The sequence below is a fragment of the Hyla sarda genome, chromosome 6 (genome assembly GCF_029499605.1).
Source record: "Hyla sarda isolate aHylSar1 chromosome 6, aHylSar1.hap1, whole genome shotgun sequence".
NCBI classification, from domain to species: domain Eukaryota; kingdom Metazoa; phylum Chordata; class Amphibia; order Anura; family Hylidae; genus Hyla; species Hyla sarda.
Genome location: NC_079194.1, coordinates 161,059,013 through 161,131,101, shown reverse-complemented (window position 1 = coordinate 161,131,101; position 72,089 = coordinate 161,059,013). Strand labels below are relative to the sequence as shown.

The window sequence follows — 72,089 nt, the reverse complement described above, 5'->3', positions numbered from 1 at the left end:
GAGGCCATGCAAGTGGATCGGTCTCGCCTGACCCTGGAAGAGAGGAATCGCCGTAAGGAAGAGAATCTTTGTCTGTACTGTGCCAGTACCGAACATTTTTTGGTGGATTGCCCCATCCGTCCTCCACGTCTGGGAAACGCACGCTCGCACCCAGCTCTCGTGGGTGTGGCGTCTCTTGATGCTAAGTCGGCTTCTCCACGTCTCTCGGTGCCTGTACGGATTTCTTCTTCAGCCAGCTCTTCCCTCTCAGCCGTGGCCTGCCTGGACTCTGGTGCCTCTGGGAATTTTATTCGGGAGTCCTTGGTGAATAAATTCCGCATCCCTGTGACCCGTCTTGTCAAGCCACTCCACATTTCCGCGGTCAACGGAGCCAGGTTGGATTGCACCGTGCGTTTCCGCACGAAGCCCCTCCTAATGTGCATCGGACCTCATCATGAGAAAATTGAGTTTTTGGTCCTCTCCAATTGCACTTCTGAAGTTCTCCTTGGACTACCCTGGCTTCAACACCATTCCCCAACCCTGGATTGGTCCACAGGGGAGATCAAGAGCTGGGGTACCTCTTGCTTCAAGGACTGCCTTAAACCGGTTACCAGTACTCCCTGCCGTGACCCTGTGGTTCCTCCTGTATCCGGTCTCCCTAAGGTCGTTATGGACTCTGCCCGCCTTAAGAAGTGCCTCTCCCCCCCTCCCAGTCCAGTCAGGCAAGCCTCGGTGCCTCCTCATGGCCCTCGTCCTGGTGTCACACTGCCCCGTGCCAGGCCTCGCCCTCTGCCCTCCCTCCCCATTCCCACTCCTGCTGTACTGCCTGCCGTTGAGGAATCCCTCCATCCTTTCCCGGTGTCCTCATCCCAGGGGAGGCAGTTACCGGACAAAGAGAAGGGGAGACCTAAGGGGGGGGGTACTGTTACGCCTAGCGCTCCGGGTCCCCGCTCCTCCCCGGAGCGCGTACGGCGTCTCTCTCTCCGCAGCGCCCCGGTCGGTCCCGCTGACCGGGAGCGCTGCACTGTCATGGCCGTCGGGGATGCGATTCGCACAGCGGGACGCGCCCGCTCGCGAATCGCATCCCAGGTCACTTACCCGTTCCCGTCCCCTGCTGTCATGTGCTGGCGCGCGCGGCTCCGCTCTCTAGGGCGCGCGCGCGCCAGCTCCCTGAGACTTAAAGGGCCAGTGCACCAATGATTGGTGCCTGGCCCAATTAGCTTAATTGGCTTCCATCTGCTCCCTGCCTTTATCTGACCTCCTCCCATGCACTCCCTTGCCGGATCTTGTTGCCTTGTGCCAGTGAAAGCGTTTTGTGTGTCCAAAGCCTGTGTACCAGTACTTCTGCTATCACCCTGACTACGAACCTTGCCGCCTGCCCCCGACCTTCTGCTACGTCCGACCTTGCTTCTGTCTACTCCCTTGTACCGCGCCTATCTTCAGCAGCCAGAGAGGTGAGCCGTTGCTAGTGGATACGACCTGGTCACTACCGCCGCAGCAAGTCCATCCCGCTTTGCGGCGGGCTCTGGTGAAAACCAGTAGTGACTTAGAACCGGTCCACTAGCACGGTCTACGCCAATCCCTCTCTGGCACAGAGGATCCACCTCCTGCCAGCCGGCATCGTGACAATAAGATTCACACCCCTTGGTACACAGCTATATTTTTATTCTCTCTATTTCAGGGGTGCAGCTGTTTTCCAGTAGTATTTACATTGGTACTACTTTTTACTTAGTTGTCTGGCCAATCACAGAACATTCTCCTTAATACTATGCCATGGCATAGTGTTGGTGAAGTGCAACAGACTGGTACTGTGCAGCTGGATGATTAACAATATACCAATATAGATGGCATCAGGAGAGAGAAGGGTTAACTGATGCACTTGCTTTGCAAAGTGCTATGTGTGCAAAATTAAAAGAAACAGCCTTGAGAGAGAGAGACAGTGCAGTTTCTCTGGATTATGGAGGCAGGCTTACAGCTTGCAGGTAACCAGCCCAGGCTCTCTCTCCTGCACAAAACAGTAACTTTCCCTACTTCCTGTGTTATGTCAGTTTCTAGAGAAAGACTGAGCCTAACAAGAAGCATTGGTCAGCGGATTGCAGAGAAATGGAACGCCAATGATAAACGATAGATTTAAAATTATATTATAGCTCACATAGGCTATCACATGGAGGGAAGTTGTTTGAAGTAATGGCGTCCATTTCATTGCCCTGCTTTTAATAATTGAAATTTTGGCATGTGTGCTAAGGCATGCTGGGTGTTGTAGCTTTGAAAGAGCTGGGGAGCCAAGTTTTTGGACTACTGGTATACACAGATGCTGCCCTCTAGAGGTTTAGCTGTAGAATAAAACAAGACTAATAATGAAATAATTGGCTCTATATTTGTTAAGCAGTAATTACAAGAGGTCAATGACCGTATGAACCTATGTATTGTCTGCAGCTGCTTTGGTTGGGTCCTAGGTTTTAATACCTACAATAGTAGATGGATATTGAAATGCAATCCACTGCAATGTACATTCTATAATAACCTAATCTCCCTGTATTGTACAATTCCATTACTACTGTGCACCTCCAATTTGCACATCCTTAATTTGCAAAACAGCGGCTGGTCCGGCTGGATGCAGTGCGATTTACCCCAGTAATGCGAACGGTTGTATAATTCCACATAATTATATTAACATGCCGAGATAGTCTAGTCTTAAATTGATCATAGCACAGAATCTATTCATGCTTTGAAAGCTTTTTGTAATACTTACTGTTCCAGCAAAAAAGATTTGCCCTGCAGGTCTGGGACAGGATAATGTCATTCTGTTGTGTTCCTATTTAAAAAAAAAAAAAAAAAAAAAATCCCATCATTTCTGATATAGAACAGAATTACATATTTTTTCATTTTTTTGAAGTCACAAAAAATTATTAATACTAATTGGCCTAGAGAATAAAACAATAGACAACAAGGCTGCAGTGAAATGTCATATTGTTTGGATATGAGGCGGCTCTAGATGGATATGACAGTTAACACTGTATGAGCTGGAATTTTTCTAAAGGGCCACTTGGGTCAGTGGGGTATGCAGCACTGTAAGCAGAACCACTGATCAATAACTCCTGTAACAATCACTCCTATGGATTTAAATGTAACATAAATATATATATATATATATATATATATATATATATATATATAAATATATATATATATATATATATATATATATATAAAAACCAGATACAGGCGCAGCACTCCAACAAAATAAGTGATTTAATGTCTCATGTCAGCATTACAACGTTTCAGCTCCTCCTGGAGCCTTTTTCATGCTTGAAAAAGGCTCCAGGAGGAGCTGAAACGTTGTTATGCTGACATGAGACATTAAATCACTTATTTTGTTGGAGTGCTGCGCCTGTATCTGGTTTTTATCTTGGATGGACTCTGATCAAGTCCTTTGGGATGCTGGCACCAATTTTTTGGTTGGACTGGATAAGTAGTGCTGCTTTATTTTGGGATTATATATATATATATATATATATGGATTGTTGAAATGACTGATAACAGGAAAAACATATTTTATGTAGCAGCACAACAACTGGATATAAAAAATTACCAGGATTGGAAAAAACTTAAATCCTTGCTTTTAAACCCCTATTGGTGGCTCAGTAAATAGTGACTGTAGCAGCTAGGCATTTAGACAAAGGAGAAGGCCCACCTGTCACCCAATAGTCTCCTTGCACTGCAATAAAGATGTGTCATTGCATAGTACGCCTAATAAAATTAGGAGTAAAATAACATTACCATGCAATACTTTATAAGTGATCAAGCAATCACATGTTTAAAACACCCCCTTTTCCCACATACCATATAAAAATATATAATAAATATACGTAACTGGTATCTATAAAAGGGGTTACCCGAGCATTAGCCTGGAGCTCTCTGATTGTCAGGAACAGGTAAAGGGGTGTCAAGAAGCCCCTGAAAATGAAAAGGACCAACCTCACAAAATAACACACCCATGTGATGTATTGTTACAAAATGGCCGCTGGACATAGATAAACAAGAGGTCAACTGTTATTTGAAATGTACTCTACTACACTACTTCCAGCAGGGGTGGTCATGGTGAAAAAGACAGGCCTTCATTCAGAATCATTCATGCATTTATATCACAGTGTTTAAAAACTTTACATGATGCAGCCGATTAAGGACAATTTTCACCGGAGCATCTCATTAAAGGAAATCTGTCATCAGATTCACCCGCACTAAACCTGTTACACAGGCTGGTAATGCGGGTGATCCTGATTAAAACGCTTCTTACCTGGTTAAACCTTCAGATATCTATATTTTTAGTTTTCTGTTATTCCCTGGCTTGGGACTCAGTGGGAGGTCTTATCATCTCGGACTCGGCTATACGTCATTCTAGCTGGGCGGAGGGGCCGCCCGGCTCATGAATATTCATGAACTTATCCTCGTAGTCCAACTCCTTTTTCTAGGTCTGGTGGGGAGGGCCGAACATGCGCCGCGTTCCGTACACCCGGAAGCGGCGTTCTCCCCCCGGCTTCACTCGAGCTGCGGCCCAATACAAGTAAGAAGACGGGCTGCATGAGTGAAAAGCCGGTGGGAGAACGCCGCTTCCGAGTGTACGGAAAGCGGCGCATGTGCGGCCCTCCCCACCAGACCTAGAAAAAGGAGTTGGACTACGAGGAGTTGGACTACAGCTAGAATGACGTGTGGCCGAGTCCCAGATGATAACACCTCCCACTGAGTCCCAAGCCAGGGAATAACAGAAAACTAAAGATATAGATATCTTAAGAACAGCTGAACCATTTTTAACCAGGTAAGAAGCGTTTTAATCAGGATCACCCACACTACAAGCCTGTGTAACAGGTTTAGTGCAGGTGATTCTGATGACAGATTTCCTTTAAGTAGTAAAACATAACAAAAATACTAAATAAATTTGTTAACAAAATGGAATAGAAAGAACTCACGGCATCCGAGTGCCGTGCGTTCTTTCTATTCCATTTTGTTAAGGGACTGTTGAGTCTTTACTGCTATCAATGAGCACCAGACGGGCTGATGCAATCGCATAGGATTGGTGCATCTGTTAATCCGTGTCCACATGAGGGGCCGTGACTATTAGGAAAAAGAGAAGTGCCGACTGTGTTTCTCCTTCTATGACAATATAAATTTGGTATTTCTCCCAACAGTACTGACCTGTAAAAAGTTAACATGTGATTTTTCCATGCAGTGAACATCAATCTGCCCCGCGTTTTTTAATTTCTCAATACACTATATAGAAAAACTAAGGGGTTCCATTAAAACATGCACATTGTTTTGTAAAAGACAAGTTATGGCTCTTGAAAAGCGAAGAGGGTAAAACAAACAAACATTGGCTGTGTTAATGGGATTGACCCGCAAAACTAGAAACAACTCATGGTGGGTGCTGGCTGTTAACTACGTCCACCTGCCAGAGGCCATGATTGGAAATAATTTGATGCTGGCTACTGAACCCCTTTGATGCCTCAGGAAATAGTGACTGTAGCATCTAGATATTTAGAAAGAGAAGAAGAAGAGAAGACCACAAATCATTAACTGGATACACCTTTAAGGGGTTATCCACGACAAGGTGATTTTAGTACGTACCTGGCAGGCAGTAATGGACATGCTTAGGAATGATCTGCACTTGTCTTAGGGCTAAATGGCTATGTCATGAGATTACCATGGCTAGCTTTTTGTGAACTTGTATTTCCTGTTTTGACTATACTTTTTTTTTACTACGAATCCCACAATTCCATTTTCCTCCCTCCCGCACATCAGCCACCCCACCCATTGAAACAAAAGACCTGTGATTTTCAATCAGGGTACCTACAGCTATTGCATTAGTTGCAGTTGATCTCTCTCCCACCAAGCGATCGCTCCACCCATTGAAGCAGACAGGCTCCGTCATCAGCTGACTAGTGAGTCAGGTCTTGGCCGCATAGCAATATGGGAAAAATCTGAGACCCCAGTCATTTTGTTTGCTGTTAACAATAAATATTGGGGTGAAAATCACATAAGAATTGTGAGAAAACCGTCACACACAGGTACAGACACTATATTAGGAACTACACTAACTTTACAGCCCCTGTAGAATAGTCAAGTAAAAAAAAAAAAATCCTGGAATACCCCTTTAACCTCTTCAGGACACAGGGCGTATGGATACGCCCTGCATTCCGAGTCCTTAAGGACCGAGGGCGTATCCATACGCCCGTGGGAAATCCGGTCCCCATCGCTAGCCGGTTGGGGACCGGAGCCGGATGCCTGCTGAAATCATTCAGCAGGCACCCTGGCACATCGCCCAGGGGGGTCCTGAGACCCCCCCATGTCGGTGATCGGAGAAAATCGCATGTCACTTAAGACATGCGATTTTCTCCAATTCCGGGCTGATCGGGTCTCTGGTGACCCGATCACCCGGAAAATAGGGCTGATCGGAGTTGTCAGCAACAGCCCCGATCAGCCTAAAGGATAGGAGTGAGGTCGCAAAGCTGCGATCTACTCCTATCCCCTGCCATTACTCAGAACGGAGTTCTGACCAATGGCAGCGCAGGACAGGGGGTTGCCATGGCAACCCCCCGTTCTGCCCGCCCCTGGATGTAGAGGGGCTCTGGAAAGAAGATGGAGGCCGTACCTGCAGGAGAAGATGCCTGGGGACCTGGGATCTTCGCTGGAGCCTGCAGGATCCTGATCAGATAGGGAATCGACAGTGGGGGGGGGGAATTGAAAGTGAAAGTAAATCGATCTTCACTGTGGCAACCACTAGGGGGGCCAAACTGCAACTCCCAGCATGCTCAGAGAGCCAAAGGCTGTCTGGGCATGCTGGGAGTTGTAGTTTTGCAACATCTGGAGGGTCACAGTTTGGAGACCACTGTTACAGTGGTGCCCAAACAGTAGCCCTCCAGATGTTGCCAAACTACAACTCTCAGCATGCCTAGACTGCCCAGGCATGCTGGGAGTTGTAGTTCTGTAACATCTGTCCCTTCAAATTTAGCAATTTTCATGACATTTTTGAAAATTGCTGCTCTACTTTGAAGCCCTCTAATTTTTTCAAAAAGCAAAAGTATGTCCATTTTATGATGCCAACATAAATTGGACATATTGTATTTGTGAAGAAAAATAAAATGTATTGGGAATATCCATTTTCCTTACAAGTAGAGAGCTTCAAAGTTAGAAAAATGCAAAATTTTCTAAATTTTCATTAAATTTGGGGATTTTTCACCAAAAAAGGATGCAATTAACGCCGAAAATGTACCACCAAAATAAAGTAGAATATGTCACGAAAAAACAATCTCAGAATCAGAATATTCGGTAAAAGTGTTTTCGCGTTATTAATTTGTAAAGTGACGGTGGTCATAATTGCGAAAAAGGGCTCAGTTCTTAAGGTGAAAAAGGGCTGTGTCCTTAAGGGGTTAATACTAACAGCAATAATAATACTAATAATAATTAATAAATAATAATAATTTTTTTTTTCTTTCCAGGGTATATGTGTCAGATAGTAGGGGTTGGGAGGTGGAGCAATCCGACCATTGGGACTCCTTGCAATTTCAAGAATTAGGTCTCGTCACATTGCTGTCGGATTCTGCTAATCGGAGACACGATATAGCACTTGCACTAATTTTTTCTCTGCTAAACTCCTGTAAAATTACCTGATCATCAACAGACCCCATGCAAGTAAATGGGGTCTGTATGGTCCCGATAGTAGCCTTAATGGGACCCTTAAAGGGTGGGATGCTAACGGCAATGTAAACCTAGCCTTAGTCCATGAATATTTAATTTGAATTTGAACTTAATTTGAATCGCCCATGTGCATCACCACTCCATTCATTGTTTTTATTCAACACATGAGAAATAGAATTTATTTATTATAACTGCCAATATCTCAGCTTCCAGGACTCCTACATACATGCCAGAGTCTGTATTAAAGGGGTATCCCCACAATTTACATTTATAACTGGGTAAACATTTGGCATATAACCGGTGGGACCCCTGTTGATCACCAGAATGGGGAGATATGTCCTTAGCCACAAAAAGATTGGATTGTTCATGCACAGCCAGTGCTTCATTCATTGTCAATAGAGTGGCAAAAGGCATGTCACGCCGAGCGCTTCGGGTCCCTGCTCCTCCCCGGAGCGCTCGCGGCGTTTTCCTGTCTGCTGCGCCCCGGTCTGACCCGCTGACCGGGAGCGCTGCACCGTCACTGCCGGTGGGGATGCGATCCGCGTAGCGGGACGCGCCGCCCACAGGTCGCATCCCAATCCACTCACCTGTCCCGTTCCCCGGCTGTCACGTCCAGGCGCGCGCGGCCCCGCTCTCTAGGGCGCGTGCGCGCTGGCTCTCTGAAACTTAAAGGGCCAGTGCACCACTAATTGGTGCCTGGCCCAATCAGTTGTTATTACTTCCCATTCCTATAAAAACCCACTTCCCCTTCCTTTCCTCGCCGGATCTTGTTGCCCTAGTGCCCTGAGAAAGCCTGTATCACAAGCCTGTGTATCCAGACCCTTGCCGTTGCCCCTGACTACGACCCTTTGCTGCCTGCCCTGACCTTCTGCTACGTCCGACCTTGCTCTTGCCTTGTCCCTGTGTACCGTGCCTGTCTCAGCTGTCAGTGGGGTTGAGTCGCTATCGGGTGGAACGACCTGGAGGTAACCTGCCGCTGCAAGTCCATCCCGCTTTGGGGCGGGCTCTGGTGAAAACCAGTAACCCCTTGGATTCCGTTCCCCTGGTACGGCCCACGCCATCACCTCACTGACACCTCGCTGCACACCAGTCCGGATCCTGACAAGGCAATTGTGTGAATACTCCTTTAATGGGAGTCTGTGTCTGCATTTTGTATATAAAACCACAGACAGTGCCAGATAGCTGCTGGGAAATCATGTTTAAAATACCCAAGTTGTTGGTCCTGGTTATAAGTTTTATTCAGGCTCGTGTTCTGAAGGCGTGGCCCAGCCACTAAAGTACCACCACTTTACTAAGCTTCCTGCTCCAAATACGGAGCCCAGTCTTGTAATCCTTTAGCTTGTCTAGACTGAGTTGCATGGAAGGTATGGGGGAGCTAGGAGGCTATTGACTTGCTGAGTCACACCTCCATTTATGGGCCTGAATTATACTTTCTTTGGAGTGACCTGCTTCTCAGGAACACCAATTTTGGGTCTCTTTATACATAGTTTCCCAACTGCTGTCTGGCACTAACCATAGTTTTAATGTAAAAATGTGGTACTAATAGCTTATTGATATCCCCTTTATAACAACCACATCATTGTCGCTCTCATATGAACCTGATCTTGGAATGATTACTCTCTTCTCAAACAACCAGCAGGAGGTATGTAGATGACGTCCTGCACGTGCTGCAGGTATAAAAAAAAATTGCAAAAAGAAGCAATGTATGGAGGATTTTCTCATCAAGGCAAGGCACTATAAAACTGTTTATAAAATGAAACTAATGAGATTTGGAGCTCACAGATACCTGATATTAAGCTGTTTTGATGAGTGAGGCAAATTACTCTGGTTAACAAATGTAAAACCATCACTTTTATTGATACAGGTTTGTGTATGTGTGAAATTAATCAAAGCGTGGGTGTTGATGAACAGTTTCTGTAGAATTCTGTCAAAGGTTAAGAGCTAGTTATTTTTAAGAATGACATGAATCTACCAGAGACAGTGATTGCTTAAATGACCATTGTAATTACCAATTACTTCTTGAAGCAGAGAATATATTCACGGCATGCAGTCCTCTAAATACAGACAGGCATTAGCCCATTTACGAACTAATGCACATAATTTAGCTCCTGAAAAGGGCAGATGGGAACACAATGAAAGATATAATAGATAGTGCCTAATATCATTCCCTAAGAATATTGGATTCATCAAAGATGAATATTACTTTATGTCACGTTGTTTTTTATAAACCAGTCAAAATATATTTCGTCTCATTTTTGTGCTCCGTATCTGAGGTGGCCAAGAGCTGGGGAGAGGCTGGATTGTCGTTTTACAATAATGGCTACTTAAAAACGGCAGACTAGTTGAATTTTTTTAACACTAAATTTCAATTCATGGATTCAACATTTTAACATTTTAAATCAAGTTTCTCAGGACGGAAACTTAGATTGTTAGCTTCTATAGTGCAAGGGGAGGGGGGGTGTATCAATTTGTTAATATAAATGAGGGAGCAGCAGTCCTTGGTCCCACTCCTGTATACAAGGAGTTAAGGGTGGTAAAGATATAAGGCAACAGAGTTGTTAGAGGTCTTTGGGGATCTATTTCTCCTCATGCACAGAGATCTGTAATATGATGTCCATTGCCTGATATGTGCACTCCCGAGTTCATCTTTTTAGTTTTTTTCCTCACAGAATTATATGGAATCAGTAAGCAATAAAATTGTGAAATATTCTATTACATGCCACAATGAGATATAAAAATTAAAGTAACCTGTGATGTAGTCCAAAGCAACCAACCATATGTTGACTTCCATAGTACATCCATGACAGCTGGGATCTATTTGTAAGCAGGTGCTGTTCATCATAATGACCCATTCCCATGTATGTCTTATTGCATTCACTTCCCATTCCCTGTGGGGGCAAGTATTGGAGCACCTGAGCCGTTTATACATTAGACCATCAAGAACTATAATACTTTTCAGTCAGAGCTAAAGAATGATTTTAGAAAACAAGGTAAAGGACGCTCTCAGTGTAAGTAGGAAACACAAGACAATTTGCATGTAAAACAAAATCTCTGAGGAAACAAGAAGTTTCTATGCGCTCCTTCAAAGTAATTGCATCATACACAATATTTGCTGGGCTGCCAAGGAGCAATATAATATTTCTAACCTTAAAGTCATAATAAAAGGTCTGCACTTTTCATTTTGCTTATTTGGAGGCATTACTTGAAACTCCTGTACGAAACAAACTCGAAACAGTACAAAAAACTGTATGCATGTTACATAGTTACATAGTTAGTACGATCGAAAAAAGACATATGTCCATCTAGTTCAACCATGGAATTAAGGGGTAAGGGTGTGGCGCGATATTGGGGAAGGGATGGGATTTTATATTTCTCCATAAGCATTAATGTTATTTTGTTCCAGGAATGTATCTAATCCTGTTTTAAAGCTGTTAATTGTTCCTGCTGTGACCAGTTCCTGAGGTAGACCGTTCCATAAATTCACAGTCCTCACGGTAAAGAAGGCGTGTCGCCCCTTGAGACTAAACTTTTTCTTCTCCAGACGGAGGGAGTGCCCCCTCGTCCTTTGGGGGGGTTTAACCTGGAACAGTATTTCTCCATATTTTTTTTATGGGCCATTAATATACTTATATACGTTTATCATATCCCCCCTTAAACGTCTCTTCTCAAGACTAAACAATTGTAACTCCTTTAATCGTTCCTCATAGCTAAGATGTTCCATGCCCCATATTAGTTTAGTTGCACGTCTCTGCACCCTTTCCAGCTCTGCAGTGTCCCTTTTATGGACAGGTGCCCAAAACTGAACAGCATATTCCAGGTGAGGCCGTACCAATGCTTTATAAAGGGGGAGTATTATGTCCCTGTCCCTTGAGTCCATGCCTCTTTTGATGCATGACAATATCCTGCCGGCTTTGGAAGCAGCAGCCTGACATTGCATGCTATTCTGTAGTCTGTGATCTACAAGTACACCCAGATCCTTCTCTACCAGTGACTCTGACAGTTTAATCCCCCCTAAGACATACGATGCATGCAGGTTATTAGTACCCAGATGCATAACTTTACATTTATCCACATTGAACCTCATTTGCCAAGTGGATGCCCAGACACTTAGTCTATCCAAGTCATCTTGTAACCTAGGCACATCCTCTATAGACTGTACCGTACTACAAAGCTTGGTGTCATCTGCAAAGATAGAAACAGAGCTGTTAATACCATCCTCTATATCATTGATAAATAAATTAAACAACAGCGGGCCCAGTACTGAACCTTGGGGCACACCACTAATTACCGGGGACCAATCAGAGTACGAATCATTGACCACCACTCTCTGGGTACGATCCATGAGCCGGTGTTCAATCCAGTTACAAACTAAAATTTCCAAACCCAAAGACCTTAACTTACCTGTCAGACGTCTATGAGGGACAGTATCAAATGCTTTAGCAAAATCCAGAAACACTATATCCACAGCCATTCCTCTGTCAAGGCTTCTACTCACCTCTTCATAAAAGCAAATTAGATTGGTTTGACAACTTCTATCCTTAGTAAACCCATGCTGGCTATAACTTATAATACTATTATCCCCTATGTATTCCTGTATGTAATCCCTTATAAGTTCTTCAAACAATTTACCCACAATGCACGTTAGACTTACCGGTCTATAGTTTCCTGGGGAAGACCTAGAGCCCTTTTTGAAGATTGGCACCACATTCGCTTTGCGCCAGTCCCTTGGCACAATACCAGACACCAGAGAATCTCTAAATATCATGAACAGGGGTACAGATATTACTGAACTTACCTCTCTAAGAACTCTTGGGTGCAATCCATCTGGCCTTGGAGATTTGCTTACATTTATATCACTTAACTTACCTTGTACCATCTCTACATTAAGCCAGTTCAGTACATTATATGATGTGTTACCAGCACTGACCTGGCCAATGCCAGCTCCTTTTTCCATAGTGTATACAGAACTAAAGAACCCATTCAGTAGCTCCGCTTTCTCTTGATCGCCTGTGACAACCTCCCCATTATCATTATTAAGGGGTCCTACATGCTCTGTCCTTGTTTTTTTTGCATTTATATATCTAAAAAAAATATTTAGGATTAGTTTTGCTTTCTTTGGCCACCTGTCTCTCGTTTTGAATTTTTGCTGTTTTTATTACATTTTTACAGATTTTATTAAGCTCTTTGTACTGTTTAAATGTTATCGCTGACCCATCAGATTTGTATTTTTTGAAGGCTATTTTTGTTGTTGTTTATTGCTCTTTTAACATCATTTGTCAGCCATGTAGGATTTAGTTTTAATCGTTTATATTTGTTCCCCTTTGGTATATATTTAGCTGTATAGTTATTTAGAGTTGATTTAAAGATGTCCCATTTACCTTCTGTATCAGTATTTGACAACACCTCCCCCCAGTCTATGTCCTGTAGTGCAGCTCTCAGCCCAGGGAAGTTTGCCTTTTTAAAGTTATATGTTTTTGCCTTCCCCGCCTGTCTTTGTTTTCTACATTTTAAGTCAAAAGTAACTATATTGTGGTCGCTATTACCAAGGTTTTCCCGCACAGTTACATTACCAACCAGCTCTGCGTTGTTGGAAGTGATCAGATCCAACAAGGCATCATTTCTTGTTGGGTCCTCCACAAACTGGCCCATAAAATTATCCTGCAATAAATTTAGGAATTGACGCCCCTTTGTAGTTTTAGCCAGCCCCCGCCCCCAATCTATATCTGGATAGTTAAAATCTCCCATTATTACCACTGTACCTGCCCGGGCGGCCCTCTCTATTTGTTTATGAAGCCGAACTTCTATCTCTTCAGTGATATTAGGGGGTCTGTAGATTACCCCAAATATTATTTTTTCAGTATTTCCCTCCTTTTGTAATTCTACCCACAGTGATTCCACCTCCTCAGAATCATCACACACTATGGCATCATTCACACTGACTTTCATACCACTTCTTACATACAGACAGCTCCACCACCTTTTCTGTTCATTCTATCCTTGCGAAACAATGTAAACCCCTGCAGATTGACAGCCCAGTCATGCGAGGAGTCCAGCCATGTCTCAGTGACCCCAACTATATCAATATGTTCTTCCAGTATCAAGGCCTCATGCTCCCCCATGTCAATAAGGTCATGTGATATAATAGACCCCTGAGAATTTTGCTTGAATGCAACTAGTAGGCATTATATAATATGGAGCATTAAAATACAGTATCATGTTATAAATATATAAATACTAGCGGTCACCAACGACTCCTGTTGGTGGCATGTTGACAAATTAGTGGTTGGACTGTAGGTCCATAGAGGCGACAAGCTTTTGTCCCAAGCCAAAAATGATACTTCCTGTCTGTTGCTTAAAAATTTATTGTAGTTACTGTATTAAATGGTGAGATCGGTTTTGTTGGTGATCATGACCTTTCTATAAGTGGTTCATAGTGTTACAAGGGTTATCATCATAGGAATTTAAGTCTTCTTACAATTATTTTATAATGTTAAAGCATTATCAGGTAAACTATAGCTATGCATTTCATGAAGACATAGACATATCTAGTTGGTGCAACTAACTAGAGTGAGAACCATTATCTGAGCTTCAAATATCACTGTTGCACCAACACCATGTACACTTGCCACTAAACAACTCAATACATCCTGTTTTTGTGTAACATTCTATCCCCACTAGAAGAGTCAGTTTGGGTCTAGTGCTAGCCTTGCATTTCAATCGGATTTGTAAAAACTATCAAAAAATGTTCCGTATAATATTTGCATACTCTGAAGAATTTGCTCCCATATTGCTCCGCTCGTGTTTCTTCTTGGGTACAGAGCCAATTTGAGCATATGAACTTGAAGATCAAATGTGTGCAATTCTACTTTTTGACAGGAAAAATATTTAATTGATGTGTTCCTAGCTTTTCCCATTTCTATGTTCCAACTCTAATTCTAATTTTGGGAGGTCTCAAAAATACACCTACAGATTCTTAATGAAGTCTGTACACTGCATTTTAATATGTAAAGCAAATAGCATAGCAATTACTTGTTGTTTCAGTTAAAGTAAATCAATGCTAATCAATAGCATTATAGTTTGGTACTGACACCAATTCCTTCTCCAACTCATATGGTGTAATTGTAATCTGTATAAAATTGGTTACTTAGTTATTCTATAAAACTTTCATAAAGACAGTAAATTCATATTCCTGACATATTGACCAGTCAACCCTGTATTGTTGTTATGATAAAGGAGCATTTGACATGGATTCCTAGGTTATCAATATGATCCTTGACCAGTGATCTTCAGCTATTGGCTCTTTAGTTGGTATCCCGCTAGGTTGGCTTATGGCTATCCTGCCATTTTTTTTATATTTTGAGTATTACATGTATCTAGTCCCATGACAATTTCTGTCAGGGTGCTGGATGAAATGCATTGGGAGCATTTTAGGGCCCAGGTAGGATGAGCATTGGTTAGTGCAGGGCATGGGTTGGCCATTTTATGGTGAGTGCTCTCTGATGGTTCCATTAATAAGCAAGTGCTGGCCATTTGTAAGCTTAGTACAGAGCAGGTGTTGCCATTATCACATTTGGGTACTCCGCCAGTTCCTAAGAATGCAAGAATGAATAGGGCTGGCTCTGAGGACATTGGATTTTACATCCTGTAGGTGGGACCTGGATTACCTAACTGGTATTTGCATTTTTCCAGCACGTTTAGGCCCTTGTTAAATGTAGAGGAGGCACAAGGACTATAGGCATACCTTGTTCTCAATCATGTGTTAAGACAGCTTCTGCCTGAATTGGAGAACAGTACTATGAGATATTGACACCCAAATGTATTCTTGCAATAATTCCTTTTCCTAGGGTACCTGGTACATCATGTTATTTGCAATGTATTTTTTATAAGACATTGAATTTAGGTTAAGTTGCATCTAACCATTTGCTGTACAGTATACTCTTTACTTTTTTCTTTTTAATTTTTTTTTACTTAAGTGAATTGTGCTGAGCTGCAAGCGTGGGGCAGATTCATTTAGCCTGACAAGACCTTTTAAATCTGGGCATTAAAGAAGTACTGCAGTGAAAAAAAAATGATTTTCAAATAATTGGGTGCCAGAAAGTTAAACAGATTTTTAAATTACTTCTATTAAAAATATTTAATCCTTCTAGTACTTATCAGCCACTGTATGCTTCACAGGAAGTTGTTTTCCTTTTTTCTGTCTGACCACAGTGCTCTCTGCTGATACCTGTGTCCATGTTAGGGACTGTCTGGAGCAGGATATGTTTGCTATGATAGGTTTGCTATTTTTGCCTGATTCAGCCAAATTTATTACATGGTCACAGGGCATGTGATAAATTTCGTGGAGGATACAAATTTTTTGAAATTTCACTCTTCATATACACCAAAAAGCTATGCTAGGTCTGGGCTGGTGTAGAATTGTGCCTTATTGGGGGGGTTGCGACTTTTTTGTGAAAGTCGCAGTTGATAAATGCATTACCACTGCACAAGACTAACCCTTAACATCTGGCTTGTACGCTCTTTTAAAAAAAAGGTGTAAATCAAAAAGGCACAAAAAATAGCCTGAGGCACAGCGCTGTGCCTAAATAGAGACAGATCTACACACAAAAACAGCTCTAAAGACAATGATAAATGCCCCCAAATGTTCATACATAGAAACTGACTAGTTGAGGTCTGGTGACCAATATTTTATACATTCTTACACAAACATAGCTCTTCAGTGGTAATAGCAAAGAGTAAACTGTTAACCCTTGCACAGCCATAATATTTCAGTGTATGCAATGGCAGACATGTAATGCAAGAAACTGGGGAACGGTATTGGGACACTGTACGTTAGCAAATCTACGTGGCAAACACTAATGACACTAAAGCAAGGTATATAGAGTTACTGCTGTAAGGTACATTATGTTACTTTACTTATTATAAATGTGAGGCACATGGGGTTAATATTTCAGAACCCCATGGAACATTTATAAAAAGTAACCTTATGTACCTTATATGAAGAAACCCATATAATGAACCCGTGTTTTAGTTCCATGAACCTAATTTACCTTATTTTGACTGCAAAGGTCTCATATTAGTTACACCTTAGTTTTAGATCTCCCACCTTCCAAATGAACATTGCAAGGATTAATTCTAAGCTTACATTGCCTTACTTACGTTGCTTGCTATCCTACCAGAATTGGACAGTCCCAGTAAGTATCACAGGCACTACCGGTGGGTAAATAAGCAACAACATTGAATCAGTTATTTAAAAAAATGTTTCTTCCTTCCCCAGTGAGACAGTTTTGTTGCAATTATTCTTATTGGTACACTACTAATATATTGTGTATACATGTGTTTAATGTGGTTGTCCGAGTATAAAACCAATAAGACCCGTGCAGTATCCTGGTACCCTGTCTACTTGGTGCAGAAGTTATAGATTGGCATGTGTCAGTAGACTCCTTTCAATCTGTGTAATCCAGGAATAGGAGCATGTCTGACATGTATTACATTGATTTGTATTACCTAATCTGTGCATACTCAGTAGTAAATATATGTGCAATGGATTATATTATCTGTGCTTTCACCTCTGGTGTATTACATACAAACGTATGAGAGGCAGGACACATGATCCTTCCCGCATAGGCTTCTAATAGCAGTCATTGGGGGACACCACTGCTAAAAGATTACTTCCCCCTTGGGGGTGTAACACAGTGTGTTCCACAGCACAGCCCACACCCTAAAAAATAAACTTTTTGTGAGAGGAGTCACCAAATCCAATCCTCTCTCCTCAGACAGATGAAGCAAAATAGTCAGTGTAAGCCTAGTTTCGGCATGTGAAGGTCCAAGCATATCCTGTAAATCCTATATTTCTCTACAGAGAGGGAAAAGTCATAAGGGAGAAGAAAGGAAGAAGTGCTCTTCTACAACTAATGGTCTCCTAGTGGATCTCTGGCCAAAGCCACAAACGTAACTGACTATTTTACACATGCAGACCCCTTATTGACAAGAATTGGTGAGGCCATGAAGAAGGTGCCTAGGGTTCATCTAGTGCTCTTTTCGCTACTATGACATCACTCACGCTGACTGGAGAACTATTTCTCCCTGCTGACCCTACATAACATCTGCACTATTCCCCATGGGTATGACAATAAATGCTTGAAATTTATTTAACCCCTTAAGGACTCAGGGATTTTCCGTTTTTGCACTTTCGTTTTTTCCTCCTTACCTTTTAAAAATCATAACCCTCTCAATTTTCCACCTAAAAATCCATATTATGGCTTATTTTTTGCGTCACCAATTCTACTTTCCAGTGACATTAGTCATTTTACCCAAAAATTCACGGCATAACGGAAAAAAAAACATTGTGCGACAAAATCGAAGAAAAAAAACGCCATTTTGTAAATTTTGGGGGCTTCCGTTTCCATGCAGTGCATAGTTCGGTAAAAATTACACCTTATCATTATTCTGTAGGTCCATACGGTTAAAATAATACCCTACTTATATAGGTTGGATATTGTCTTACTTCTGGAAAAAATCATAACTACATGCAGGAAAATGTATACTGTCACGATGCCGGCTGGCAGGTAGTGGATCCTCTGTGCCAGAGAGGGATTGGCGTGGACCGTGCTAGTGGACCGGTTCTAAGCCACTACTGGTTTTCACCAGAGCCCGCCGCAAAGCGGGATGGTCTTGCTGCGGCGGTAGTGACCAGGTCGTATCCACTAGCAACGGCTCACCTCTCTGGCTGCTGAAGATAGGCGCGGTACAAGGGAGTAGGCAGAAGCAAGGTCGGACGTAGCAGAAGGTCGGGGCAGGCAGCAAGGATCGTAGTCAGGGGCAACGGCAGAAGGTCTGGAACACAGGCTAGGAACACACAAGGAACGCTTTCACTGGCACAATGGCAACAAGATCCGGCAAGGGAGTGCAGGGGAAGTGAGGTGATATAGGGAAGTGCACAGGTGAACACACTAATTGGAACCACTGCGCCAATCAGCGGCGCAGTGGCCCTTTAAATCGCAGAGACCCGGCGCGCGCGCGCCCTAGGGAGCGGGGCCGCGCGCGCCGGGACAGAACAGACGGGGAGCGAGTCAGGTAGGGGAGCCGGGGTGCGCATCGCGAGCGGGCGCTACCCGCATCGCGAATCGCATCCCGGCTGGCAGCGGAATCGCAGCGCCCCGGGTCAGAGGATGTGACCGGAGCGCTGCAGCGGGGAGAGTGAAGCGAGCGCTCCGGGGAGGAGCGGGGACCCGGAGCGCTCGGCGTAACAGTACCCCCCCCCTTGGGTCTCCCCCTCTTCTTAGAGCCTGAGAACCTGAGGAGCAGACTTTTGTCTAGGATGTTGTCCTCAGGTTCCCAGGATCTCTCTTCAGGACCACAACCCTCCCAGTCCACCAAAAAAAAAGTTTTCCCTCTGACCTTCTTGGAAGCCAAGATTTCTCTGACAGAGAAGACGTCCGAGGAGCCGGAAACAGGAGTGGGAGGAACAGATTTGGGAGAAAAACGGTTGAGGATGAGTGGTTTGAGAAGAGAGACGTGAAAGGCATTAGGGATACGAAGAGAAGGAGGAAGAAGAAGTTTATAAGAGACAGGATTAATTTGACACAAAATTTTGAAAGGACCAAGATAGCGTGGTCCCAACTTGTAGCTAGGGACACGGAAGCGGACATATTTAGCGGAGAGCCATACCTTGTCTCCAGGGGAAAAAACGGGAGGAGCTCTTCTTTTCTTATCCGCGAACTTCTTCATGCGTGATGAAGCCTGTAAGAGAGAATTTTGGGTCTCTCTCCATATGATGGAAAGGTCACGAGAAATTTCATCCACAGCGGGCAGACCAGAGGGCAAGGGAGTAGGGAGGGGGGGAAGAGGGTGACGGCCGTACACCACGAAAAATGGGGATTTGGAGGAAGATTCAGAGACCCTGAAGTTATACGAGAATTCGGCCCATGGGAGGAGATCTGCCCAGTCATCCTGGCGGGAGGAAACAAAATGTCGCAAATAATCACCCAAGATCTGGTTAATTCTTTCTACTTGTCCATTGGACTGGGGATGATATGCAGAAGAAAAATTTAATTTAATCTTGAGTTGTTTACAGAGAGCCCTCCAGAATTTAGACACGAATTGGACGCCTCTATCCGAGACAATCTGCGTGGGCAACCCGTGAAGACGAAAAATGTGTACAAAAAATTGTTTAGCCAACTGAGGCGCAGAAGGAAGACCAGGAAGAGGGATGAAATGTGCCATTTTGGAGAATCGATCAACGACCACCCAAATAACAGTGTTGCCACGGGAAGGGGGTAAATCAGTAATAAAATCCATACCAATCAGAGACCAAGGCTGTTCGGGGACAGGCAGAGGATGAAGAAAACCAGCGGGCTTCTGGCGAGGAGTCTTATCCCGGGCACAGATAGTGCAGGCTCGCACAAAGTCCACAACATCCGTCTCCAGAGTCGGCCACCAATAGAAGCGGGAGATGAGTTGCACAGATTTCTTGATGCCCGCATGACCTGCGAGATGGGAGGAGTGACCCCATTTGAGGATTCCGAGGCGTTGGCGTGGAGAAACAAAGGTCTTTCCTGGAGGAGTCTGCCTGATGGAGGCAGGAGAAGTGGAGATCAGGCAGTCAGGTGGAATGATGTGTTGCGGAGAGAGTTCAACTTCTGAGGCATCCGAGGAACGAGAGAGAGCATCGGCCCTAATGTTCTTATCGGCAGGACGAAAGTGAATCTCAAAATTAAATCGGGCAAAGAACAGAGACCACCGGGCCTGGCGAGGATTCAGCCGTTGGGCAGACTGGAGGTAGGAGAGGTTCTTGTGGTCGGTGTAGATAATAACAGGAAAACTTGATCCCTCCAGCAGATGCCTCCATTCCTCAAGTGCTAATTTAATGGCTAGAAGCTCTCGATCCCCGATGGAGTAGTTCCTCTCTGCTGGAGAGAAGGTCCTAGAGAAAAAACCACAAGTGACAGCATGCCCGGAAGAATTTTTTTGTAGAAGAACAGCTCCAGCTCCCACTGAGGAGGCATCAACCTCCAATAGGAAGGGTTTGGAAGGGTCAGGTCTGGAGAGGACGGGAGCCGAAGAAAAGGCAGACTTGAGTCGTTTAAAGGCGTCTTCTGCTTGAGGAGGCCAGGACTTGGGATCAGCATTTTTTTTGGTTAAAGCCACGATAGGAGCCACAATGGTAGAAAAATGTGGAATAAATTGCCTGTAATAATTGGCGAACCCCAAAAAGCGTTGGATAGCACGGAGTCCGGAGGGGCGTGGCCAATCTAAGACGGCAGAGAGTTTGTCTGGATCCATCTGTAGTCCCTGGCCAGAGACCAAATATCCTAGAAAAGGAAGAGATTTGCATTCAAACAGACATTTCTCAATTTTGGCATAGAGTAGATTGTCACGAAGTCTCTGAAGAACCATACGGACATGCTAGCGGTGTTCTTCTAGATTGGCAGAAAAAATTAGGATATCGTCCAGATATACAACAACACAGGAGTATAACAGATCACGAAAAATTTCATTGACAAAGTCTTGGAAGACGGCAGGGGCGTTGCACAGGCCAAAGGGCATGACCAGATACTCAAAGTGTCCATCTCTGGTGTTGAATGCCGTTTTCCACTCATCCCCCTCTCTGATGCGGATGAGGTTATAGGCGCCTCTTAAGTCCAATTTAGTAAAGAAGTGGGCACCTTGGAGGCGATCAAAGAGTTCAGAGATGAGGGGTAAGGGGTAGCGGTTCTTAACCGTGATTTTATTAAGACCGCGGTAGTCAATGCAAGGACGTAGGGAGCCATCTTTTTTGGACACAAAGAAAAATCCGGCTCCGGCAGGAGAGGAGGATTTACGGATAAAGCCCTTTTTTAGATTCTCCTGGACGTATTCAGACATGGCAAGAGTCTCTGGGGCAGAGAGAGGATAAATTCTGCCCCGGGGTGGAGTAGTGCCCGGGAGGAGGTCGATAGGACAATCATAAGGCCTGTGAGGAGGTAGAGTCTCAGCTTGTTTTTTGCAGAAAACATCCGCGAAGTCCATATAGGCCTTAGGGAGACCGGTTACTGGAGGAACCACAGAGTTACGGCAAGGGTTACTGGGAACCGGTTTTAGACAGTTCTTGGAACAAGAGGACCCCCAACTCTTGATCTCCCCAGTGGACCAATCCAGGGTTGGGGAATGAAGTTGAAGCCAGGGAAGTCCAAGGAGAATTTCCGAGGTGCAATTGGGGAGGACCAAAAGTTCAATCCTCTCGTGATGAGATCCGATGCTCATAAGAAGGGGCTCCGTGCGGAAACGTATGGTACAGTCCAATCTTTCATTATTTACACAATTGATGTAGAGGGGTCTGGCGAGACTGGTCACGGGGATGTTGAACCTGTTGACGAGAGAGGCCAAAATAAAATTTCCTGCAGATCCAGAGTCCAAGAAGGCCACAGTAGAGAAGGAGAAGGCAGAGGCAGACATCCGCACAGGCACAGTAAGACGTGGAGAAGCAGAGTAGACATCAAGGACTGTCTCCTCTTTGTGCGGAGTCAGCGTACGTCTTTCCAGGCGGGGAGGACGGATAGGACAATCCCTCAGGAAGTGTTCGGTACTAGCACAGTACAGGCAGAGGTTCTCCATACGGCGTCGTGTCCTCTCTTGAGGTGTCAGGCGAGACCGGTCGACCTGCATAGCCTCCACGGCAGGAGGCACAGGAACAGATTGCAGGGGACCAGAGGAGAGAGGAGCCGAGGAGAAGAAACGCCTCGTGCGAACAGAGTCCATATCTTGGCGGAGTTCCTGACGCCTTTCGGAAAAACGCATGTCAATGCGAGTGGCTAGGTGAATAAGTTCATGTAGATTAACAGGAATTTCTCGTGCGGCCAGAACATCTTTAATGTTGCTGGATAGACCTTTTTTGAAGGTCGCGCAGAGGGCCTCATTATTCCAGGACAATTCTGAAGCAAGAGTACGGAATTGTACGGCATACTCGCCAACGGAAGAATTACCCTGGACCAGGTTCAACAGGGCAGTCTCAGCAGAAGAGGCTCGGGCAGGTTCCTCAAAGACACTTCGGATTTCCGAGAAGAAGGAGTGTACAGAGGCAGTGACAGGGTCATTGCGGTCCCAGAGCGGTGTGGCCCATGACAGGGCTTTTCCGGACAGAAGGCTGACTACGAAAGCCACCTTAGACCTTTCAGTGGGAAACAGGTCCGACATCATCTCCAGATGCAGGGAACATTGGGAAAGAAAGCCACGGCAAAACTTAGAGTCCCCATCAAATTTATCCGGCAAGGATAAGCGTAGCCCAGGAGCGGCCACTCGCTGCGGAGGAGGTGCAGGAGCTGGCGGAGGAGATGACTGCTGAAGCTGTGGTAGTAACTGTTGTAACATAACGGTCAGTTGAGACAGCTGTTGGCCTTGTTGCGCTATCTGTTGTGACTGCTGGGCGACCACCGTGGTGAGGTCAGCGACAACTGGCAGAGGAACTTCAGCGGGATCCATGGCCGGATCTACTGTCACGATGCCGGCTGGCAGGTAGTGGATCCTCTGTGCCAGAGAGGGATTGGCGTGGACCGTGCTAGTGGACCGGTTCTAAGCCACTACTGGTTTTCACCAGAGCCCGCCGCAAAGCGGGATGGTCTTGCTGCGGCGGTAGTGACCAGGTCGTATCCACTAGCAACGGCTCACCTCTCTGGCTGCTGAAGATAGGCGCGGTACAAGGGAGTAGGCAGAAGCAAGGTCGGACGTAGCAGAAGGTCGGGGCAGGCAGCAAGGATCGTAGTCAGGGGCAACGGCAGAAGGTCTGGAACACAGGCTAGGAACACACAAGGAACGCTTTCACTGGCACAATGGCAACAAGATCCGGCAAGGGAGTGCAGGGGAAGTGAGGTGATATAGGGAAGTGCACAGGTGAACACACTAATTGGAACCACTGCGCCAATCAGCGGCGCAGTGGCCCTTTAAATCGCAGAGACCCGGCGCGCGCGCGCCCTAGGGAGCGGGGCCGCGCGCGCCGGGACAGAACAGACGGGGAGCGAGTCAGGTACGGGAGCCGGGGTGCGCATCGCGAGCGGGCGCTACCCGCATCGCGAATCGCATCCCGGCTGGCAGCGGAATCGCAGCGCCCCGGGTCAGAGGATGTGACCGGAGCGCTGCAGCGGGGAGAGTGAAGCGAGCGCTCCGGGGAGGAGCGGGGACCCGGAGCGCTCGGCGTAACATATACGTTTAAAAATGTCATCTTCTGACCCCTATAACTTTTTTATTTTTCCACGTACAGGGCGGTTTGAGGGCTCATTTTTTGCACCGTGATCTGAAATTTTTAACGGTATGACTTTTGTTTTGGTCGGACTTTTTGATCACTTTTTATTCATTTTTTAATGGTATAAAAAGTGACCAAAATACGCTTTTTTGGACTTTGGAATTTTTTTCCGCGTACGCCATTGACCGTGCAGTTTAATTAATGATATATTTTTATAGTTCGGACATTTACGCACGCGGCGATACCACATATGTTTATTTTTTTTTAATTTACACTGTTTTATTTTTTTGGGGGGAAAAGGGGGATGATTCAAACTTTTATTAGGGAAGGGGTTAAATGACCTTTATTAACATTTTTTTAAACTTTTTTTTTGCAGTGTTATAGGTCCCATAGGGACCTATAACACTGCGCACACTGATCTGCTATGCTGATCACTGGCGTGTATTAACAGGCCTGTGATCAGTGTTATCGGCGCTTGACTGCTCCTGCCTGGATCTCAGGCATGGAGCAGTCATTGTCGATCGGACACCGAGGACTAGCCGGGATACTTTCACTTTCGCTTTAGAAGCGGCGGTCAGCTTTGACCGCCGCTTCTAAATGGTTAATACTGCACATCGCCGCGATCGCCGCATATTAGCCGCGGGTCCCGGCCATTGATGAGCACCGGGACCGACGCAATGCGATGCGGGGTCGCAGCGCGACCCTGCTTCATATCGCGGGAGCCTGCGCAGGACGTAAATATACGTCCTGCGTCGTTAAGGGTTTAAAGGGCTACTTCGGTGGAAAACATTTTATTTATTTTTTTCAAATCAACTGGTGCCAGAAAGTTAAACAGATTTGTAAATTACTTCTATTAAAAAATCTTAATCCTTCCAGTACTTATCAGCTGCTGTATGTTCCAGAGGAAGTTGAGTAGTTCTTTTCAGTTTGACCACAGTGCACAGTGTTAGCAGAGAACACTGTAGTCAGACAGAAAAGAACAATTCAACTTCCCCTGTAGTATACAGAAGCTGATAAGTACTGGAGGGATTAAGATTTCTTTTAATAGAAGTAATGTACAAATCTGTTTAACTCTGGAGCAAGTTGATATGAGAAAAATTGATTTCCAAGAGAGTAACTTGTGAAATACCCCACAGCTGTGGTCCCCATGCTCAGTATTTTTTTTACTTGCTGACAGTAGAGATGTGCTGTAGCGGCACATGACCAATGCAGACAGTTACTTGCCTTAGTGACAGTTTGTATGCCCAATGACTGCTGGTGCAATCCTGTGTTTTCCTCAGTAGCTCTGAGCGAGAGCAACCCTCTCTTCACTTCATTCCTCTAGAATTTACCTCTGGGGTGTAATTGATGTAATGCTGTTAAGACCTAAGTAGTTGATTTTTTTACCCCATCAGAAAAGTGAGTTGGATGAAGCCTGACTCCGAGTTGTTGATCTCCAGACATTAAGTTGATCTCTAGACATTTGCGCACAGTGAGGTAGAATATATTCCAATCTATTTCAGTGTTTCATTTCAAATGATTTCTCCGGTTCTCTGCTTTCACCAGAAACTTTTATTCCTATGATTGTCATATTCAAAAATGAAAATGCATTAGACCATTATATTGAAGTACATAATATTGATTTATTATCATGCCTTTTAAAGTACAATATTACCATAGCTAAAGAAATGTAAATACAAATTATTTATTGTATCTGTAATTTTTCTATCGCGCTTGCCAAGTATATGAAGATCATGTATAACAGTGAATTTCAATTTATTGGAGGAAAATATACGACGGCGCAGAACAATGGAACAGTTTCTGAATATTTGATGGTGTTTGTTTAGAAGCTGATTCATATTAGATAGAGTTGACCAGATTGACAAAAAAATGCAAATGTTCCTGCCAGCCCCGGCTAAGGCGAGTAATATTAAAATACAAGAGATTGTAATGTTCTAATTACTATTCGCTTAACATTCCCTTTCGGATATTGTCATAAGGGGTTGACTTTGACAATAAGAACAATTTATAAACATACAATGGTATAAATGCTTTTATGTGATGTTGTACATTGGCTTTTGCGTTTAGAAATGAGGCAGTTTAGGATGTCGGATGCTGTCATGTAAGACTATAAGGGTTGGAAAAGGTTCTTTCTTGCTTGGGTATTAAATAAAGCTAGGACTACGCTTACTGTGTGATGTGGCAATACAGTGTACCCTTTCAAGATCTTTCAGGACCAGAGCCTGCAGCAAAGGGGGATGGTCTTACTGCAGCAGGTGGCACCCAGGTCGCTACCCCTGGCACGACTCGTCCACACAGGTAGCTGGGGGTGGCATGGCACAGAAGGTGACTGGCAGGATGTGGCAAGATGGCAGAAAGAGAGGCAGGTAACACTGGGATAGGGAAGGTAGGGTACCTAGGAACGGATACACAGTAACAGGAGCACAGGACTTCACAATGGCATTGACTACCAAAGATCCAGCAGGGAAAGCAGGGAGGAGAAGACACTTATGGATCAGGGGTCAGGTGCAATCACTCTAATTAATTGGGTACTGGCCCTTTAAGAGAAAGAGCTCCAGCATGCGCGCGCCAGAGGAGGCTGAGGCACGCACATCGGAGCTGCAGGCTGAGACTCGCATGCGGGCACGTCCGGCGATGTGAATCTCAGCCCCGCCGACAGCGGAGACACAGGCAAGGAGCGCTCACGGTCGGCGTGTCCGGCCGGAGCGCAGATGTTACAGTACCCCCCCCTTTGGTCTCCCCCTTTTCTTTGGAACTCAAAGAATTCCCCACTACATGAGACCAGGAGTGTTCAGGAACGGGCAAAGATCATAAGGAGCTTGCAGACTTCTGACAAGGAGTCTTCCATCTTCTAAGATGACCACCTGGTGAGGAAGAATGTCCCCCATTCAAGACTTTACGCCTGACAGAAGGAAACACAGGAGGAACAAGACAATGATGTTGACAAAATTGTCCACAACAAAGAATATCTACCTTCTTCCAGTCAACATGTGGAGAATGGCGTTGAAAGCAAGGAAGTACACTGTGGTAGTACACAGAATACAATTCTCTCCTTATGCACATTTCCTACATGCATGTCGAGGGGTTTGAAATTGCACCATACAATTCAGATTTTGTCCATTTACAGAAGAGATGTGAAAGGGCTTGGTGAGACGAGACACTGGAAGACTGGATTTATAGACCAGGGAGGCACCTATGAAGTTACCAGCGAAAACAGAGTCCAAAGGAGCAGAAGCAATGAAAGAAGTCCTGGCAGAGGAGAGGAGGTATTCACACCAAGGGATGCCACTCCAACTTGACTAAGGTGAGAGCATTCTCCCGGATGCAGAGGACGTGCAGAACAGTCTTTGAGAAAGTGCTCCAGACTGGCACAATATAAGCACAAATTCTCAGTGCGGCGTCCACTGCATCTTTCCTGTGACGTTAATTGAAAACAGTCCACATCCATAGCCTCTTTGGCAAGAGGCAAAGTAGGTAGCAGGGAAGGATGTTGGGACGCCAGATGAGGTAATGTTCGGACAGGTTCTTTTTCTAGGGTAAATTCCTCTTGCCTCTCAGCAAAACGCACATCAATTTGGGTGGCTAAATGGATAATTTCGCTGAGGCTAGCCAGAGAATCTCGTGCATCGAGAACATCCTTGATAAGAAAGGAAAGTCCTTTTTTAAAGGTGGCACACAAGGCCTCGTGGTTCCGAGAACTGCGCAAGAGTGCGGAACTAAACCACATAGTCACATACGGAGGAGTCTCCTTGACAGAGATTTAGTAGAGCCGTCTCGGCAGAGGAGGCTCGCGCGGGCTCTTCAAATGCATTGTGGAATTCTGCAAGAAAGGCTGACAGGTTCAGGGAGACCGGATCTCTATGATCCCAGAGAGGAGTAGCCCAGGCTAAAGCTTTTCCGGACAGTAAACTGAAGACAAATGCCACTTCAGAATGCTCCGTCGGGAACCAATCCGCCATGAGTTCAAGATGGATAGAACAGTGTGTCACAAAGCCTCTACACAGCTTGGGGTCTCCGTCATACTTAGAAGGCAAGGACAAGCGAAGCTAGGTCCCAGATGAAGCTGCAGACTCAGGAGGAGGATCAGGAACAGGTGGCTGCTGCTGTTGTTCCTGCAGAACAACAAGAATCTGTTGCATCATGGCTGTAAGTAAATTCAACTGTTGTGCTTGATGGGCTAACTGCTTCGACTGCTGAGCCACGACAGTGGAGAGATCCGAGACATCTGGCAAAGGTACCACAGCAGGATCCAGGGCTGGATTGGAAAGATCCGAGAGACCAGGCAAAGGCCCCCCAGCAGAATCCATGGCCAGATCTTGCTGTTAGGAATCACGGCAGGTGGTGGATCCTCTGGGCCTGTGTGGATGGAGACTTGAGCTGTGCCAGGGAGCGGAGTCTAAGGTTCCACTGGTTTTCACCAGAGCCCCGCAGCAAAGGGGGATGGTCTTGCTGCAGCAGGTGGCACTCAGGTCGCTACCCCTGGCAAGACTTGTCCACACAGGTAGCTGGGGATAGGGAAGGGAGGGTAGCTAGGAACTGATACACAGTAACAGGAGCACAGGACTTCACAATGGCATAGACTACCAAAGATACAGCAGGGAAAGCAGGGAGGAGCAGACACTTATGGATCAGGGGTCAGGTGCAAGCACTTTAATTAAATGGATACTGGCCCTTTAAGAGAAAGAGCTCCGGCGCGCTCGCACCCTAGGAGGCTGAGGCACACGTGCCAGAGCTGCAGGGACCAGGGAGCTGACACAGAGGAAGTTGAGTGACGGGCTGAGACTCTGTCTTCTGTTTGGGTCTATAAATGGATTTTCCAGTAAAAGAGAAACATGTCTGCTTTCTTTCAAACCTGTCATATTGCTGCTCATGCTCCTATACCTCAATGGGACTATCCTGCAATGGCCACCAACACATGGACCAGTGAGAGGCTCTTTTTGAAAGAAACAAATATCACACTAATTGTTAGTGTCCCCAAAATAATTCTCCTCAGAATTACAAGAGTCCGCTGTGTTTTGATCACCTCCTTCCTTCTCAGACACCAGATCAAGGGTCACAGTGAAATAGATCCTGGTTGTACCCAGTGAAGATCTGCCCCCTTCCTTATTAGTTTTATCAGAAACGGTGCACGCGCTAAGAAAGACCACTCAGACACCTGTCAGCTGAGACAACACTTTATTACAGAGGAGGCGACTACAGTGGGGTTTATAGGTTTTACAATGCTGTGTGCAGGAAGTTACGTAAATTGGGTGTGAAAAACAACTAATTGGTTAAAACTCCTTCTACATATTCTTCATTAGATACATTTTCTTCCTTATCTTTGCTACATTCCACAGCTAGCCGCCATCTTCGATACATGTTGGGAGGGGTAAGGAGCATTTCAGGTGAAGGAGGAGGAGTAGTTTAGCTGGAGGAGAATCTCTGTATGCAGCTTCGGAAAAATAGACATGTATATATATATATATATATATATATATATATATATATATATATATATATATATTAGTACATAGCAATCCACTACAGTTTATATTAGTACATATGAGTCCACTACAACAGTAGGCACACAAACACCCTCCAGGGAAACATGATCAGGCTTAATATTCTTAAAGGATGAGGGAAATACTTGTGTGCTCAAGCAGCCTCCCTAAAACACACTTGTGACCATTCTCTCCACAGTAGAAACACAACCCCACATGGGTTCCACCTCTGGTACCGGTTAGTGCAGCGTTTCCCAACCTTTTTGAGTTCGGGCCCCCTAACAAAAAAAAAAAAAAAAAAAAAGGGAAAAAAACGAAATGCACAATATATAATATCTTTTTATTTGTGGGTATGTAGTTTACAGTGCTGCTTTATACAGCAACTCACAAATGTCGTCTTCTCTGATCAGCGTCGTTCCCTGTTCTTCTCTGTCTGACCATTTCTTCCAGCAACAACTCTTCACCATTTTTTGGGAGAACTGCCAGTGCAGTTTTTGAGCCAAAGTCAGAAGTGGATCTAGTAGGAAGTAGAAGTCCTTCCTTTAAATTTCCCATTCCTTTTAAATACACTTCTGACTTTGGCTCAAAAACTGCAGTGGCAGTTTTCCAAAAAATGCCAGAAAAAAACCTATGTGGAAACCTAGCTTTAAACCTGCAAAACAAATCTATTAGGCTCCGCACTTTACCAGCATCAGCCTCCAGATTCCCCTTTTACAAGTGAAAAAGAATCCAGGGGCGTATAGGTGTAAATGGGTAACAGAGGGGTGTAGAAAGGTATACATAGGTGACAGGTGTGAAGAGGAGTGTACATACGTGAATTGGGTGTGAAAAACAACAGGGGTGTTGATGGGTGACAGAGGGGGTCCCGCCCCTCAGAACGCGTCGTCTGATATCACTCTACCTCATTGTTCTTTGTTTTTTGTTTTATCGTAAATAAAGTACTGGGATTCATCTCCCGAGTCCATCCTTTGTTACCAAAAGGGACACTAGTCCCCACCGGAGCAGAGTGCCTTGCACACTTTTTATACTGCAGTTTGCGGTGATTTGCACCCTGAATTCCAGACCGTTCGGGGGATATCCAGGACGGAGTGGTGCCAGCAGCACTCCCGGATCCTTGCAACAGCTGACAGCCCACTGCCTCGGTGAAATACACTATATGGTGTTGGGCCCTGAGTACAACACCAGAAGGTGAGCACAACCTTGAAACCTTGATATTTATGTTTTGTTACTAAGGGTAATGGCACACTGTTGCGCCTGGTGTCTCTGCTTCGTTTGCATATCTCTCTACCTGTAGAGGGGTGTAGGGGTGATAGAGGTATGTACAGGGGTGACAGAGGGGTGTAGAGGAGTATACATGGGTGACAGAGGGGTGTAGAGTAGTGTACATGAGTCACAGATGGGTGTAGAAGAGTGTACATGGGTGCCAGAGGGGGGGGGGGTAGATGAGTGTACATAGGTAACAGAGGGTTGTAGAGGAGTGTACATGGGTGGCAGGGGGTTGTAGAGGAGTGTACATGGGTGGCAGAGGTGTGTAAAGGGGTGTACATGGGTGAAAGAGTGGTGTAAAGGGTGACAGAGGGGTGTATATGGGTGACAGAGCGATGTAGAGGAGTGTACATGAGTGGCAGAGGGGTGTAAAGGGGTGTACATGGGTGACAGAGGGGTGTACATGGGTGACAGAGGGGTGTAGAAGACTGTACATGGGTGGCAAGGGGCGTCGGCGTGACAGGGATGGACAGGAGTGACAAGGTGGTAACAGGGGTGGACAGGGGTGACAAAGGTACAGAGGGGTGAACATGGGTGAAAAGGATGTGGTCATAGGGGTGGACAATGGGGAGTGAACCTGGTTGGCACTGGTATGGACAGGGTTGGCAGAAGGGTGGATAGGGGGATGGCCAAGGTGGACATGGATGACAAGTGGGTGGACATGGGAGACAAGGGGTCAGTGGTCCCCCCTCTGTTCCTTTGTCACTCCAGTCCACCACTCTCTGTCACTCCTGTCCACTCCTCTTTTAATCGCTTGTCACCCTTGTCCACCACAAGGGTGACAAGCGATTAAAAGAGGAGTGGACAGGAGTGACAGAGAGGGGTGGACTGGAGTGACAAAGGAACAGAGGGGTGAATAGGGGGGGTGGACATGGGTGACAGAGGTGCAGACTTGGGGATGGTCAGAGGGGTGGACGGGGGGTGAACATGGGTGACAGGGGGGTGGCTAAGGTGGACATGGATGACAGGAGAGTGAACACAGGAGATATGGGGGTGGACAGGGATGACAGGAGGGTGGACAAGGATGACAAGGGGGATAAAAGAGGGGTGACAGGGGTGACAAAGGGAAAGAGGGGTGAATAGGGGGTGGACATGGACGACAGGGGGTAGACTGGGGGGGTAGACTGGGGTGTGGACAGAGGGGGGAACATGTGTGACAGGGGGTAGACTGGGGGCAGACATGGGTGACGGGGTAGACTTGGGGGGTAGAACTGGGGGGCAGACAGGGGTGACAGGGATGGACAGGGGGTGGACATGGATGACAGGAGGGTTGACATGGGTGACGGGAGGGGGGAGTGGACAGAGTTGAGAAGGGGTAACAGAGGGGTGGAAAGGGTACAGTACCTTAAGCAAGCCATTTTTCTTCACTACACCGACACTGGAATCTAGCGCAGCTTCCACGTTCTTCCCCTCTGCGGCAGGGCACTCATTCACTGCACCGCAGGGGGAAGGGGGACGCTGGTGCACGGGTCACTACACCGGCCCGACGCAGCTTCCACGTTCTTCCCCTCTCTGCTAGGGCACTCACTGGGCCGCTGGGGGAAGGGGCCGCTGGGGGCCGCACGCACAGCAAAGCGCACACAGACGTCCCTTCTCCCTGCGGCACCGTGAGTTACAGACGCGCAGGCCGGGGCGTGAAATAAATAAAAAAATCCTGCGGCACCCACGGCACCCTGGTTGGAAATCACTGGGTTAGTGAATAGGAAACGGAGAAGGGTCAGGCAGTAAAGGAGAGGTTAAATTAGTAGATCACTCTCGCCTGCTTTCACACAGTTGTCTGTCTAATTGCACAGCTATTGTCATTTAAGGCACAAATTTCTGCCTTAAAGGGGTACTCCATTGTAAACATCTTATCTCCTATCCAAAGGACCCAGCGGCGGGAACCCTGCGATCTCTGGGCCAGCAGCAGCAGCATCCAGAACACGGAAGCTTGCAGCTTCCGCATTCATAGCATCACATCATGCCCCCTCTATTCATGTCTATGGTAGGGGGAGTAGCGGCTAGTATATAGCCTTCACGCCTCCTCCCATAGGTGTGTATGGAAGAGGCGTAGTGGCCGGCATTGCCAGCCATCAGGCATGGAGCGGAGTTTGCTTCATGCACCGAATGACAGGAGTGCCACAGCGGAGATCGCGGGGGTCCCGCAATCTAACATCTTATCCCCTATCCTTTGAATAGGGGATAAGATGTTCACAGCGGAGCACCCCTTTAAACTTAGCCAACTGATAGGTAAGATGCGCCAGATTTTCAAACAGCTGGGTGCAATCTTGGACTGCCTTGTCTAAGTTTACACTTATTAGCCAGTTGTTGATTATGTCCCTCAGTGTGCATTGCTATTTATTATCCCAGTTACAAAAATAGTTTTAACCCCTGCTTTTAAAACTCCACAAATGCACACACTATATAGTAATAAGGTCCGATTGGGTCTTGGAGTTATAAGGGGTATTCCAGGATTTTTTTTCTTCAACCTTTGAGTCTAGGGTTCTAATTTATAATACAGTGTAATATGCTTCTAATACCTCCCTGCTCTGCTTTGTCCTGATTTATACAGTGCATGGAACCCACGCTCTGAAGGGCAGTAAGTAGTGCAAGTCTTTTTACTGTTTATCTGATTTTTCTTAGGATTCCATGTGGCCAAGGACAATGGGGGAGATTTATCAAAGTTGTCTATGTCCCGCATCAATATAGACCAAACTGCAGAGCGTTAGGCTGGTCTATTGTGCGCCTAACTTATCAAAAGGCGCACGGCTCTTGATAAATTCTGCGCACGGACTTCGGGATTTATGCTTTAGATTGTATTTAAACCTGCTCCATCATGGTCTGACATTTCAAAATTCTTTCAGCCGATGCGACTTGTCGCTGAAAAGTCGCTTTTGATAAATTCAGCACCAATGCATTTTTCCGTCTAAAATAGACTTGAATGCATCATGTTCTAAAAATTCTTTAAAGCAAAAGTCGCAAAAAAGTCGCACTTATTTAGACTGCGACTTTCTGTGCGACAAATTTAGACAGGCAAAACCAGTCTAAATCCTTTGATAAATATCCCCCAATATGTCATAAGTCATAAGAATGCTTTGACAACAGTAAAAGCCTTGTGGTCCCGTGCATAAAACGGGACAAGGTGGAGGTGATAGAAGCATATTACACTGTATTATAATTTGAAATCATAGGTGCACAGCAGACTAGAGAAAAATAGTGATTTAAATTGTGCCAGTTCTATCCACAGATTCACACTCAACACAGATAACTCCACTTTTTCACTTCACTTATGCACTATCATTTAGCAGCAAGCCCAGAGTGAGCAAGATGTCAAACAGCTTCTAGCTCTTGTACTTATCTCACAATCCAAGAGTCTTCTAGTTGAGACATTAACCTTGACTCACCTTTTTGTCTTCTTGTCCACTGGTTTATGCAACTATGCTTTAAAAAAAAAATCTCTTCTTAGATCCTACACACAAGCCCACCTTCTTAATTTCATCTTCTGAAGCCCACCTTCCAGCCAAACAAATGAACACCTGCCAGTCTGAATACCACCACTGCAAATATATCACCTACTTGTGCCCTTCGAAATGTCTTTTATTACAACAGCTCAGCCACGATTCCCCGCAAGCTTCAATAACAAGACTTTTTACCCAGTGAACTAGCAAACAGATCTGGCTTCTTATAAATTATAAAAGAAATAATGTCACACATTGAATGTAAATATATTGAGTAGAACAAAGGCCGGTTGCTGTAACAACATTGTACAAAGTACCATTTCCCGGCCTGAAATATGTGCATTTAATTTTTGTAGGGGGGGGGTGGGGGGGAAGAGTCTCGAAAGCCGAAGCCGATTTTAGCTCCTTACCTCCACATTAAATAATCATAGATTCTGCAAACAGCCAAATTAAACACAGTGAAATAATGGTTAATGTCGTAATACACTGACAATTTAACCTAGCCAATATTTTTATTGCCTGGTACTATAAAGTCAGCCGAGCTCAACTTGCTTTTGACTGTAGGAAAATAGGTTATAGACCATTTGGGAATGACCAATTTTTCAAATGCAGCCATACAGTTAGACTAGAACCACTAATACTGTGTTTTTTCTCCACGTTATTGCTGGTATAATCTTTTGAGAATATTTTATAACGGCAATAGCCTTCTAAAAATCAGTCTTTACTGCAGTTAATGACTGGACAGCTGGAGTATTAACTGACTTTGGCCTTGCCTGTAGCTATTAACTAACAAACCAGTTGTTAGCAGGTAGGCTACCAATTTTTATTTTTTTAATTTTAACAATTTTTTTTATTTTTTACAATTTTTTAACATCTTCAATTTTTTTTATTAAAGTTTCTTTATTGGTACAAATTGATGTTAGCTTCTTGCTCTTGCAGATGGAAAATGTGACAGATGGAGCACCTATTATACAATATGTTCTAAAGACTATCGGAGATCTTCTTCCAGCTTTGCTAAGTTTATGACTTTTCTCTTTCCTCCAGATCTTAATCCACAGCCTTCTTTTCCTTTAATATCAATGATTCTTATCTTCTCTTAGGATACACTTACCTTTCTCACATACAGAAATCTACACGAACAGTGGGTGCAGCTCCATTAAACTTTGAGTGTGATCCTGTTGTGTAGGTGGGAGCTCCAAGAAAGAAAGATCTTTTCACCTGCACACTACTCTCTCCCCCAAGGGAGGGAATGATTTCCAGGCATAAGTGAGGAAGACAAGATGCATGCTACTGCTCCTTGAACTATGCCAGCCAGTGGCCTGCCTTCCAGATGACTCAGGGGTAAGACATTCCCCAGGAGTGACAACAATGTGGCTCCTACTCCTTCTTAGGCTCTTGCAAGATTTCTAGCAAAGAAGAAAGACCTTTAAAGGGGTACTCTGCGCCTAGACAACTTATTCTCTATCCAAAGGATATCGGGATCTCCGTGCTGGATGACTGGTGATGCGGGGCAGAGGCTTGTGACATCACAGTCACGTCCCGCTTGTGATGACGGCCGTCACGCCCCATCTCATTGACTTGCATTGAGGGGTTATGGCCGTGATGCCATGAGTGGGGCGTGACCATGAAGTCACAAGCCTCTGGTGCTGCACCCGGCACTCTAAACGAATGCTGGGTGCAGCACGGAGATTGTGGGGGTCCCCAGCGGTGAGACCCCTGCAATCAGACATATTGTCCTCTATCCTTTGGATAGGAGATAAGATGTCTAGGGGCGGAGTACCCCTTTAAGGGCTGGTGACTACATTGGTCCCAGGAGTATACTTCCACTCCCAGTTCTCTCCTCTATGACCATAATAAAGCAGTAAAGCTGTTAAGAGGCTCCATGAAGAACTGCATTGCACCTGAGCCAGGATTGATGAGGTCCAAAATGAAGGAAACCAGAAATCTCTGCAGATGTAAAGGCTTATGACTGAAATGAAAGCATTAGAAGAAAGGGAAGCAGTCATTCAGTGTCACCTGTATGAAGACTTAGGTCACTCAATCAGTTGGTGCCCTTGCTCCTGCAATAATGCAGTGATGACCTTGGTGAGTAAAAGTCATGAGGTTGAATCTGATAGGGTGGGTGTCACGATGCCGGCTGGCAGGTAGTGGATCCTCTGTGCCAGAGAGGGATTGGCGTGGACCGTGCTAGTGGACCGGTTCTAAGCCACTACTGGTTTTCACCAGAGCCCGCCGCAAAGCGGGATGGTCTTGCTGCGGCGGTAGTGACCAGGTCGTATCCACTAGCAACGGCTCACCTCTCTGGCTGCTGAAGATAGGCGCGGTACAAGGGAGTAGGCAGAAGCAAGGTCGGACGTAGCAGAAGGTCGGGGCAGGCAGCAAGGATCGTAGTCAGGGGCAACGGCAGAAGGTCTGGAACACAGGCTAGGAACACACAAGGAACGCTTTCACTGGCACAATGGCAACAAGATCCGGCAAGGGAGTGCAGGGGAAGTGAGGTGATATAGGGAAGTGCACAGGTGAACACACTAATTGGAACCACTGCGCCAATCAGCGGCGCAGTGGCCCTTTAAATCGCAGAGACCCGGCGCGCGCGCGCCCTAGGGAGCGGGGCCGCGCGCGCCGGGACAGAACAGACGGGGAGCGAGTCAGGTAGGGGAGCCGGGGTGCGCATCGCGAGCGGGCGCTACCCGCATCGCGAATCGCATCCCGGCTGGCAGAGGAATCGCAGCGCCCCGGGTCAGAGGACGTGACCGGAGCGCTGCAGCGGGGAGAGAGAAGCGAGCGCTCCGGGGAGGAGCGGGGACCCGGAGCGCTCGGCGTAACAGTACCCCCCCCCTTGGGTCTCCCCCTCTTCTTAGAGCCTGAGAACCTGAGGAGCAGACTTTTGTCTAGGATGTTGTCCTCAGGTTCCCAGGATCTCTCTTCAGGACCACAACCCTCCCAGTCCACTAAAAAAAAATTTTTTCCTCTGACCTTTTTGGCAGCTAAGATTTCTTTGACCGAGAAGATGTCCGAGGAGCCGGAAACAGGAGTGGGAGGAACAGATTTGGGAGAAAAACGGTTGAGGATGAGTGGTTTGAGAAGAGAGACGTGAAAGGCATTAGGGATACGAAGAGAAGGAGGAAGAAGAAGTTTATAAGAGACAGGATTAATTTGACACAAAATTTTGAAAGGACCAAGATAGCGTGGTCCCAACTTGTAGCTAGGGACACGGAAGCGGACATATTTAGCGGAGAGCCATACCTTGTCTCCAGGGGAAAAAACGGGAGGAGCTCTTCTTTTCTTATCCGCGAACTTCTTCATGCGAGATGAAGCCTGTAAGAGAGAATTTTGGGTCTCTCTCCATATGATGGAAAGGTCACGAGAAATTTCATCCACAGCGGGCAGACCAGAGGGCAAGGGAGTAGGGAGGGGGGGAAGAGGGTGACGGCCGTACACCACGAAAAATGGGGATTTGGAGGAAGACTCAGAGACCCTGAAGTTATACGAGAATTCGGCCCATGGGAGGAGATCTGCCCAGTCATCCTGGCGGGAGGAAACAAAATGTCGCAAATAATCACCCAAGATCTGGTTAATTCTTTCTACTTGTCCATTGGACTGGGGATGATATGCAGAAGAAAAATTTAATTCAATCTTGAGTTGTTTACAGAGAGCCCTCCAGAATTTAGACACGAATTGGACGCCTCTATCCGAGACAATCTGCGTAGGCAACCCGTGAAGACGAAAAATGTGTACAAAAAATTGTTTAGCCAACTGAGGCGCAGAAGGAAGACCAGGAAGAGGGATGAAATGTGCCATTTTGGAGAATCGATCAACGACCACCCAAATAACAGTGTTGCCACGGGAAGGGGGTAAATCAGTAATAAAATCCATACCAATCAGAGACCAAGGCTGTTCGGGGACAGGCAGAGGATGAAGAAAACCAGCGGGCTTCTGGCGAGGAGTCTTATCCCGGGCACAGATAGTGCAGGCTCGCACAAAGTCCACAACATCCGTCTCCAGAGTCGGCCACCAATAGAAGCGGGAGATGAGTTGCACAGATTTCTTGATACCCGCATGACCTGCGAGATGGGAGGAGTGACCCCATTTGAGGATTCCGAGGCGTTGGCGAGGAGAAACAAAGGTCTTTCCTGGAGGAGTCTGCCTGATGGAGGCAGGAGAAGTGGAGATCAGGCAGTCAGGTGGAATGATGTGTTGCGGAGAGAGTTCAACTTCTGAGGCATCCGAGGAACGAGAGAGAGCATCGGCCCTAATGTTCTTATCGGCAGGACGAAAGTGAATCTCAAAATTAAATCGGGCAAAGAACAGAGACCACCGGGCCTGGCGAGGATTCAGCCGTTGGGCAGACTGGAGGTAGGAGAGGTTCTTGTGGTCGGTGTAGATAATAACAGGAGAACTTGATCCCTCCAGCAGATGCCTCCATTCCTCAAGTGCTAATTTAATGGCTAGAAGCTCTCGATCCCCGATGGAGTAGTTCCTCTCCGCTGGAGAGAAGGTCCTAGAGAAAAAACCACAAGTGACAGCATGCCCGGAAGAATTTTTTTGTAGAAGAACAGCTCCAGCTCCCACTGAGGAGGCATCAACCTCCAATAGGAAGGGTTTGGAAGGGTCAGGTCTGGAGAGGACGGGAGCCGAAGAAAAGGCAGACTTGAGTCGTTTAAAGGCGTCTTCTGCTTGAGGAGGCCAGGACTTGGGATCAGCATTTTTTTTGGTTAAAGCCACGATAGGAGCCACAATGGTAGAAAAATGTGGAATAAATTGCCTGTAATAATTGGCGAACCCCAAAAAGCGTTGGATAGCACGGAGTCCGGAGGGGCGTGGCCAATCTAAGACGGCAGAGAGTTTGTCTGGATCCATCTGTAGTCCCTGGCCAGAGACCAAATATCCTAGAAAAGGAAGAGATTGGCATTCAAACAGACATTTCTCAATTTTGGCATAGAGTTGGTTGTCACGAAGTCTCTGAAGAACCATACGGACATGCTGGCGGTGTTCTTCTAGATTGGCAGAAAAAATTAGGATATCGTCCAGATATACAACAACACAGGAGTATAACAGATCACGAAAAATTTCATTGACAAAGTCTTGGAAGACGGCAGGGGCGTTGCACAGGCCAAAGGGCATGACCAGATACTCAAAGTGTCCATCTCTGGTGTTAAATGCCGTTTTCCACTCGTCCCCCTCTCTGATGCGAATGAGGTTATAGGCGCCTCTTAAGTCCAATTTAGTAAAGATGTGGGCACCTTGGAGGCGATCAAAGAGTTCAGAGATGAGGGGTAAGGGGTAGCGGTTCTTAACCGTGATTTTATTAAGACCGCGGTAGTCAATGCAAGGACGTAGGGAGCCATCTTTTTTGGACACAAAGAAAAATCCGGCTCCGGCAGGAGAGGAGGATTTACGGATAAAGCCCTTTTTTAGGTTCTCCTGGACGTATTCGGACATGGCAAGAGTCTCTGGGGCAGAGAGAGGATAAATTCTGCCCCGGGGTGGAGTAGTGCCCGGGAGGAGGTCGATAGGGCAATCATAAGGCCTGTGAGGAGGTAGAGTCTCAGCTTGTTTTTTGCAGAAAACATCCGCGAAGTCCATATAGGCCTTAGGGAGACCGGTTACTGGAGGAACCACAGAGTTACGGCAAGGGTTACTGGGAACCGGTTTTAGACAGTTCTTGGAACAAGAGGACCCCCAACTCTTGATCTCCCCAGTGGACCAATCCAGGGTTGGGGAATGAAGTTGAAGCCAAGGAAGTCCAAGGAGAATTTCCGAGGTGCAATTGGGGAGGACCAAAAGTTCAATCCTCTCATGATGAGATCCGATGCTCATAAGAAGGGGCTCCGTGCGGAAACGTATGGTACAGTCCAATCTTTCATTATTTACACAATTGATGTAGAGGGGTCTGGCGAGACTGGTCACGGGGATGTTGAACCTGTTGACGAGAGAGGCCAAAATAAAATTTCCTGCAGATCCAGAGTCCAAGAAGGCCACTGTAGAGAAGGAGAAGGCAGAGGCAGACATCCGCACAGGCACAGTAAGACGTGGAGAAGCAGAGTAGACATCAAGGACTGTCTCACCTTTGTGCGGAGTCAGCGTACGTCTTTCCAGGCGGGGAGGACGGATAGGACAATCCCTCAGGAAGTGTTCGGTACTAGCACAGTACAGGCAGAGGTTCTCCATACGGCGACGTGTCCTCTCTTGAGGTGTAAGGCGAGACCGGTCGACCTGCATAGCCTCCACGGCGGGAGGCACAGGAACAGATTGCAGGGGACCAGAGGAGAGAGGAGCCGAGGAGAAGAAACGCCTCGTGCGAACAGAGTCCATATCTTGGCGGAGTTCCTGACGCCTTTCGGAAAAACGCATGTCAATGCGAGTGGCTAGGTGAATAAGTTCATGTAGATTAGCAGGAATTTCTCGTGCGGCCAGAACATCTTTAATGTTGCTGGATAGGCCTTTTTTGAAGGTCGCGCAGAGGGCCTCATTATTCCAGGACAATTCTGAAGCAAGAGTACGGAATTGTACGGCATACTCGCCAACGGAAGAATTACCCTGGACCAGGTTCAACAGGGCAGTCTCAGCAGAAGAGGCTCGGGCAGGTTCCTCAAAGACACTTCGGATTTCCGAGAAGAAGGAGTGTACAGAGGCAGTGACGGGGTCATTGCGGTCCCAGAGCGGTGTGGCCCATGACAGGGCTTTTCCGGACAGAAGGCTGACTACGAAAGCCACCTTAGACCTTTCAGTGGGAAACAGGTCCGACATCATCTCCAGATGCAGGGAACATTGGGAAAGAAAGCCACGGCAAAACTTAGAGTCCCCATCAAATTTATCCGGCAAGGATAAGCGTATCCCAGGAGCGGCCACTCGCTGCGGAGGAGGTGCAGGAGCTGGCGGAGGAGATGACTGCTGAAGCTGTGGTAGTAACTGTTGTAGCATAACGGTCAGTTGAGACAGCTGTTGGCCTTGTTGCGCTATCTGTTGTGACTGCTGGGCGACCACCGTGGTGAGGTCAGCGACAACTGGCAGAGGAACTTCAGCGGGATCCATGGCCGGATCTACTGTCACGATGCCGGCTGGCAGGTAGTGGATCCTCTGTGCCAGAGAGGGATTGGCGTGGACCGTGCTAGTGGACCGGTTCTAAGCCACTACTGGTTTTCACCAGAGCCCGCCGCAAAGCGGGATGGTCTTGCTGCGGCGGTAGTGACCAGGTCGTATCCACTAGCAACGGCTCACCTCTCTGGCTGCTGAAGATAGGCGCGGTACAAGGGAGTAGGCAGAAGCAAGGTCGGACGTAGCAGAAGGTCGGGGCAGGCAGCAAGGATCGTAGTCAGGGGCAACGGCAGAAGGTCTGGAACACAGGCTAGGAACACACAAGGAACGCTTTCACTGGCACAATGGCAACAAGATCCGGCAAGGGAGTGCAGGGGAAGTGAGGTGATATAGGGAAGTGCACAGGTGAACACACTAATTGGAACCACTGCGCCAATCAGCGGCGCAGTGGCCCTTTAAATCGCAGAGACCCGGCGCGCGCGCGCCCTAGGGAGCGGGGCCGCGCGCGCCGGGACAGAACAGACGGGGAGCGAGTCAGGTAGGGGAGCCGGGGTGCGCATCGCGAGCGGGCGCTACCCGCATCGCGAATCGCATCCCGGCTGGCAGAGGAATCGCAGCGCCCCGGGTCAGAGGACGTGACCGGAGCGCTGCAGCGGGGAGAGAGAAGCGAGCGCTCCGGGGAGGAGCGGGGACCCGGAGCGCTCGGCGTAACAGTGGGAACTAGGAGAAATTGAGGAACTGAAGGAGGAGTGAAACAAAGCAAGAAAAAAACTAAGCCACACCAAGGCATGTTAATACTGAGACCACCTCTTATTTTTTTATTTTATTTTATTTATTTATATAGCGCCTACAGATTCCGCAGCACTTACAATTATGGGGTACAAACAAAGACAAGTATCAGACATAAAATTACACAATAACTATTCAAACAAGAGGTGTGGGGATATATTGAGGATATGTTGAGGCCAATTAGAGAATGTTATAGGCCTGTCTGAAGAGATGTGTATTTAGGCCACGTTTGAAACTATGGATGTTGTTGTGGAGTCTGAGGGACTGAGGGATAGCATTCCAGAGAACCGGTGCAGCACAAGTGAAGTCTTGGAGATGGGAGTAAGAAGTTTGGATTATAGAAGATGTGAGATCATTAGCAGATCAGAGAGAACATGTAGGATGGTAGACAGAGATGAGAGAGGAGATGTAGGGAGGTGCAGCATTGTGGAGAGCTTTGTGTGTGAGACTGGGGATTTTGTACTGTATTCTGGACTGAATTGGTAACCAGTGTAGTGACTGGAACAGGGAGGAGGCATCGGTGTAGGCAAATATTTGGCTGAGGCTCTGAGGGGTGATGAGCTGGGGAAGGAGGTAAGGGGATCCAAAATGAGGACAATGTAATCTTCTTTGGACATCATGCTTAAATCGTTACTTTAATTTCAAAGGATTTTTTAAAACTCTGCCTGGTTTGGTTACATTTACCCCTCAGATTGGTGACAACATGATTTTACTGCTGTTATTGAGACCCTGAGAACCCCCTCCATGGTTCCCAGCTATCATTTCAGAGAAAGGGACTAGTGCTATGCTGTTTACTAGTAGTACACACTCTGGCTCTTCCTTTCTCTTTCTTTTCTGACCAATCTCAGCACAGCCCAAATTTCTCTCCGCTATGCTATGACATTGTGCTGCTAAAAAATGCATAGGATTAAAAATGGTGGCACTGTGCTTAGGGATGAGGGGGCACTGGGGCACTAACTACTTTGGGTCTCTTCCTACCTGGGGGAATTGCCTACCTGGAGGCACTACATTCTTGGGGGCACTAGCTACATCGGGACACTACCTACCTGGGAAATGACCTAACAGGGGCCACTACTTACTGGGGCTACTACCTACTGGCGGCATTACCTACATGGGGGCACTATGTACTGAGGGCATTAACTACCTGGGGATCACTGCCTACCTGTGGGCCACTACCTACTCTCTGCCACTACGTGTGTGCTGAAAAAGTGTGAAGCCTAATATGTTTTCTGTCTGTCAGATTCTGTGGAGACGAGTCATGGTTAGAAGAAGACCTAATGATGCTCTGGGCTAGATAAGAAAAGAAAAGGAAAGAGAACAACTCAAAGAAGATGCCTCCTGTGAGTCAGTAAATCTAACTGCACTGTAATCACTTATATGATCTGCAGAGTCCATGTAGATTCCAGGTCACCACTATATGGGCTTTGTATAGGGAGATATGGGTTAGTGTTCAGTGGGTTTAATACAGTCACTATGAGATGGTAGGGGTCATGGTGTGGCATTATTATTCTCACTTATATACTGTGATTATTGATAATATTGGTTTCAGTATACAGGATATGGTCAATTACAGTATAAACATTTTTTTCATAGGAAAGAGAAGCAAAATGGGCAGGCTCTGGTCGTGGACTCGAGGGCAGACCACATGGGGGGAGGAGCCGGCCTTGAGATGCGTAGGGGCCCCAAGATTTCTGGTGGAAGCCCTGAAGAGAGGGGAGGGAGAGACTGCACTGCAGCACTGTGGACATACAGCAGTAGGTACACTAGTATTTACACAAAGGACAGCTGCCCTGAACTTTATTGGTGGTGAGAAAGGAGAGGGAAGACTTTATTTCTCTTTCGAGAACAGAGTGAATCATCTTCAGCTGGCTCAGTTTGCAGGTACACGATCATGCGTTTTCAGGCTGTCTCTTTCTCTCTCTCTCCTACAAATAGTACATGTTAAGCTCTGCCACCTTTAACTGTATTTCATCTTGCTGTTTCTCTTACTAGAGAGACAGATTTACCCTAACAACATGGAATGAGTAGCAGATTTCGTGGAAAGGAGATACCTAGTGTAGCTTTATGAGCTCTGGAGTATAATATAGACTGCAACTCAAAATCAGCACATGATAAGTTATGTAGTGTTACTTAACTGCATATCCATGTTATATATGTAACATAGTAACATAGTTTGTATAATTGAAAAAAGACAAGAGTCCATCGAGTTCAACCTGAAACCCTACTGAGTTTATCCAGAGGAAGGCAAAAACCCCTCCATGAGGCTGATACCAATTGCCCCATGACAGAGGAAAAAATTTATTCCTGACCCCAATATGATGACCAGAATAAATCCCTGGATCTAGCCCCATAAATCTAGTATCCACAACTTCTAATGTTATTACTCTTTAGAAAAACATCCAGGCCCCCCTTGAACTTGTTTAGTGACATCACAACATCATGCGGCAGAGAGTTCCATAGTCTTAGGGTACGTTCACACTGCGGAATCTCTGCTCGCGGAGATTCCGTCAGGTGGCCGCCGCCGCAAATACTTCAACGGTAGGACAGCGGGGCACTGCGCCGTCACCATTGACGGCTATGTAGTACTCGTGGAATTCCACGCAAAGAATGAACATGTTTTTTCTTTGCGAGGAACAATTTCAGCAGCGACATTGTCCACCGCTGAAATTTCACAGTGTGAACAGGTCTCGCGGAAGACCCAATATCACTAATGGTACAGTTCACTGTGCGGAATTCTACTCGCAAAACTGTGCTCTCTGAATTCTGCGGGAATTCGGCAGTGTGAACGTACCCTCACTGCTCTTACAGTAAAGAATCTCTGTGATGATGGTTAAACCTTCTTTCCTTTAGACAAAGAGGATGTCCCCTTCCAAGGTATAAAAAGATCACTAGAAAGATCTCTATGCTTTCCATTCATTTGTGATCAAATCTCCCCTAAGACATCTTTGCTCTAAACTAAATAACCCCAAACTTGATAACCTGTCTTGGTCCTGTAATCCTCCCATACCACCAATTATTCTTGTCATCCTCCTCTGCACCCTCTCCAGTTTAGCCATGTCAGGACTACAGTACCCAGAATTAGGGTTATTTAGTCTAGAAAAAAGACAGCTTAGAGGCGATCTCATAAATACCGTGTTTCCCCAAAAATTAAACACTGTCTTACATTTATTTTTCCTCAAGAAGACACACAATGGCTTATTTTCAGGGGATGTATAGTACAACAATACAAAGATCCACAGACTGGTGCTGGTTGGTGCTGGGTGAGAGAGACTCACAGTGCTGAGTAAAATGGTAGCCACAGCTTTATTCTTCCCCCTGAGGACCCACAAAGCAGAGCTTTCTGTTCCTGACTTCAGTGAGGAGACTTTTACTTTCTGTCTCCCTCTATGCCGCAGCTGGCAGCACGAACAGAAGGACTGGGACCTGACAGGGGGAGCCAACCTTGTTGATGGGGCTGCAGGCACCTCTCTGTTCACCTCCAAGATAGCAGCTGTCACGATGGGGCAGATGAGAAGGGCAGCCCATCATCTTTACAGGTCCATGCCAGTACGCAACGCCTACCACTGTGTCTTATTTTCTGGTTATGGCTTATATTACACCAATGCTTAGAAATTCTGTTATGGCTTATTTTATGGGTATGTCTTATTTTTGGGGAAACAGTAGGTTGCCACCTGCCTGATATTTCACCAGACCAGCTGGTATGTAAACAGGGCTGTCCTGCACCTTCACTGTTTCTCTGTCTGTCACCACCCACCTATCAGAGGTACCCGACCGCCAACACTTATGGGAGATGCCTGGGCTGCCTAGGGTTCTGGTAAAAAGTTATTCTTGCCACATGCAGGGTGCATTAAAGGGGTACTCCACCCCTAGATGCCTCCTCCCATAGACTTGCATTGAGGGGGCGGGACGTGACTTCACGAGGGGGCGGAGCTGTGATGTCACAATACTCCGTCCCCTGCATCGCCCGTCATGATCCTCGCTCTGTGCAGCTGAGAAATGGGGGTGCTGCAGGAGAGATCACAGGGGTCCCCAGCAGCAAGACCCCCGCGATCAGACATCTTATCCCTTATCCTTTAGATAGGGGATAAGATATCTAGGGGCGGAGTACTCCTTTAAGTTTAGAGGTATATAGCAGGGGTACTCAACTACTTTCAGTATGGGTCCGCTCATCCAGCTCTTCCATCAGGTGAAGGTCCGAGCTGAACGCTAAGGCCTGATTTACATAAAGTCACTGTACTGTCATGCAGGGACGTGCACACATTGACTAGAAAGGGGGCCTGAGCCCCTGCCCTTTTGACACTGGGCAATGGGGCATCATTATGTGGGCATTTAAATAAATCATTTTGAGTGCCCTTTTTTCACTTCAGGCCCTGCCCCCCAGAATGTCTGTGCACATCCCTGCTGTCATGCAAAAAGGAGTGCACTCTCTTGTAGAAATTGATTATCCTAATAAGGCACGTGTAATAATAATAAGTGCTTTTTCTTTTCTAGTCAAGTCTGGCCAATGCTATTTGAGCAGTCTGCATCCGTCTGCGTCATAGGGGAAGTGCTGGGAGCAGAGTGTTCCCTCTTAATGCTCAGATATTTAGTTGTATTGGTGTCTTAAAGGTTTTTTTTCTTTTTTAAATGAACTGGTGCCAGAAAGTTTAACAGATTTGTAAATCACTTCTATTAAAAAATCTTAATCCTTCCAGTACTTTTTAGGGGCTGTATACTAAAGAGAAATCCAAAAAAGAAATGCATTTCCTCTGATATCATGACCACAGTGCTCTCTGCTGACCTCTGCTGTCCATTTTAAGAAATGTCCAGAGCAGGAGAAAATCCCCATAGCAAACATATGCTGCTCTGGACATTTCCTAAAGTGCAGTTTAGCTAACCTTATTTTATAATATTTCAGACATTTATGCACACAGCGGTAAAATATTGGAAAAGGGGGGTGATTTAAATTTTTAATAAGGAAGGGGTTAATTCACTTTAATTTTACACTTTTTTTTTTAGGCAGCTATACCATGCTACCATGCTCTGCAGCCCTACCCTCCATCTGAGGCTTGGAGCAGCTGATCGCCGAACGGACGACGAGGAGGCAGGTGAGGACCCTCCCGTCATTCAGTCAGCTGATCAGGACCTGTGATTTCACTGCGGATGTCCCGATCAGCTCCACTAGGCTAACCGGCACCGCATTTTAGACGCTGCAATCAACTTTGATCACGGCGTCTAAAGGGTTAATACCAGGCATCGGCCCAATCAGCGGTGCCCGGCATTAGCCGTGGGTCCTGACTGCCCGTAGCAACCGTGACCCATGGGGTTTAACCATGAGAAGGGTTTAAACCCTGTAAACGGGTCCAGGGCGTACAGGTATGCCCTTGGTCCTTAAGTACCAAGTCTTGAGGGTGTACCTGTATGCCCTTAGTCCTGGACTGGTCAGTGGCGTCTCCAGCATTCATATTTAGGGGGGGGGGGCACATGGGGGGTCAGTGACAAAAGTGGGGGGGCAATTTTAAAACATGTGTGTGTATGTGTATATATATATATATATATATATATATATATATATATTTGTTATTTATATATATATATATATATATATATATATATATATATATATATATATTATAAATACACACACACTGTGCAGAACATGTTTAATGAAAAAAATGTTAAAAAATGTAATTTTAAATCTTCATACATTCTTGTTGCACAATGATTATTTTTTTCCTTTTTTGCCGTAGATTTTTGGGTAAAATGACTGATGTCACTACAAAGTAGAATTGGTGGCGCAAAAAATAAACCGCAATTTTTCCCAAAAATTGTTCTGATAATGTGTACCTGTGGACACTGAAGGAGGGAAAGTGACCCCACTGGACTGCTACTATACACATGGCCCAGCCCCAGGATATACTGCTGATCAGGGGGGAGAGAGGGAGGACACAGGATATCACTCACCTCACATGAAGCTGCTCTGTGTTCCGGAGGCCTGTCAGCTCTGCCCTGTCCTCTTCTGTGCTGGGGGCGGAGCCATCATCAGGTACCTTCATCCCTGCTCTGCCTGTCTCTGCTAATGATACGCAGACCAGGAGCAGCGCAGGGATATCCCCAGCAGCACCTAGCCGGTCAGTCCACCCCTGGCCCCGATACTAGTATCGGGACATCCCTATTTATTTTAGATGGGGGGGGGGCACAAGGGGGGGCACGGCCAGATCTAGGGGGGGCCATGATCCTCCCCTATCGACGCCACTGGGGCTGGTTAAACATAATAAAATGCAAGCCAGTCTAACATAAACAAAAAATGCCGTGGGAACCTAGCCTAAAGAGGAAATAATTGACTTCATTTTTTTCTTTTAATTTTGGCATACTCATTCACTGCTTTATTTACCTTTTTTTAATATAGTTTTATTTTTAACTGATTTATTAACTCACTTTCACACTTATTAACCTGAGGCAGGAGTAATCTGGGATCTGCCTTATCCCAGCAACCCTCTGTATGCAGATGACAAATTATATATATGCAATGCACTATTAGCAGTGATCTCAGTACAGAGGATTGCTGGGGGGACACAGGTCATGTTCTCCCTCCTGCTCCTGTTCTGCAGATCACTGCTCTCCTGGAATCTGAAGATTCCTGTATATGGCTGCACAGGGTCACATCGGGCTCTTCAGGGGGTCGGGCGGACACACTGACAGCCCGACCTGTGTAATAGCAGATTGCACTATTTTGAAGTGCAGCATACCTTCCCCATCCTGCAGCCTCCCGGGCACTTCATAGTGAGCGGGCTGAAGAGTGAGCAGGGATTGGATGGGGAAAATTCCCGCCTCTTCTGATCTACCTGTATCACCGCTCTGCAAACAACTAGTGAGGTATGTGCCTTCCTCTCCCCCACACAGACTTCATGTCTGCTCGGCATCAGTGGGCGGACTGACGCTGTCATGTAGCAAGGCGTCCGGACTACTGGCCTCTGCGGTCCACCAGTGGAGGACCCCTGCATATAACATATACCTCCCCAGACCATGCATGTGGTCAGGCCAGCCTTAGCTTCTTTTGTTTAGCCTTCAGAACACATAGAGGGGAAAGGTAGGCAGCAGTCTGTATATAGGGTAAGATTTATCAAAACCGGTGCAGAGGAAAAGGTGCCCAGTTGCCCATAGCAACCAATCAGCTCGCTTCTTTCATTTTTAACAAGGCCTCTGCAAAATGAAAGAAGCGATCTGATTGGTTGCTCTGGGCAACTGGGCAACTTTTCATTTGCACAGGTTTTGATAAATCTCCCCCATAGTGTATACCGTATATACTATGTACAGACTGACTGCAGCCTACCTGCTCCCTCCATATGTCTTCATTTATAGGTAGGACAAATGAAGCTAAATCTGGCCTGTCCACATGCATGGTGTGCTGTATAGCCTCCAGTAAAAGGCTGTCCAGACATGCTGGGATTTGTAGTTGTCCAATAGCTTAAAGCTCCCTGTTGAGGAAACACTGGTATATACTGAATACAGCCTGCAGTCTAACAGCTTTGTCCTTATGTCTTCAGCAGGCAGGACAAATTAAAGGGGCACTCCACTGGAAAACATTTTTTTTAATCAACTGGTGCCAGAAAGTTAAACAGATTTGCAATTTATTTCTATTTAAAAATCTTAATCCTTCCAGTACTTATCAACTGCTGTATACTACAGAGGGAGTTCTTTCAAATTTTTGAATTTCCTTTCTGTCTGACCACAGTGCTCTCCGCTGACACCTCTGTCCATTTTAGGAACTGTCCAGAGTAGGAGCAAATCGCCATAGCAAACCTATCCTGCTGCGGACAGTTCCTAAAATGGACAGAGGTGTCAGCAGAGAGCACTCTGGGCGTGACAGAAAGGAAATTCAAAAAGAACAAAACTTCCTGTGGAGCATATAGCAGCTGATAAGTACTGGAAGGATTAGGATTTTTAAATAGAAGCAATTTACAAATCTGTAAAATTTTCTGGCACCAGTTGATTTAAAAAAAAAAAAAATAATAATAATCTTTTCCAGGGCAGTACCCCTTTAAGATAAAGCTGGTGTGGCCACATGCATGGTGTTCATAGGTACATATAGACTAAAACACATTGTGGTGTGTAGGGGAGATGGTGCAGAGCACATGGCGGTTTAAAATGGCACATGGGATCAGAGATAGGGAAATTAAAATTGCACAGTTAATAAATCTGAATTAACCCCTTCTCTAATAATTTTAAATCACCCCCCTTTTCTCATTTAATAAATAAAATAATGTTTTTGGTATCGCCACATTTGGTAATGTCTGAACTTTTAAAACATTATGTTAACTAAACGTATGTCGTAAACGTAAAAAAAAAATACCAAAGTCCAGAATTGCTGTTTTCTTTATTACTTTATATACTAGAAAATAATAAAAAGCGATCAAAAAGCCCCATCAAAACAACGATACAGATCATGGCGCAAATAATGAGCCCTCATCCAGCCATGTATTTCTTGATTTAGGCGTGATCTAGGAAAATTTACCCTGCATATGAATTGTATCTTGTATATCACTTCCTGTGATGTCACGCATATATAATTAATTCTGCAAATTTGCATGGCCGGTATTATTTTTCAAGAAAGGTGGCAACCCTAGGAAACAGGCTATGTATAAGTACAGTACAGACCAAAAGTTTGGACACACCTTCTCATTCAGAGTTTTCTTTATTTTCATGACTATGAAAATTGTAGATTCACACTGAAGGCATCAAAACTATGAATTAACATATGTGGAATGATATACATAATAAAAAAAAGTGTGAAAATATGTCATATTCTAGGTTCTAGCCACCTTTTGCTTTGATTACTGCTTTGCACACTCTTGGCATTCTCTTGATGAGCTTCAAGAGGTAGTCACCTGAAATGGTCTTCCAACAGTCTTGAAGGAGTTCCCAGAGATGCTTAGCACTTGTTGGCCCTTTTTGCCTTCACTCTGCGGTCCAGCTCACCCCAAACCATCTCGATTGGGTTCAGGTCCAGTGACTGTGAAGGCCAGGTCATCTGGCGCAGCACCCCATCACTCTCCTTCTTGGTCAAATAGCCCTTACTCAGCCTGGAGGTGTGTTTGGGGTCATTGTCCTGTTGAAAAATAAATGATGGTCCAACTAAACGCAAACCGGATGGAATAGCATGCCGCTGCAAGATGCTGTGGTAGCCATGCTGGATCAGTATGCCTTCAATTTAGAATAAATCTCCAACAGTGTCACCAGCAAAGTACCCCCACACCATCACACCTCCTCCTCCACGCCAGCACACCTGTGAAGTGAAAACCATTTCAGGTGACTACCTCTTGAAGCTCAACAAGACAATGCCAAGAGTGTGCAAAGCAGTAATCAAAGCAAAAGGTGGCTACTTTGAAGAACCTTGAATATGACATATTTTCAGTTGTTTCACACTGTTTTGTTATGTATATAATTCCACATGTGTTAATTCATAGTTTTAATGCCTTCAATGTGAATCTACAATTTTCATAGTCATGAAAATAAAGAAAACTCTGAATGAGAAGGTGTGTCCAAACTTTTGGTCTGTACTGTATATCAGGGGGCAGTACAGAGATCTCTCCCATGATCTATTTATACCCAAGACTGTATCTATAACAAGGGGGCATCCTCTACGTCTAGAGTAAAGAAGGCGTGTCTCTCTCTCACTGTGTCACATATAACTTAAGCAAAATAAAGTTATATGGAGTAATATGAAGGGAAACAGTGAAAAAGTATTGAACACATTTAGAAAGGGAGGTGCAAAAAAGCATGGAAAGCCAAGACAACAGCATAAATCTAGCGGTAATTAAAAAACAATCCAGCCCATTGTCAGTGCAAATTATTATAAGCTGGTGAAGTCCTCACTGATGGCCTACAAAAAGGTCTTATTGCCAAGGTGTCACACAAGACATATCTTATGTTGTTGAAAAACATAACAATGGCGTTGGTTACAGGCACATTTTCACACTTTTAAATATTCAATCAGAAGACAAAGACAATAATTTCACCATAAATTTGCCTCGACCAGTTGCTTTTCAGTCATCCAAAAGCCAAAGACACTTGTGTGGAGAGCTTCAAAAAGACCTGGAATTAGCAGATACTGTTGTCTCGAAGAAACTGTATTTAAAGGGGTGCTCCGCCCCTAGACATCTTATCCATCTTATCCCCTATTCAAAGCATAGGGGATAGAATGTCTGATCGCGGGGGTCCACGCCACTGGGAACCCCCGCAATCTCTTCTGCAGCACCCCCTGTCGTCTGAAGCTCAGAACAAGCTTCGCTCCGTGCCTGATGACTGGTGATGCAGGGGCCGGAGTATTGGCCCCGCTGCTTGTGTCGTCACACTCTGCCCCATTAATGCAAGTCTATGGGAGAGGGCGTGGTGGTTGTCACGCCCCCTCCCATAGACTTGCATTGAGGGAGCGGGGCCGTGATGTCACGATCCTCCGGCCCCTGCATTGCCAATCACCAGGCAAGGAGCAAAGCTCGCTCCGTGCACCAGATGGCAGGGGTGTTGCAGGAGAGATCACGGGGGTCCCCAGCGGCAGGACCCCCATGATCTTACATCTTATCCCCTATCCTTTGGATAGGGGATAAGATGTCTAGAGGCAGAGTACCCCTTTAATGAGCAAAATGTTGACTTGTCCAATACTTATTTCACCTGCTGTGTGTATATATTGTGAGAAGGTGAAGGGGATAATAGTGGACGGTCGATATGTGTCGCCGAGGTTCCTGGCCTCGGTGAAGTGAGAGTCGGTCATTTTTCTAGTGTCCGTGCTGCATGGTGCAGACTGACACTGCAGCTGTAGTGAAGCTGCAAAGCTAACCAGGGACGGCTCTTACTGGGAATGGTCAAGTGTTGGGTGGGGGCCATTCCCCACAATCCAGGCCACCTTTTGTTGGCCTTAAAGGCAGCTTGCTTCACCAGCTGCGAGGGATTTGCATGTCGGAGCTCACACTGCCAGAGTGGTGAGGTGGAATCTTCCCTGCGTTTGCTCCAAGCTTGGAAGCTGGTGAGCAGCCTGCCTGGAGGCCTGGAAAAGACTTGCTTATTGCCGTATGGCATGGACTCAGGTGTGAACTAACACCTAAGGAACCCAGGTGGACTTTTTTTTTACTTTTTCTTTGAACTGCATCTGTTTGCTGTTTGCCAAGTGTGAATAAAACACTGAACTTTGATTTGAAAAGTACTGTTTCCTTGCCTCTATACTGCAACCGCACCTATTTGCAAGAGCGAGTCATCACTATATATATATATATATATATATATATATATATATATATATATAAATATAACAGTATCTATCTATATATTTATGTTTATATATTATATACCACCGATGAGGGACATGAGTGCGTGTCGATGGCCACATATAGTTGTGTATATTGTTGGACAGAAGCAATTTCAATTATGTTGGATTTAGCAGTCAATAAACCATCCTTAAAGAGTGGATTCACAAAACTCTGGAATGGAAGCTTAGTTGGCGTTAACTGCCATTCAAATCCATTACAGGAGCTTTAGTGAATCTCCCACTGTGCTGGCTGTCAACATACCTCTGAAGTAGCGTTGTCATGCATCTCAAATGAGACACGTCCCAGTTCAGTTGATAAAAGTTTTAATGCCTGCTTGTTTAGAATGATATGTAGTCATTATTTACGAGAAAGAGGAGAATCTGACCAGATGACGGCACTGTCTGATGACAGGATCTTCCTCTAGTTGCCTTGTCTTGGCTTTAATGTTTATACTAGGAGCAATCATTAGAAATAAGTGACAAAATGCTAAAAATGTCACAGTGTCATTGTTCGGCTCCTTTTATCATACAGTGAACCTGTGTAAAGCAATAAAACACTGCCTCCTTCAAAATTTTCTACAATCTAGAGGTGGAAATGCAATGCAGCATGCAAAATCTGCAAGGAATTCATTTTGAGGGAAATTTCCTTAATGTGCATGGAACCTCCAGCTTCTTTCTTTCCCAACACGTATCCCACCTCGGTACAGTCTCACTATATATAGTCCCCAAAACGTGATACCCTGCACAGTAAAAATGGGAAGGTAAGCAGGTCCCCCATTATGTAGATATGTTACTCATTACGTATGTCTCCCCAGTAGGCAGATAGTTCCCCAATTAGGCAAGTATGTCTCACAGTATTCAAGTAGCCATCCAGTAAGCAAGTAGCCTTCCATTAGCCAGCTAGCCCCTGCAGTAGGCAGGCAATCCCTCTAGTAGACCAGCAGTTCACCCCCATAGTGCCAATTTAATAGAAACAAAAGCATCAGCTAGGCCACCTCCTCTGCTCTAATGCAGGCACCGAAGATGAGTGATGGCATTTTTAATTAGCAGGAGACTGCACTGGGATTCCTCCTAGCATTCTTCTAGCCCTCTGGCAGGGAGAACATGGTAGGTGTTCACACTGGTGTGGTGCTCTGCGGTGGTCATTGTTACTGTGGTGCTTTGTCTGTGGGGTGGAATGGGGTGACCCGAAGCCAGGGGCTTGGTTGGGTAGCAGTGGGGCTGCCTGACCACTGGGTCATTCCCCTTGTGGGCATGGTGATGCGGTGGCAGTGGCCGCCACCCAGCGCTATGCCAGTGTTAGGTTAGGGACCCACTTTCAATAGGTGGCCTTGACGTGGCGAGTGGGCTTGTACTTTTTGATCACAATGTATACTAACAACCTGTAAGTTGTTGAATTTATGCTGAGAAGCAAGTAGATCACAATACAGATTGTGGATGTGCGTCTGTGTTTCTGTTTCTCTTCTTTGTTTTACAATTTCTGTAAGTTATATTCACTTCCAATTACTTTTTGACAAGGAAATGTTTTTATTGGCACAGTAAGAGGGGAGAAGGGTGTATTTTTTACCTTAGGCATCAGAAAGGCTAGGTAAACCCTTGTGTGATCCCCTATCCAAAGGACCCCGCGATCTTGGCCAATGCACCCCAGACATCCAGTGCATGGAGCGAACTTTGCTCCATGCCGGATGACTGGCCATGAGAAGTGGAGACTTGTGACTTTATATCCACACCCCAGTCCTGATGTCACGGCCACGCCCCCTCAATGCAAGTCTATAGGAGGGGTCTGGATGGCCGTCACGCCCCCTCCCATGGACTTTCACTGAGGGGGCGTGGCTGTGACGTCATGAGTGGGGCATGATCGTGAAGTCACGAACCTCCGGCGCTCCGACGCTGCACACAGCGCTCTAAACGAATGCTGGGTGCAGCAGGGAGATTGCAGGGTCCCCAGCAGCGGGACACCCATTATCAGACATCTTATCCCTTATCCTTTGGATAGGGGATAAGATGTCTAGGGGCAGAGTACCCTTTAATAACGAGTTTCCAGCAGTATTGCAGCTAATTACCACACTGGCCACTTTATTAGGTACACCTGTTTAACCCCTTAAGGACCAGGCCAATTTTTACTGTAGGACCAGAGCTTTTTTTGCACATCTGACCACTTTCACTTTAAGCATTAATAACTCTGGGATGCTTTTACCTTTCATTGTGATTCCGAGATTGTTTTTTCGTGACATATTCTAGTTTATGTTAGTGGCAAAATGTTGTCAATACTTGCATCATTTCTTGGTGAAAAATTCAAGAATTTTTCTAACTTTGAAGCTCTCTGCTTGTAAGGAAAATAGACATTCCAAATAAATTATATTTTGATTCACAAATACAATATGCCTACTTTATGTTTGCATCATAAAGTTGAAATGTTTTTACTTTTGGAAGACATCAGTGGGCTTCAAAGTTCAGCAGCAATTTTCTAATTTTTCACAAAATTTTCAAAATTGGAATTTTTCATCGACCAGTTCAGGTTTGAAGTGGATTTGAAGGGCTTTCTTATTAGAAATACCCCATAAGTGACCCCATTATAAAAACTGACCCCTCAAAGCATTCAAAATGACATTCAGTAAGTGTGTTAACCCTTTAGGTGTTTCACAGGAATAGCTGCAAAATGTCCGAGAAAATTCAAAATCTTCATTTTTTTGAACTCGCATGTTCTTGTAGACCCAGTTTTTGAATTTTTACAAGGGGTAAAAGGAGAAAAATCCACTCAAAATTTATAACCCAATTTTTCTCGAGTAAGGAAATACCTCATATGTGTATGTCAAGTGTTCGGCAGGCGCAGTAGAGGGCTCAGAAGGGAAGGAGCGACACTGGGATTTTGGAGATTGAGTTTTTCTGAAATGGTTTTAGGGGGGCATGTCACATTTAGGAAGCCCCTATGGTGCCAGAACAGCAGAAAAAAACCCACATGGCATACCATTTTGGAAACTATACCCCTCAAGGCACGTAAAAAGGGGTCCAGTGAGCCTTAACACCCCACAAGTGTTTGACGACTTTTCATTAAAGTCGGATGTGTAAATGAAAAAAAAAGTTTTCACTGAAGTGCAGTTTTTTTGCCAAATTTACCATTTTTATAAAGGGTAAAGGGAGAAAATGCCCCCCCAAAATTTGTAACCCCATCTCTTCTGAATATGGAAATACCCCATGTTAAAATGCTCTGTGGGCGAACTACAATGCTCAGAAGAGAAGGAGTCACATTTGGCTTTTGGAAAGCAAATTTTGCTGAAATTGTGTTTGCTGGGCATGTCGCATTTAGGAAGCCCCTATGGTGCCAGCACAGCAAAAAAAAAAAAAAAATAGTATGCACATGGCATACTATTTTGGAAACTACACCCTTCAAGGAACGTAACAAGGGGTACAGTGAGCCTTAACACCTCACAGGTATTTCACAAATTTTTGTTAAAGTTGGATGTGTAAATGAAAAAAATAATGTTTTCACAAAAATAAAGTTTTTTCCCCAAATTTTACATTTTTACAAGGGGTAATAGGAGAAAATTACCCCCAAAATTTGTAACCCCATTTCTTCTGAGTATGGAAATACCTCATGTGTGGACGTCAAAGTGCTCTGCTGGCGCACTACAATGCTTAGAAGAGGAGGAGCGCCATTGTCAGGATCCGGACTAGCGGCTGGTGAGGACACTGGAGGTGGATCCTCTGTGCCAGAGAGGTGATGGTGCAGGTTGTACTGGGGGATCGGTTCTAAGTAGTCACTGGTCTTCACCAGAGCCCGCCGCAAAGCGGGATGGATTTGCCCCGGCGGTAACTACCAGGTCGTGTCCCCCCCCAGTAGCGTCTCGACCCCTCTGGCCGCTGAGACAGGCTTAGTACAAAAGGACAAGGCAAAGGCAAGGTCAGACGTAGCAGAAGGTCAGGGCAGGCAGCAATGGTTCGTAGTCAGGGGCAACGGCAGAAGGTCAGATACACAGGCTAGGCAAATACACAAAACGCTTTCTCAGGGCACAAGGCAACAAGATCCGGCAAGGGGAGGAAGAGGAAGTGAGTATATATGCATTTTAACTTGATTGGGCCAGGCACCAATTAGTGGTGCACTGGCCCTACGGAGCGGGGCCGCGCGCACCGTGAGGAAGACACAGCAGGACCCGACTGGTAAGTGACTTGGGATGCGACCCGCGGGCAGGGACGTCCCGCCACGCGGATCGTATCCCCGTCGCAGGCAGGGGGACAGCGCTCCTGGTCAGGGACAGTGACCGGAGCGCAGCTACAAGCCGAATGCCGCGAGCGCTCCGGGGAAGCCGTGGGACCTGGAGCGCTCGGCGTTACAGCCATTGAGCTTATGGGAGAGAGAATTTGTTTGGAATGGAAGTCGGGGTCCATGTACGTTTACAAAGCCCCCCATGGTGCCAGAACAGTGGACCCCCCCACATGTGACCCCATTTTGGAAACTAGACCCCTCACAAAATTTAATAAGGGGTGCAGTGAGAATTTACACCCCACTGATGTTTGACAGATCTTTGGAACAGTGGGCTGCGCAAATGAAAAATGTAATATTTCATTTTCACAGACCACTGTTGTTTTGCAACAGCTGGAGGCTCCGTTTTGGAAATAATGCCGTACAATAAGTTTTTCATTTTTATTGGGGGGGGGGGCAGTGTAAGGGGTTGTATATGTAGTGTTTTACCCTTCATTATGTGTTAGTGTAGTGTTTTTGGGGTACATGCGCACTGGCGGGTTACGGTGAGTTTCCCGTTAGAAGTTTGCGATGCGGCGAAGAATTTACCACAGCTCAAACTTGAAGCAAGAAACTCACTGTAAACCCGCCTATTTGAATGTACCCTGTTCATTCACATGTGGGGGCAAACCTCCAGCTGTTTCAAAAATACAACTCCCAGCATGTACCGACAGACATGCTGGGAGTTGTACTTTTGCAACAGCTGGAGGCACACTGGGTGGAAAACCTTCAGTTAGGTTCTGTTACCTAACTCAGTATTTTCCAACCAGTGTGCCTCCAGCTGTTGTAAAACTGATGTGCCTCCAGCTGTTGTAAAACTGTACTGATCGCCGAAGGGCATGCTGGGAGATGTAGTTATGAAACAGCTGGAGGTAAGCAACTACAACTCCCAGCATGCTGAGACAGCTGTTTGCTGTTTGGGCATGCTGGGATTTGCAGTTTTGCAACATCTGGAAAGCTACAATTTAGTGACCACTGCACAGTGATCTCCAAACTGTGGCCCTCCAGATGTTGCAAAACTACAAATCCTATACTGCACAGACAGCAAACTGCTGTGTGGGCATGCTGGGAGTTGTAGTTTTGAAAGATCTGGAGGGCTACAGTTTAGAGATCACTGTATAGTGGTCTCAAACTGTAGCCCTCCAGCTGTTGCAAAACTACAAATCCCAGCATGCCCAAACTGCTGTCTGGGCATGCTGGGAGTTGTAGTTTTGCAAAATCTGGAGGGCTTCAGTTAAGAGACCACTGTATAGTGGTCTCAGACTGTAGCCCTCCAGATGTTGCTAGGCAACTCATCGGCTTCCGTACGATCCAGCCAGCCAGCCGCACGACATCATCGCCCGCCGATCACCGCCGCCCGCAGCCTCCGGATGGGTAAGTGGATCTTCTGCCGTCGGTCCTCTTCGGTTTCCCTGTCCTGCCCCGCCTATTGTGGGTTGGCAGAACAGGGAAACTGAAAGTTAACCCCTGCCACCTCACTCCTATCCCTTCAGGGGGATCGTAGGTGTCTTTGACAACCGCAATCCCCCTTATATTTCGGGTCACCATAGACCCGCATGACCCAGAATCGGCGCAAATCGCTAGTGTGAATTCACTAGCGATTTGCGGTGATCGCCGACATGGGGGGTTTGATGACCCCCCCTGGGCATTTGCGCGGGGTGCCTGCTGATCGATATCAGCAGTCATCCCGGTCCGGTCTCCGCCCGGCGCGCGGCGGGGACCGAAATTCCCACGGGCGTACAGGTACACCCTTGGTCCTTAAGTACCAGGGAGCAAAGGCGTACCTGTACGCCCTTGGTCCTTAAGTTGTTAATTGCTTGTTAACACAAAAACTAATCAGCCAATCACATGGAGCAACTCAATACATTTATGTATCTAGAAGTGGTCAATACAACTGGCTGAAGTTCCAACCGAGCATCAGAATGGGGATTTAAGGGACTTGGAATGTGGCATGGTTGTTGGAGCCAGACGGGTTGGTCTAAGTATTTCAGTAACTGCTGATCTGCTGGGATTTTCATGAACATCCATCTTGACTTGCATAAACGGTTCAGGCTGATGGTGGTGTAATGGTGTAGGGGACATTTTCTAGGCACATGTTGGGCCCTTGATACCAATTGAGCATTGTTTAAACGTGACAGCCTACATGAGTATTGTTGCAATGCTGAATATTTCTATCCCTTTATGACCACATCTTCTGGAGGCTACTTCCAGCAGGATAATGCACAAAGCTCACATCATCTCATACATGTTTCTTAAACATGACAATGAGTTAACTGTAGTTCAATGGCCTCCACAGTCACCAGATCTTAATCCAATAGATCTCCTTTGGTATGTGACAGAAAGAAAGATTTGCATCATGGATGTTCAACATGTTCAAGATGTACCTAATAAAGTGTCCAGGGAGTGTATATCAGTAATAGTACAAGTTCAGGCTGTTGTTGTCACGATGCCGGCTGGCAGGAGGTGGATCCTCTGTGCCAGAGAGGGATGGCGAGGACCATGCTAGTGGACCGGTTCTAAGTCACTACTGGTTTTCACCAGAGCCCGCCGCAAAGCGGGATGGTCTTGCTGCGGCGGTAGTGACCAGGTCATATCCACTAGCAACGGCTCACCTCTCTGGCTGCTGAAGATAGGCGCGGTACAAGGGAGTAGACAGAAGCAAGGTCGGACGTAGCAGAAGGTCGGGGCAGGCAGCAAGGATCGTAGTCAGGGGCAACGGCAGGAGGTCTGGAACACAGGCTAGGAACACACAAGGAAACGCTTTCACTGGCACGATGGCAACAAGATCCGGCAAGGAAGTGCAGGGGAAGTGAGGTGATATAGGGAAGTGCACAGGTGATCAGACTAATTGGAACCACTGCGCCAATCAGCGGCGCAGTGGCCCTTTAAATCGCAAAGACCCGGCGCGCGCGCGCCCTAAGGAGCGGGGCCGCGCGCGCCGGGACAGGACCGACGGGGAGCGAGTCAGGTACGGGAGCCGGGGTGCGCATCGCGAGCGGGCGCTACCCGCATCGCGAATCGCATCCCGGCTGGAGGCGGTATCGCAGCGCCCCGGGTCAGTGGATCTGACCGGAGCGCTGCAGTGAGGAGAGTGTAGCGAGCGCTCCGGGGAGGAGCGGGGACCCGGAGCGCTCGGCGTAACAGTACCCCCCCCCTTGGGTCTCCCCCTCTTCTTAGAGCCTGAGAACCTGAGGAGCAGACTTTTGTCTAGGATATTGTCCTCAGGTTCCCAGGATCTCTCTTCTGGACCACAACCCTCCCAATCCACTAAAAAAAAGGTTTTCCCGCTGACCTTTTTGGATGCCAGAATTTCTTTGACGGAGAAGATGTCCGAGGAGCCGGAAACAGGAGTGGGAGGAACAGATTTGGGAGAGAAACGGTTGATGATAAGTGGTTTAAGAAGAGAAACGTGAAAGGCATTAGGAATACGAAGAGAAGGAGGAAGAAGAAGTTTGTAAGAGACAGGATTAATCTGGCACAAAATTTTGAAAGGACCAAGATAGCGTGGTCCCAACTTGTAGCTAGGGACACGGAAGCGGACATATTTAGCGGAGAGCCATACCTTGTCTCCAGGGGAAAAAATGGGAGGAGCTCTTCTTTTCTTATCCGCGAACTTCTTCATGCGTGAAGAAGCCTGTAAGAGAGAATTTTGGGTCTCTCTCCATATGATGGAAAGGTCACGAGAAATTTCATCCACAGCGGGCAGACCAGAGGGCAACGGGGTAGGGAGGGGGGGAAGAGGGTGACGGCCGTACACCACGAAAAATGGGGATTTGGAGGAAGATTCAGAGACTCTGAAGTTATACGAGAATTCGGCCCATGGAAGAAGATCTGCCCAGTCATCCTGGCGGGAGGAAACAAAATGTCGTAAATAATCACCCAAGACCTGGTTAACTCTTTCTACTTGTCCATTGGATTGAGGATGATATGCAGAAGAAAAATTTAATTTAATCTTGAGTTGTTTACAGAGAGCCCTCCAGAATTTAGACACGAATTGGACGCCTCTATCCGAGACGATCTGCGTAGGCAACCCGTGAAGACGAAAAATGTGTACAAAAAATTGTTTAGCCAACTGAGGCGCTGAAGGAAGACCAGGAAGAGGGATGAAATGTGCCATTTTGGAGAATTGATCAACGACCACCCAAATAACAGTGTTGCCACGGGAAGGGGGTAAATCAGTAATAAAATCCATACCAATCAGAGACCAAGGCTGTTCGGGGACAGGCAGAGGATGAAGAAAACCAGCGGGCTTCTGGCGAGGAGTCTTATCCCGGGCACAGATAGTGCAGGCTCGCACAAAGTCCACAACATCCGTCTCCAGAGTCGGCCACCAATAGAAGCGAGAGATGAGTTGCACAGATTTCTTGATGCCTGCATGACCTGCGAGATGGGAGGAGTGACCCCATTTGAGGATTCCGAGGCGTTGGCGTGGAGAAACAAAGGTCTTTCCTGGAGGAGTTTGCCTGATGGAGGCTGGAGAAGTGGAAATCAGGCAGTCAGGAGGAATGATGTGTTGCGGAGAGAGTTCAACTTCAGAAGCATCCGAGGAACGAGAGAGAGCATCGGCCCTAATGTTCTTATCGGCAGGCCGAAAGTGAATTTCAAAATTAAATCGGGCAAAGAACAGAGACCACCTGGCCTGGCGAGGATTCAGCCGTTGGGCAGACTGGAGGTAGGAGAGGTTCTTGTGATCGGTGTAAATAATAACTGGAAATCTTGATCCCTCCAGCAGATGCCTCCATTCCTCAAGTGCTAATTTAATGGCTAGAAGCTCTCGATCCCCGATGGAGTAGTTCCTCTCCGCCGGAGAGAAGGTCCTAGAAAAAAAACCACAAGTAACAGCATGCCCGGAAGAATTTTTTTGTAGAAGGACAGCTCCAGCTCCCACTGAGGAGGCATCAACCTCCAATAGGAAGGGTTTGGAAGGGTCAGGTCTGGAGAGCACGGGAGCCGAAGAAAAGGCAGACTTGAGCCGTTTAAAGGCGTCTTCCGCTTGAGGAGGCCAAGACTTGGGATCGGCATTTTTTTTGGTTAAAGCCACGATAGGAGCCACAACGGTAGAAAAATGTGGAATAAATTGCCTGTAATAATTGGCGAACCCCAAAAAGCGTTGAATAGCACGGAGTCCGGAGGGGCGTGGCCAATCTAAGACGGCAGAGAGTTTGTCTGGATCCATTTGTAGTCCCTGGCCAGAGACCAAGTATCCTAGGAAAGGAAGAGATTGGCATTCAAACAGACATTTCTCTATTTTGGCATAGAGTTGATTGTCACGAAGTCTCTGAAGAACCATACGGACATGCTGGCGGTGTTCTTCTAGATTGGCAGAAAAAATCAGGATATCGTCCAGATATACAACAACACAGGAGTATAAAAGATCACGAAAAATTTCATTAACAAAGTCTTGGAAGACGGCAGGGGCGTTGCACAGGCCAAAGGGCATGACCAGATACTCAAAGTGTCCATCTCTGGTGTTAAATGCCGTTTTCCACTCATCCCCCTCTCTGATGCGGATGAGATTATAAGCACCTCTTAAGTCCAGTTTGGTAAAGATGTGGGCACCTTGGAGGCGATCAAAGAGTTCAGAGATGAGGGGTAGGGGGTAGCGGTTCTTAACCGTGATTTTATTAAGACCGCGGTAGTCAATGCAAGGACGTAGGGAGCCATCTTTTTTGGACACAAAGAAAAATCCGGCTCCGGCAGGAGAGGAGGATTTACGGATAAAGCCCTTTTTTAAATTTTCCTGGACGTATTCAGACATGGCAAGAGTCTCTGGGGCGGATAGAGGATAAATTCTGCCCCGGGGTGGAGTAGTGCCCGGGAGGAGGTCGATAGGACAATCATAAGGCCTGTGAGGAGGTAGAGTCTCAGCTTGTTTTTTGCAAAAAACATCCGCAAAGTCCATATAGGCCTTAGGGAGACCGGTCACAGGAGGAACCACAGAGTCACGGCAAGGGTTACTGGGAACCGGTTTTAGGCAGTCCTTGGAACAAGAGGGCCCCCAACTCTTGATCTCCCCAGTGGACCAATCCAGGGTTGGGGAATGAAGTTGAAGCCAGGGAAGTCCAAGGAGAATTTCAGAAGTGCAATTGGGGAGGACCAAAAGTTCAATCCTCTCGTGGTGAAATCCGATGCACATTAGAAGGGGCTCCGTGCGGAAACGTATGGTACAGTCCAATCTTTCATTGTTTACACAATTGATGTAGAGGGGTCTGGCGAGACTGGTCACTGGGATGTTGAACCTGTTGACGAGAGAGGCCAAAATAAAATTTCCTGCAGATCCGGAGTCCAAGAAGGCCATAGTAGAGAAGGAGAAGGCAGAGGCAGACATCCGCACAGGCACAGTAAGACGTGGAGATGCAGAGTAGACATCAAGGACTGTCTCACCTTTGTGCGGAGTCAGCGTACGTCTTTCCAGGCGGGGAGGACGGATAGGACAATCCTTCAGGAAGTGTTCGGTACTAGCACAGTACAGGCAGAGGTTCTCCATGCGGCGTCGTGTCCTCTCTTGAGGTGTCAGGCGAGACCGGTCGACCTGCATAGCCTCCACGGCGGGAGGCACAGGAACGGATTGCAGGGGACCAGAGGAGAGAGGAGCCGAGGAGAAGAAACGCCTCGTGCGAACAGAGTCCATATCCTGGCGGAGCTCCTGACGCCTTTCGGAAAAACGCATGTCAATGCGAGTGGCTAGGTGAATGAGTTCATGTAGATTAGCAGGGATTTCTCGTGCGGCCAGAACATCTTTAATGTTGCTGGATAGGCCTTTTTTAAAGGTCGCGCAGAGGGCCTCATTATTCCAGGATAATTCTGAAGCAAGAGTACGGAATTGTACGGCATACTCGCCAACGGAAGAGTTACCCTGGACCAGGTTCAACAGGGCAGTCTCAGCAGAAGAGGCTCGGGCAGGTTCCTCAAAGACACTTCGGATTTCCAAGAAGAAGGAGTGTACAGAGGCAGTGACGGGGTCATTGCGGTCCCAGAGCGGTGTGGCCCAAGACAGGGCTTTTCCAGACAGAAGGCTGACTACGAAAGCCACCTTAGACCTTTCAGTGGGAAACTGGTCCGACATCATCTCCAAGTGCAGGGAGCATTGGGAAAGAAAGCCACGGCAAAACTTAGAGTCCCCATCAAATTTATCCGGCAAGGATAGGCGTAAACCAGAAGCGGCCACTCGCTGCGGAGGAGGTGCAGGAGCTGGCGGAGGAGATGATTGCTGAAGCTGTGGTAGTAACTGCTGTAGCATAACGGTCAGTTGAGACAGCTGTTGGCCTTGTTGCGCTATCTGTTGCGACTGCTGGGTGACCACCGTGGTGAGGTCAGCGACAACTGGCAGAGGAACTTCAGCGGGATCCATGGCCGGATCTACTGTCACGATGCCGGCTGGCAGGAGGTGGATCCTCTGTGCCAGAGAGGGATGGCGAGGACCGTGCTAGTGGACCGGTTCTAAGTCACTACTGGTTTTCACCAGAGCCCGCCGCAAAGCGGGATGGTCTTGCTGCGGCGGTAGTGACCAGGTCGTATCCACTAGCAACGGCTCACCTCTCTGGCTGCTGAAGATAGGCGCGGTACAAGGGAGTAGACAGAAGCAAGGTCGGACGTAGCAGAAGGTCGGGGCAGGCAGCAAGGATCGTAGTCAGGGGCAACGGCAGGAGGTCTGGAACACAGGCTAGGAACACACAAGGAAACGCTTTCACTGGCACGATGGCAACAAGATCCGGCAAGGAAGTGCAGGGGAAGTGAGGTGATATAGGGAAGTGCACAGGTGATCAGACTAATTGGAACCACTGCGCCAATCAGCGGCGCAGTGGCCCTTTAAATCGCAAAGACCCTGCGCGCGCGCGCCCTAAGGAGCGGGGCCGCGCGCGCCGGGACAGGACCGACGGGGAGCGAGTCAGGTACGGGAGCCGGGGTGCGCATCGCGAGCGGGCGCTACCCGCATCGCGAATCGCATCCCGGCTGGAGGCGGTATCGCAGCGCCCCGGGTCAGTGGATCTGACCGGAGCGCTGCAGTGAGGAGAGTGTAGCGAGCGCTCCGGGGAGGAGCGGGGACCCGGAGCGCTCGGCGTAACAGTTGTATTACTCTTAGTTAATGAGTATCTCCTTACAGTTTATTATAGGTTTATTATAGGTCTGTATAGATCATTTACCGGCACATCAACATGATATGCTCTAAAATCTGCCATAATCACTAGAGTTTTCCACCTGTCACAGCCTCCTGACCATGTGCAAACACAATTCACATGCTGCTGTTTCATTAATTGCCTGCTAAGACCCCCATCCAAATGTTAAGATTACTGATCAAGGCATCTGCTCGGGAAAATGTGTGAACTTAGAGATCCCATCACATATATTCAGCTGTAAAATATATTATTCATTGTCAGGTGCAGTTTGTAAAGAAAACATGGATTCATTGGCAAGACACTGGGGGGCATTTATTATACAAAATATGGTGTAACATAGATGAGAAAAATGATGCAAGGGACACAAGGTTCTCCGTAAACATGAAAGATGTGCACTATTTTTATTTATTTTCTTGTAAATGTATGACAAATGATGCATCACATTCATGAGGCCAAACAACTTGCAAATGTAGCTCCAAATTTACTAAGGATGTGCTTCATTTTGTGAGTGCAAAACGCTGCTTAAGGGCGGTTCCCACATGTTGTATACGCAGCGTATTTCACGCTGCGCAAAATTTATGGCAGCAGCGGGAAATACGCTGCATATTCCTTGCTCAATATACACACAGGGCTTTCCGGTGGCAGCCCTATGTGTACAGTGAGCTTTGGAGGCGGAGCCGCGTGTCAGTCACGCCGGCACATGGCTCCACCTCCAAAACTCACTACACACATAGGGCTGCCGCCGGAAAGCCCTGTGTGTATAGTGAGCAAGGAATACGCAGCATATTTCCCGCTGCTGCCATAAATTTTGCACAGCGTCAAATACGCTGCGTATACGCCCTGTGGGAATGCACCCTTACATGTATAAGAGTCATGAGGTGGTGAATCTAGTATAACATGATTTGCGCAAAATGTATTCCTCTTGTTTGCATGTGCCATATTGTATACTGTGATACTAAATTTAGGGGGCATGCATAGTGGGATAAATAGGTTGTAGACCCACTGAAGCCAAGAAAAAGGCCCCTCTGATAATGTAAAAGTGATGTCAGGTTAAAATCTGTAGACAGGACCAACATACTGTACAATGAAAACTTGGATGATGTACTATATATAGACTCTTTGCCAAGAAGGGGGGGGGGGGGGGGGGCTGGTTGGGGGTATGTGTGTCAGCCATATTCTCTGTACAGATGAGGTGCAGCAACCCTAAAACAGATGGGTAACTTTTCCTTTTGAGGGAGGTTCTGACTTGGGTGTTATAATCCCCAGTCATGTTTTAAGGCTCTTAAAAGAGATAGGCAATGCCTTGCAGAGATGCTACCTTCAATAGGTGGCACCAGAGAACAAATCGTTCTTTTTCATATCCTTTGCATATCCTTTTTCCCAAATTTCCCAGTGAAGCATGGGTGGCCTATGAGACTCCACTTGCCTCCAGTAAAAATACTTAGTCCAAGAGGAACCCATACATTGCCCACATTATATGGTCTACATCACAAAAAAACTATGTAACACATAGTTCCCATGTAATACAATAGCCAGAGCCTAAAGGCTGAGCTGCAGTACCAGAGACATCCTGTGGACTGGTGGGGCACTGTATCTGGAAAAAAACAGCTATACATTTTTAATTCTGTACGACTGCTTTTCAAAGACCTCATATGATGTAAACTCTGCTCCAAAATGAATTGATCTGTGTCCTCTTCTGGTCGCTGGTCACTCAGTGTCCTCATTTGTATGGCAGAGCTCACAGGGCAGATCATATATCAAAATACACTGAGAATATGATCCCTCTAATGGTCCCTCACTCATGCCTCTCTCTGCCTCATCTTTCTCTTTTTCTCATTCTCAACGCTTTTACTGCCTTTTTTCTATTCCTTTGGTTTCCTTTCCCCTTTATAATTTTGTATTTACAGTACTTAATGTTCTGATAAGTGCACGTAAAGTTGAAACATTATCCTAATATGGAAAGTGGCAAAAATAAAGGATAAAAGCAATTCTCCCTTCTCATAGAGCGGAAGCCTTGTTGCAAAGAATGCAGGAATGTTCTATCTATCTATCTATCTATCTATGGATACATATGGGACAGGATACATATTAGATAGTATAGATAGATAGACTAATATGGAAAAGGTATGGAAAAGGAAATGGACACATTGATGGACAGATGAATAGATAGTTATGGAGATTTAGAGGGGTACTCCGCATCTAGACATCTTATCCCCTATCCAAAGGATAGGGGATAAGATGTCCGATCGTGGGGGTCCCGCCGCTGAGGACCCCCGCAATCACTGCTGCTGCACCCCAGACATTCAGCGCACCGAACGAACTTCGCTCCGTGCCAGATGACTGGCGATGCCCCGCTCGTGATGTCACGGCTACACACCATCAATGCAAGTCTATGGGAGGGGTGTGATGGCCGTCACGCCCCCTCCCATAGACTTACATTGAGGGGCATGACTGTGACTTTACGAGCGGGGTGTGGCCATGAAGTCATGAGCCTCTGGCACTCTGGTGCTGCACCCGACACTCTAAAGGAACACCGGGTGCAGCAGGGATATCCTGCCGCTGGGGACCCCTGTGATCAGACAGAATACCCCATTAAGAGGTACGGTGTGTAGATAAAATAGGAACATAGGTACATTTGCACACTGGATTAAATAGGTATATAGATCTACATGTGTAGCAGAGCAGAAATTGTTGTCGAGCTCTAAGTCTGTGTTTGTTCTGTATTATAGTAAATGTCTGTAAAGATAATGCAGGTTAATCTGCACACCTCCTTAAAAATAATATCCACTGTGTTATAATAAGCTCTGCTCTATCAGTATGTAGCTAGTGTGCTAAATGCGTGTTTATAAACATACATATATATGTGTCTGTGTTAATAACTGGATGCGCCTTCTTGCAGTACAATAATGGCCTGTTTTCTAGACATGTCTCAGGAAAGAAAATAAAGCTATGAATGTCTGATCAGCTCTTAGATAAATAGGAAAGTGATATTGAAAACTGATAGGACGGAGCCCAGGTACGGGGGCCTCCCCCACTGAGGAATCTTCAGCCCAGACAGATAATCTGAAAGGCAATAAGTACAGATGCGATTTTCAAGAGCTGCTGAAGAATAGGATATAATGTAACCAGATCATGCACGGGCGCAATGTTTCCCAGCCCTTAAAGAGGTGATTTGAATATTTAGTGGACAAATACAATCTCGCTAACAATAGATCCGCACCACGTAATATTTATTTGCGTCTTGCTTTTCCTGCAGAGAAGACGGGAAAAGAGCAAAGCACCTGAAATCCCATCCACACTTGTGTCCTGCTCTCCATACTACCCGAGAACGAAGGATTATTCCTCAATTATCACTAAAGACTCTTAACGCTGAATTGTCACAAAGCAGGGTTCGCATTTACAGGATAATTCCACAGTTGAAGGCTGGGAAGTGGGGCCGGCATTATTCAGGTAAAGATGGCCGCAGTCACTGATTGCGGGATGGTGTATCTGGTTAATGGTATTCTTCGCCATGGACAGTGCATCTAAAAAAATAAAATATATCCATCTGAAATATTGAATTTAATGTATGCATTCATAGAAGATCATCAGTGTCTGGCTGGGGTTCATTGGGTAGTGCTACATAGCCTGTGACATCACCATTCAATGTTATATAGACTGCTCTCACTCTGTGACATCACCATGCAATGCTATATAGACTGCCCTGTACTCTGGGACATCACCATCAACTGCTACTTAACTGCACTCCCTCTGTGACATCACAAACCAACGCTACGTAGACTCCCTTCATTCTATGACATCACTGTCCATTGCTACATAGACTCTGTTCACTCTTTGACATCACCATTCAGTGCTAGATAGACTCCATTCACTCTGTGACATCACCATTCAGTGCTAGATAGACTCCATTCACTCTGTGACACATCACCGTTCAGTGTAGATAGACTCCATACACTCTGTGACATCACCATTCAGTGCTAGATAGACACCATACACTCTGTGACATCACCATTCAGTGCTAGATAGACTCCATTCACTCTGTGACATCACCATTCAGTGCTAGATAGACTCCATTCACTCTGTGACACATCACCGTTCAGTGTAGATAGACTCCATACACTCTGTGACATCACCATTCAGTGCTAGATAGACTCCATTCACTCTGTGACCTCACCGTTCAGTGCTAGATAGACACCATACACTCTGTGACATCACCATTCAGTGCTAGATAGACACCATAAACTCTGTGACATCACCATTCAGTGCTAGATAGACTCCATACACTCTGGGACATCACCATTCGGTGCTAGATAGACTCCATACACTCTGTGACATCACCATTCAGTGCTAGATAGACTCCATACACTCTGTGACATCACTTTTCAGTGCTAGATAGACTCCATACACTCTGTGACATCACCATTCAGTGCTAGATAGACTCCATGCACTCTGTGACATCACCATTCAGTGCTAGATAGACTCCATACACTCTGTGACATCACCGTTCAGTGCTAGATAGACTCCATACACTCTGTGACATCACCATTCAGTGCTAGATAGACTCCATACACTCCGTGACATCACCATTCAGTGCTAGTTAGACTCCATACACTCTGTGACATCACTGTTCAGTGCTAGATAGGCTCCATACACTCTGTGACATCACCGTTCAGTGCTAGATAGACACCATACACTGTGTGACATCACCATTCAGTGCTAGATAGACTCCATACACTCTGTGACATCACCATTCAGTGCTAGATAGACTCCATACACTCTGTGACATCACCATTCAGTGCTAGATAGACTCCATACACTCTGTGACATCACCATTCAGTGCTAGATAGACTCCATACACTCTGTGACATCACCGTTCAGTGCTAGATAGACTCCATACACTCTGTGACATCTTCATTCAGTGCTAGATAGACTCCATACACTCTGTGACATCACTGTTCAGTGCTAGATATGCTCCATACACTCTGTGACATCACCATTCAGTGCTAGATAGACACCATACACTCTGTGACATCACCATTCAGTGCTAGATAGACTCCATACACTCTGTGACATCAGTGTTCAGTGCTAGATAGACTCCATACACTCTGTGACATCAGTGTTCAGTGCTAGATAGACACCATACACTCTGTGACATCACCATTCAGTGCTAGATAGACACCATACACTGTGTGACATCACCATTCAGTGGTAGATAGACTCCATACACTCTGTGACATCAGTGTTCAGTGCTAGATAGACTCCATACACTCTGTGACATCACTGTTCAGTGCTAGATAGACTCCATACACTCTGTGACATCACCATTCAGTGCTAGATAGACTCCATACACTCTGTGACATCAGTGTTCAGTGCTAGATAGGCTCCATACACTCTGTGACATCACCATTCAGTGCTAGATAGACACCATACATTCTGTGACATCACCATTCAGTGCTAGATAGACTCCATGCACTCTGTAACATCACCATTCAGTGCTAGATAGACTCCATACACTCTGTGACATCACCATTCAGTGTTGTATAGGCTCCACTCACTCTGTGACATCACCATTCAGTGCTAGATAGACTCCATACACTCTGTGACATCACCATTCAGTGCTAGATAGACTCCATGCACTCTGTGACATCACCATTCAGTGCTAGATAGACACCATACACTGTGTGACATCACCATTCAGTGCTAGATAGACTCCATACACTCTGTGACATCACCGTTCAGTGCTAGATAGACTCCATGCACTCTGTGACATCACCATTCAGTGCTAGATAGACTCCATACACTCTGTGACATCACCGTTCAGTGCTAGATAGACTCCATACACTCTGTGACATCACCATTCAGTGCTAGATAGACTCCATACACTCCGTGACATCACCATTCAGTGCTAGATAGACTCCATACACTCTGTGACATCACCGTTCAGTGCTAGATAGACTCCATACACTCTGTGACATCACCGTTCAGTGCTAGATAGACTCCATACACTCTGTGACATCTTCATTCAGTGCTAGATAGACTCCATACAATCTGTGACATCACCATTCAGTGCTAGATAGACTCCATACACTCTGTGACATCACTGTTCAGTGCTAGATAGGCTCCATACACTCTGTGACATCACCGTTCAGTGCTAGATAGACACCATACACTGTGTGACATCACCATTCAGTGCTAGATAGACTCCATACACTCTGTGACATCACCATTCAGTGCTAGATAGACTCCATACACTCTGTGACATCACCATTCAGTGCTAGATAGACTCCATACACTCTGTGACATCACCGTTCAGTGCTAGATAGACTCCATACACTCTGTGACATCACCGTTCAGTGCTAGATAGACTCCATACACTCTGTGACATCTTCATTCAGTGCTAGATAGACTCCATACACTCTGTGACATCACTGTTCAGTGCTAGATATGCTCCATACACTCTGTGACATCACCATTCAGTGCTAGATAGACACCATACACTCTGTGACATCACCATTCAGTGCTAGATAGACTCCATACACTCTGTGACATCAGTGTTC

At 46.3% G+C, this 72,089-nt stretch overlaps 1 long non-coding RNA gene across 4 annotated transcripts; it reads left to right on the top strand.

The window, feature by feature from the left end:
* The first annotated feature begins 25,127 nt into the window (after positions 1 to 25,127).
* On the top strand, positions 25,128 to 69,069 carry LOC130276383 (uncharacterized). 4 transcript variants are annotated; one of them, XR_008845106.1, is made up of 4 exons: positions 25,128 to 25,360; positions 46,893 to 46,981; positions 68,498 to 68,699; positions 68,789 to 69,069. It is a non-coding gene; the product is annotated as an uncharacterized LOC130276383 (long non-coding RNA). The 4 variants fall into 4 exon arrangements; XR_008845107.1 differs by lacking the exon at positions 46,893 to 46,981 and adding an exon at positions 43,488 to 43,648; XR_008845105.1 differs by lacking the exon at positions 46,893 to 46,981.
* Positions 69,070 to 72,089: the final 3,020 nt, after the last annotated feature.